The sequence below is a fragment of the Oenanthe melanoleuca genome, chromosome 19, assembly GCF_029582105.1.
Source record: "Oenanthe melanoleuca isolate GR-GAL-2019-014 chromosome 19, OMel1.0, whole genome shotgun sequence".
NCBI classification, from domain to species: Eukaryota; Metazoa; Chordata; class Aves; order Passeriformes; family Muscicapidae; genus Oenanthe; species Oenanthe melanoleuca.
Genome location: NC_079352.1, coordinates 10749784 through 10817601, shown reverse-complemented (window position 1 = coordinate 10817601; position 67818 = coordinate 10749784). Strand labels below are relative to the sequence as shown.

The 67818-nt window shown below is 51.4% G+C and overlaps 2 protein-coding genes and 1 long non-coding RNA gene across 5 annotated transcripts; 2 read left to right on the top strand and 1 right to left on the bottom strand.

Moving 5' to 3' along the window:
* Nucleotides 1-2295: 2295 nt before the first annotated feature.
* Nucleotides 2296-4842, top strand: LOC130260845 (zinc finger protein 239-like). 2 transcript variants are annotated; one of them, XM_056506606.1, is made up of 3 exons: nt 2296-2656; nt 3075-3158; nt 3344-4842. In XM_056506606.1, the coding sequence occupies exons 1-3, from the start codon at nt 2626-2628 to the stop codon at nt 4291-4293; spliced, it is 1065 nt and encodes a 354-aa protein (XP_056362581.1). In that variant the 5' UTR covers nt 2296-2625; the 3' UTR covers nt 4294-4842. The 2 variants fall into 2 exon arrangements, with proteins under 2 accessions (XP_056362581.1, XP_056362582.1); XM_056506607.1 differs by lacking the exon at nt 3075-3158 and having other exon boundaries at nt 2300-2656.
* A 2350-nt stretch (nt 4843-7192) lies between these two features.
* LOC130260855 (uncharacterized) lies at nt 7193-13492 on the bottom strand. Of its 2 annotated transcripts, XR_008841853.1 has the most exons (6): nt 11774-13492; nt 11134-11619; nt 9763-10763; nt 8446-9256; nt 7559-7704; nt 7193-7373 (listed from the first exon to the last, which is right to left on the bottom strand). It is a non-coding gene; the product is annotated as an uncharacterized LOC130260855 (long non-coding RNA). The 2 variants fall into 2 exon arrangements; XR_008841852.1 differs by having other exon boundaries at nt 8446-10763.
* Nucleotides 13493-35862: 22370 nt separating this feature from the next.
* On the top strand, nt 35863-44900 carry LOC130261106 (serine/threonine-protein kinase pim-1-like). Its single transcript, XM_056507020.1, is given in 7 exon segments — nt 35863-36067; nt 42582-42784; nt 42787-42954; nt 43130-43180; nt 43384-43750; nt 44371-44547; nt 44794-44900. Coding segments are annotated over 7 exon segments (1278 nt in total).
* The last annotated feature ends 22918 nt before the right edge of the window (nt 44901-67818 follow it).

Below are 67818 nucleotides of genomic sequence, written 5' to 3'. Positions count from 1 at the left end.
TGGGATTTTTGTGAATTTTGGGGGTTTTTGAGATTTACCTGTGGAATTGGAGGGTGAAGTTGTTGTCGGTGCTGTCCAGCGCTAGGGTGCACCCCCAGGCACTCTGTGGGGTTAGGACTGGGTCAGGGAATGCTGAAAGCCCAAAGCCCTTGGGACTTCCCAAATCCTGACTCTCATATGCTCTGTGACCATTCTGAAAGCTCCAGGACCATCCCAAATCCCGAATCCCAACCCCTGAATGCCCTGGGACCATCCCAAACTTTGCACCTCAAACCCAAACTCAAACCAAAATCCAACTCCCAAACCTTTTGGGACCATCCCAAATTCCCTAGGACCCTCCCAAATCTCCTGAGACCATCCCAAACCCCAAATCTCAAACCCCAAATCCTGCACCCCAAATCCCAACCCCAACCCCAAACCCCAAGTGTCCCCACTGGTGACGATGCTGTGGTCAATGTCGAAGGTGTCACTGCCAGGGCCAATGTCCCGCCTGCAGAAGAAGCGCTGGCACAGCTGCAGCTCCGGTGCCACCCCCAGTGTCAGTGGCCCAAGGTCCCATTGAGGACAGCCAGGTACTGTGGGGACAGGGAAACAATGCTGGGGGTAGCACTGGGGCACCTCAGTGTCCCCAAATCACTCTCGTGCTCCAAATCACCTCCATAGGCCTGAGAACCTCCATGTCCCCAAACCACCACTGGGTCCCCAACTCTTCCAACTCCTTTCGGGGTCCCCATGACACCTTCTTAAGGACGAAGGCCAGGGGTGGGAGGTGCTGGCCTGGCACAGCACCCCAGGGTGCCCGGTCCCCCCTGCTGCTCCCACGTCCCTGTATGTCCCTGTGCCTGGGCTGGCACTGACAGTGGCACCAGGCCAGGCCCCATGGCACTGGCACAGAGACCGACCAAACTGGCTCAGCACCAGCAGGGCCACCCATGGGGTGGTCACAGAGCCACCCTGGCCTGGCCCTACGCCTGGCCTGCCACTGTCACACTGCCACACCTGCCAGCATTGCCACCCCATGGACACATGTCCCCTGGCACGGCCATGCTCGTGGTGGCATCTCCATGGGCATCCTGGCACCTGCAGTGGCACCTCCATGGCCATGTGTCCCTTGGTGTCATCACACCCCTGGTGGCACCTCCATGGCCACCTCATCCTGGCACCTCTGGTGGCATAGCCAGGCCACACACCCCCTCATGGGTGACAGGGATGCTATGGGCACCCACACCCTGTTCTATCCCCTCAGTTGCCCCCTTGGGGATATCCCCGATGCCAGTGGCACTGGTGCCACCCGATGCCACCATGTGGGATGTGTCCCAGTTCTCGCTGGTGAATGGACACCTGGTGCCACTGTGCAGGGATGAGGAGGTGAGCGGGCACATCAAGAGTGTCCCCTGGGATGCCAAGGTGGCACCTCCTGAGCCCACAGTGTCCCCAGGGCTCATGGCAGAGCAGGACCAGCACTGGCAGGGCCATGTCTGAGGCCACCAACCTGTACCCGGCAGGCAGAAGGGACCCCAGTGAGGATGTGGTGGTGCCACATGGGGGGTGGCAGGTGACATGTGGGGCACATGTAGGCACAGGGACCCAATGTCCTGTGCCCTATGCCATGCTCTAAGGTCATGTCCCCTGTCCCTGTATCCTGTTCCATGTCCTATGCCCCATGTCCCATGAAAACCGTCACGCCCTGCCCTAGCCATGCCCAGGGCCACACACCAAGCTCAAGCTTGGCATCGTGGCCCTGGGAACTGGGGCTGGAAGCCACCTGGGACAGTGCTTGGCATCATGGCACAGCAGCTGGACACGGGGTGGGGATTGGGACTGGACAATGGACACTGGGACTGGGCAGTGGACAGTGGCACTGGGATTGGGACTGGACACCAAACCAAGATCAGGATAAAGCCCTTGGCCTGGTCTGGCGGTACTGGGAGGCACTGAGGTTACTGGTACTGGGGGTGGTGACTGCTCCCCCCCAGAACAGGATGAGAGGAACCCCCGGGGGGGGGGGGCGAGGAACCCCGAAAATGAGACACTCCACCCCGAGCTTCCAGTTCAGAAAGGTCACAGCCTTGACCCTGGCTCCTCCTCTGTCCCTGTCCCCTTCTCGACCCCCAGGGGACGACACGGGGCTGTCCCAGTCCCCATTCCCCGGCCCCATTCCCTGCCCCCTCTTGCTGGACTCCGCCGCCATCGCTCCGGCCCTCCCCGGCCCTCACGTGACCGGGGAAACCCCGTGCTGCTCCCACCCACCAATCACAGCCCGCGATAGCTCCTGTATTTGCATAACCACGCCTTTAAGTCTGGTCCCGCCCACCACCAGCTGTGCCGGGTCTGGGCCCTGTTTGCTCCCAGTAAGAGCGATACTGGGAGAGAGAGCTCCCAGTTGCTTCCAGGTGCTCTCAGGATCTCTCCCAATATCGGTCCCAGCGCCGCAAGGGGCGTAGCCGCTTTGGAACCCCTCCCAGGGAAGAGCGCGGCTGCTTTTTGGGTATCGGCACCTGCCCGGACCGGGCTGGAAGCGGAGGAGGAGGGGAGGAAGAGGAGGAGCGGGAGGAAGAGCAGCAGCAGCAGCAGAACCGGACGGCTCCCCCGCCCGCCCGCTTAGGCCGCAGCTCCCCGGCTCCGATGGCATCACCCCTCCCCCCGGAAGCCGCAGGTGAGGAGGGAGGGGGAAGCTCGCCCCGAATCCATCGTGGGGCGGTCTCCGGGAGGGGTTATTTTGCGGGGCAGGGGATGTTTGGATCTTGCAGGATCCCAGAGCTGAGCAGGAAATGTCCCGGGAGGGATCTTAGGGGGGGTCCCACGTTGCGATCGCCCGGTACCGGCGGGGAGGGGGCGATATCGGCTCTGGGGATCCCTGGCAGAGCCGGGGGGGAATACGGGAGCCCCGGAGCGGGGATAGCGCAGAGGGGCGATCCTGGAGCCGGGGACCCCCGGCAGCCTGGAGGGGTGCGGGAGGTTGGTGATGAGCGGGCTCCGGGACCCCCGAGGCTGAAAGGGGCGCTGACTTCTCCAGCTCCACTTGGGCAGCGGGACCATCAAACACAACGCGCTCAGCCCTCGTTTTCCCCCAGAACTGGATTACCCATTCCCAAACCTTGCCCCGATGGAGGACGAGGCCGTGAGGAAGAGGAAGATTGCCTCGGAGCCCCAGGCAGGTGAGGAGGAAGTCAGTGCCCCTTTTCCCCTGTATCCTGCTCCATCTCCCAGCCCAGCACGGCCCTGGCTGCAGGACAGCCCCATTGCCGCCACCGTCCTGCCAGGGACAAATCAGGGGGATCTCCTTCCCATTCACTCTGGCACGGAAGGAAATCCCATCCTCTTCTTGTCCTTTCTCCTCCAGACACGGAGCTGAGGATGGAGACCAGGGAGGACAAATCCCTGTGGCAGAACCTCATGGAAGAAGCTTTTTGGAGCGGCTCCACGGCACAGGAATCCAACGGGGAGGAAAAGCTCCAGAGATCCCTCACGACAATGGGCTGCAAACACAGATCTTGGGTATATGACGAGGAAACACCCACCAAAGGCCAAAGAAGTGGACAGAGCTGCAGTCAGAGCTCAGAGCTGGTGGTCCATGAGCAGCTTCATGATGGGGAGAAGCCCCACAAGTGCTCAGAATGTGGGAAGAGCTTCAGCAAGAGATCCTCCCTGATCTGCCACTGGAGAATCCATGTGGGGGAACAACCCTACGAGTGTGGGGAGTGTGGGAAGAGCTTCAGTACAAGATTCAAACTGATCCGCCACCAGATGATCCACACTGGGGAGAGGCCCTATGAGTGTGACAAATGCAGGAAGAGATTTCAGACCAGCTCCAATCTACTCGTGCATCAGCGGATTCACACAGAGGAGAGGCCCTTCCGCTGCCCCAACTGCGGGAAGGGCTTCAAATACAACTGCCGCCTTGTCTCCCACCTGCGTATCCACACTGGGGAGAGGCCCTATGAGTGTTCCAAGTGTGGGAAGTGCTTCAGGACGAGCTCTGAACTGATTGTTCACCAAAGGATCCACATGGGCAAACAGCCCTATGAGTGTGATAAATGCAGCAAAAGGTTTCCAACCAGCTCCAGTCTCCTCCAGCACCAGCGCATTCACATAGAGGAGAGGCCCTTCTACTGTCCCGAATGTGGAAAGGGCTTCAGGTACAACTCCAACCTTGTCACCCACCGGCGAATCCACACCGGGGAGAGGCCCTACGAGTGTTCTGAGTGTGGGAAGAGCTTCTCACAGAGCTCACACTTGACCAAACACCAACGGAGGTTCCATGTAGGGAAGCCCCGTGAGTGCCTTGAGTGAGGGAAGAGCTTCGTGGGCTGCTTCAGCTCCATTCTCCATGGCAGGATCTACCCTGGATGATCCCCAGTGTCCCCCGGTGGGCAGAGCTCTGGTGATCTATGTTGGGAAGACACCTGGCTGGGGTCTCCACATCCTCCTGGCTTCTGTTGGGCACCTGGACACATCTACAGACCAACGTCAGAAATCCATTGTGGAGAGCACATTTGTCAACTTCTGACCCCAGAAAAATCTCACTTTTTTGCATCTTCTGGTGGCATGAAGCAACACTGGATGGCCTTGGTGGTCTCCAACATAAATCCATCGTTTTAATTCTCTCTGGCCCATGGGCATCTTCCACAACCAAATGGGAATGACTGGGGCAAACACCATGATTTTGGAGATGGTGGGGTGGAAACCCCTCTAAAGAGTTGTTCCCACCCAGCCAAGGATGTGGATGCTCTGCCAGCAGGGACATGTAAATCCTTTTGTTTTAGCCTTGAAACTAAAAGGTTTCTGTTCATCCCTTTGAAAGCCCTGAAACTGGGGTAAAAATAAAGACGTTGAACTAAGGCATGGATGGGGAGATGTGGTGGACAATAACATGGGTGAGGTCATGGATGGGGACATGAGGGGACACAGCCTTTCATGGGGACATAGACATGGAAGGGGACACAGACATGGCTGGGGACATGAGGGGACATGAACATGGGTGGAGACATGAACTGGTGCAGCATCAATGCAGCACCTTCATCTCGGCCATGGCGAAGCACTGCCCAATGCAGTTCCTGCCAACACATACATCCCCGCTGTTGCTACTGCAGTGTCCCAGCCGAATGTCACCACCCACCAGGGCGGGAGGGTTGTTGACAAGTAGTTGTCAGGGCTTGTTCAGTTGGTGACAAGTGGTGTGAGAGCAAGTGACAGCCACCAGTGTCCCAGGGCCACTGCCCTCAGGTGAGCCCAACCACCTCTGAGGACAGGGCAAGGGTCAGTGCCATCAGCAGTGTCACATGGCCCCATGTGGGGGGTCACTAGAGGTGTGGCAACATTGTGTCCTGCTGTGTGTCCTGGTGGCACTGTGTCCCCTCCCTTCTGTCCCCATCCTCCGCAGTACTTCCCTGTTATCCCTCTATGTGTCTCAGTCCCTTTCCATGTGCCCCCATGTCTCCTCCTATGTTCCTGTCCTCCCACCCCTGGCGGGGCCTAAGTCTCTGAGGTCCCAGGCCTGTGTCCTGCAGAGTGTCCTCATGTCCCTCAGGTTGTTCCGTGGCCGCTCCAGGCACATTGTAGGGACATGCCATGACACCCCATGAAACGCTTTCCCATTGATTTTGGGTCTTTTCCCCACTATTTTGAATACCTTCCCCCTATTCTGGATACTTTCTCCTGTATTTTGTGTCCTTCCTCTCTTTTGGGTCTTTCCCCCTTATTTTGGTTCCCTTCTCCTCTTCTGGATCTTTTCCTCGCTTTTCCATCCTTTCCTCCAAATTCAGGCACCTTCTTGCTTCTGGTACTTTTTTGGGTGCCTTCTCCCTCCTCCAATCCTCTCCCCACCGCTTAACCCCCCTCACTCCCCCACTGGTTGCCCCCCAGGAGTGTCCCCAGCTGTCGTCCTGCACCACATGGACTTGGTGCTCACCATCCTGGATGCCCTCGAGTCCCTGGCCCGGGGTGACTCCCCCAGCACTGCTGCAGCCTTGGGGAGGGGTTTGGGGGTCTGCAGCACCCCACAGTGCTGAGCAGAGGTGGGTGAAGGCCCCCCGGCTCTCACTGCAGGCCAGTGGTAGCTCCTGGCTGAGCTCCTCTGCCAGGACCCGGTGACACTTGAACTGGGGGCAGTGCTGGCCCCCGACAGCTCCATGACCCTTGGTCCCCTCTTGGCCGGCATCGAGACAGGGCTGAAATTGGGCAGCTTTGGGCCACCCCTCCTCGCCCTCAACACATGCACCGACCCCCTCTTGGCTTTCACCATCCCTTTGGGGACATCTTTCCTGCTGGCAGAGGGGGGTGACAACACCACCCCACTAGGAGCCAGTGGTTATTGGGATGACGAGGAGAACCCCCAAAATGACACCTTGAGGGGTCCCCCGTCCTGACCGGTCCCTGTGGCCATCAAGGCCATGGATGGGGTGGTCCTGGGGGCGTGGCTGTCCTGGGGACCGAGCTGCTTCAGAGCTACAATGGGACTGGGAATGGCTCAGATGCAGCATACAGTCAGCAGATACCGGTGCCGGGATTTTGGGGAATGGGCAGGACACAGATGTCTGAAGAAGGAGGTTGTGGCGGTTTTGGGGGTGCTGAGGATGCTGTCGCCCAGCCCAGAGCTCCTGAGGGATGTGGGGACACAGGAGATGGCAGCTGTTGCTCGTTGGGCATGGGAGTTCAGCGAATGCTGTGGGTACAGGCAGGGTGGCACCCCTCAAATGGGAGTTGTCACCTCCCAAACTGGAGTTGTCACCCCTTAATGGCAGTTGTCACCCCCTAAGCAGGGTTTGTCACCTCCCAGACAGGGATTGTGACCCCCTATGTCTCCAGAAGGCCTCCACTATGTCCCCATCAAGTCTCGTTTCTTCAAATGGCCTCTGCTATGTCTCCAAGGAGCCCCTTGTCCCCATGTGGCCTCTGCCATGTTCCAAATGGCTCAGGGGACACCTTCAGCCCCTTGTCCCCACGTGGTAACCACTATGTCCCCAAGGAGCCCTTTGTGGATCTTCTGGTTCCAGCACAGATGGGAATTGTCACTGAAGCTCTTTCCACATTCCAAGCACTTACAGTGCCATTCCCCTGTGTGCACCCAAAGGTGGGTAAGGAGGTTGAAACTCTGGCTGAAGCTCTTCCCAGATTCCAAGCATTTGTGGGGCTTCTTCCCATTATGAAGCTGCTCAGAGACAACAAGATAAGAGCTCTTATAAGATTCCCAGCTCAGGCTGGGTCCTTCCTCCTGGAATCCCCGTGAATGGCATTTGCAGCCCCTCCTCATGTAGGATCTCTGGGACTTTTCCTCCTCACTGGATTCCTGCACTGTGGAGCTGCTGCAAATGGTTCCACAAGGTTCTGCTGCAGGGATTTGTGCTCCCTGGTCTCCATGCTCAGCTCCTTGTCTGGGGAGGAAGGACAAGGAGAGGATGGGATTTTCCTCTGTGCCAGAGGGAAGGGGAAGGAGATCTCCCCAATCTGTCCCTGGCAGGACGGCATTGCCAGCAGGGTTGTACTGCAGCCGGGGGCGATGCTGGGCTGGAAGATGGAGCAGAGGAGAGGGGGAAAGGGGCAGTGACTTCCTCCTCACCTGCCTGGGGCTCTGGGGCCATCCTCCTCTTCCTTGCAGCCTCCTCTTCCTCCATCAGGCCAAGGTTTGGGAATAGGAAATCCAGTTTTGGGGGGAAACAAGGTGTGAGAGCATTTGGTTGGGGATCCTCCTGCCTGAGCCCATGTCTAGAAGTCACCAGACATTTTGTTTTCATAAAAATCTTCAGACCACCAAGATTCAGCCCAGAAATACTCCAGACCAAAAGCTTTAGCTGGAAAACCTCTCAGAAGTACCAAGATTAAGCCCTCCAATATTTGAATGGATCATGATTATCCCCAAAAAAATCTCCCTAGGAGATCCCCCTCTCTGATCTCTCCACTTTGGACTTCTGGGGGTCCTGTGTGTATTGAGGGCTCTCCTCTCTGGGGTCCCCATCCTCTTCAGGCTGTCAGGGGTCCCAGGAATCCCTAGGGTCCCCCCTCTCTGCTCTTCCTTGGGCTTCTGGGGCTCCCCCTTCTCTGTGCTGCTGGGGGTTCCCTGGCTCCCCCTCTCTGGGCTCCCCCTTGGCCATGCCTGCGCTCTTGGGGTCCCGGCGCTCCCGTTTCCCCTGACTCTGCTCCAGGCTGCAGGGAGCTCCAGGGGTTCCCCCTCGCCATGGTGTTCCCCTCTGCAGGCTGAATCTTGGGATCTCCTCTCTCTAGGCTGCACACTTCGGTGTCCCAGTGTTCTCCACTTCCCCTCCCCGGAAAAAAAACAACCTCCCGGGACACCCCCCCCCCCCCCCAAATCTCCCCAAAGAGCATTTGCGGCTTAGCTTTGGAGTCCTTTGAGCGCCAAAAATTTCCCCCTACACCCTCCTGCCAAAGAAAACATCCCCTCCGACGGAGCCCCCAGGATATTTGGGCAAGCTCCCCCTCCGCGGTCACCTGCGAGATGGAGGGGGGGGGAGACAATGTCCCAGGGGGCGGGAGGACTGCGGACACAGCGAGGGCTGGACCTCGTGGTCCCTCCGCTTCTAGTTCCTGCTCCTCCTCCTCTATCCCAGCTCTTCCTCCCGCTCTTCCTCCCACTCCTCCTCCTCTTCCTGTTCCTCCGCCACCCCTCCTACTCCTCCTTGTCTTTATCGCTCCAGCCCTTGTCCCGCTGTTTCTCCATCACCGCTCCATCATCCGCATTGCTCCTGCCCCGCTCCCGAAGCCCTCGCAGCCCGCGGCAGGGGCGGGGATAGAGCCGGGACAGGTCGGGACGGGCAGCGCGGGGCTCTCGGCTGCTCCCACCCGCTGGGGCCGCGGGAAAACGGGGAGAAAGGAGAGGGAAACGGAAAACTGGGGGCTGCACATCCAAACTGGGGCTTGGTGGGGACCTGGGTGGGAAATTCCATCCCTCTAGGCTCTTCCCAGAGGCCTGGAGAAGTTGGAGCTGGGACTGCAGAGATGGGTGAGAGATCCAGAGAGTGGGATTTTGGGGACAGGATCCGTGGGGATGGGAATGTCCCGCTCCCTTCCCAGGGCAGGGTTACACCTGAGCCAGGTGTGCAGGGCAGGACCTTGCCCTGAGCCCAAGCACTGTCCCACCTGCAGGATCTGCTTCCCCTCGGCCTCTTCCTCCTGCGGCCCCAAGCCCAGCTTGGTGCTGAACTAGGGGCTGGGGTGGGGTCATCCCCCGGCGGGGCTGCCCACACCCTCTGCCCCCTCCCTGAATTCCCTCCCGGGGGCAGCAGGAGCTGGGACAGGAGCCCTGTGGGAAGAAAAAGCGGGTTACACCGGGATGGGGAAGGGGTCACACACGGCCCCTGAGGGTCCCCCCTCACTCCCTCGGTGCCAGGAAGACCAACTCCAGCATGGAGCCCCTGTCCACCTACAGCAGCTTGGGTGCAGGGTCTGGTGGCAGCTCTGCGGGCCGGGGGGGTCATGACCAGCCTAAAACCCCCTCCCAGCCCCACAGCCACTCGCAGCCCCCTCAAACCACCCCACAGATCCCGGCTGCCCCCCCACCACAAACACCACTCTGTGCCTTAGAAATGGCCCCAGGATCCATCAAAACTCTTTCCCATCTCTCCCAAGACCCACCCAAATTCTCTCTAAGCCACACAGCCCTTCCAGAACTCCCCAAATTCCTCCACAGACCCCTCCAAAGCCCCTAAACCCCTCCCCAGAACCACAAATGCCCCCAAGAGCCACCAAATCCCCTTCCAATCCCCTCAGGATGCCCTAAACCCCTTCCCAGCCCCTCATGGCACTGACCAGGAGAGGCTTGTGGACAGGAACATTCTGCTGGCAGCAGTTCAGGCACTTCAGCAGCATTTTAGGCACTTCCATCCCTTTGGGCTCTTCCCAGAGGCCTAGAGATGTTGGAGAGGAGACTGCAGAGAGGGATGAGGGATCCCAAGGGTGGGATTTTGGGGATTGGGTGAGGGGCTGTGTGAGCCACTTGCTGGGGTTTTGGTCTTGGGCCCCCCCGGTGGTCCAAGTCCCCAGGCTGCAGAGCTGTCACCACCTCCTGCTTCGAGTGGTGGTTCTGGTGGGACCTCTGTTCCTCCAGTGTTGGAGAAGATGAAACTGAGGAATCTTGCAAATATGAATGCTCAGATTCTGGGAATTGTTGGGGAAGGTAGAACAGGAAAGCCCTAGTTACTGAATTACCATAAACACAATAGGATGGCTTGATGAAGCTAATCCACTCTTAATTAATGCTTTTGGCCAGAGGGCAAGGCCAAAAGACACAAAAGACTGACCGGCACCCAAAGATTAGATCTTAGAGTTTAGAATGTCACATGCTATGCTAATATAAGGATTCTTATAGGCTATAGAATTAGTATTTTGTATTGGATTGGTTCTTAGGGATCAGAATAGTCATGATGGAAGTAGATTTATTGTGTTATAAACGGGAAGTCGCTATCTCTTTTCTCTCTTTTCCTCTTTTCTTCCCCTCTTTACCTTCTTTACTCTCTCTCTCTACCCTCCCTCTTCTCTCTGTCTTTCCCTCCCTTTATCTCTTTAATCTGCACGTGGCTGTGCCGGGCAGCTCCTTGCAGACTCTCTTATAATAAACTGCAACTGTAGCTTTTAGCATTTACAGAGCGTCTGAGTCTTGTTCCACGCGTCCACCCTGATACAAAGAATCCAGGAGTCTCCCGCACTCCAGGCTCTTCCTGCAGCCAGAGAACTTGTAGGGACTCTTCTCCGGGTGGGTCCTCCAGGTGTTCCTTGAGTTTTGTGCTCCTACTGGAAGTGACTGGACTCTCCTGGGATCATGCAGAGATCATACTGGGAGTGATTGGGAATTACTCCAAGCATGATGAAGGCAACTGGGATATACTGAGAGTGTGTGTAATCCTATTGGGGTTGACAGGGACCATACAATAGGGGAACAATAGGGGCCATGCTGGGGACAACTGGGAGCAAGTGGAAGGGGCTTGGACTATATTAGAGGTATCACACTGGGAGGAACAGGGAGCAATTGGAACCATGCTGAGGGAAACTGGGATTACACTGGGAGTGACTGGGCTCTGGTAAGCACAGCATGGCGAGGAGCAGGAGGACAACTCCTATCCCAGCCCCACAAATAGCACCTATTCCCGTGGATCCCCCCAGCCCCTGGCTCCCCCTACTCACCCTGCTCTGACTGTACTGGACTTGCAGCATCTCCAGGTTGCTGGTGGATGTGCTGGGGGCACTTGCCAACCTGGGTGTTGGAATCCTGATATTGCAGCTCAAATCGGGCCCTGCTCAAAGGGGGTCACATCCAGGTGCACCAGAAGGTGCGTAGGCTGAGGAGGCTGGAGCACTGGCTGAAGTTCTTCCCACATTCCAAGCACTTGTAGGGCTTCTCCCTGCCATGAAGCTGCTCAGGAACCATCAGCTCTGAGCTGCATCTGAATCTCTGGCTGCATTTGAATCTCTGGCTGCCTTCCCGGCCCAGGCTGGGTCTTTCCTCCTCAGGGCTCCCTGAGCTGTGTTTGCAGCCCCTCCACGTGCAGGAACTCCTGGGCTTTTTGTCCCTACTGAACTTGTGTGCTGTCAAGCCTCTCCAAATGGCCTATTCCAATAGGTTCTTCTGTAGGGATTTGTCCTCCCTGGTCTCCATCCTCAGCTTCTTATCTGGGGGAGGAAGGACAAGGAGAGGATGAGATTTTCCCTCTGGCATTGGAAGGGGAAGGAGCACATCCCCAGCAGGATGGCATTGCCATGGGCCATGCTGGGCTGGGAGATGGAGCAGGAGAGAGGGGGAAAGGGGCAGTGACTTCCTTTTCACCTGCCTGCGTGTTCCAGAACAACTTCTTCTTTGTCATGGCCTTCTCCGCCTCCATCTGGCCAAACTTTGGGAACTGGAATCCCAGTTTTGGGGGAAAATGAAGTGTGATCGCATTGGCTTGGGTGTTCCTCTTGGCCAAGTCTATTCCTAGAGATCCCCAGGTGTCTGGTGTCCATAAAAACCTCCAGACCACCCAGATTCAGCCACACTCAAAAAACCACCCATCCTGGAGTTTCCCCTCTCTTGTCTCTCCACTTTGAGGTTCAGGGGGTCCCTCCCGTCCGGCGTTTTGCAGCTCCAGAGTGTATTGGTATCTCCTCTCTCTGGGCTGCTGGGGCTCCTGGCAATCCCAGAGGTTCCCCTTCTCTGGGCTCCCCCGTGGGGTGTCACAGGGGCTCCAGGGGTACTGCCGGTCCAGGGTGCCCGTTCAGGGCCCCGGGGTACCCATGGGTCTCCCTTGTCCATGGTCCCAACATCTCCAGGCTGCCGGGGCTCCCCCAATCCGGGCTCCATGTTCCAGGGTGCCAGGGGTCCCCCTTATGGGGCTGTTGAGAGTGTCCCAGCTCCGGTGCTGCCCTTCTCCGCTGTGCCAAGCCCCAGCCCTGCCGGTCCCGGGCGATCGCCAGGCGGCTCCAGGCTGACAATGCATTGCCTGAGCCGGGCAGCCCAGCCCCCAGCGCGGGAGGGTTCCACGCATCCCCCGGCCCAGCGCCGGGGCTGTGCCGCCCCAACAGCGGCACCCCCAAAACTCTGCCGGCTCGGAGCCGCCGAGCGGGCGCCCGGCCCTTGGCCCCGAGCAGAGAGCTCTGCCCGGGGGCTCCCGGGGAAAGGCGGCGGCGCTCAGCAGCGGCCCCAGCCCGCCCAGCCCGCGGCAATTGCCCCGCACCGGGACAAAATCCTGCCCCAAAGGAGCCGCTTGCAACGCCCGCCTGCGGCTCCTCCGAGCCCCAAAGATCCCAGCACTGCCCCAGCGAAGGGGCTTTGGAGCAGGGAGGCTCTGCGGGCGCCCCCGGGCTGTGCCCCCTCCCAGGCCGTGCCTGTCCCGGTGCTGATGTTTGGCCCGGGCTCTCTCGCTGTTCCCGGCTCCCGCAGAGTCCCGGCGTGCCCGGGCACGACCGCCCCTGCTCCACACAGGGTCAGTGTTCATTGCCGGCCCCTTGCCGGGGCCTCCGGCCATTCCCCACCCCTGGCACAACCCGCAGCTCCCACCGCAGCTCCCTGAGCCTAGTACTGAGCGTTCCGCAACGAGGCACAATATTCAGTTCATGCAGTCTTTGTTTTCTCTGCTTAGATGTGCAAAATCAGCTGCTGCTAAAACAATCCTGAGATTAAAGGGTTCCCACCCAAAATGCTGCATTCAGTTGTGACACACCATTAAAAATCCAAGAGCAAACCAGACAGCTGATTACAGAATCTTGCAAAATCACATCCAAGAACATTTTGGTATAAAATCAAATATGAACAGAAGCTGAGCAAGTCAACAACGTTAGAAAAAAGCTTTGAATACTACGACTAGAAGAGCTCAGGCAATGCATTTGATTGGAATGAGCCCTCTCTTTCTGACATGTGAGCAATGCCATTTAATTTCCCAAACCAGAGAAATGGGGAGCCCTGGCAGCACCTTCACACACAGCAATGACACAGAACCAGGGCATGGCAAGAGGCTGCCAAAACTCTAACTTCTACTTGCAATTAATAACTTTTGGGTTCTACTAGTCAAAAAGACTACTACTACTACTACTACTACTACTACTACTACTACTACTACTACTAATAATAATAATAATAATAATAGCAATAATAGAGATAATAGCAATAATAACCATTAATAATGGTAAGAAAACCCCTACCATACTTATACTAGGTTTGCATAGCCAGGTTTTGGTAAAGGGGGGGCTCTAGGAGCCCCTTCTGTGAGAGACTGCTGGAAGCAGCTGCTCCTCCATGTCCCACAGTCAGCACCAGCCGGCTCCAGGACAGACCAGATTCTGGCCAAGGCTGGGCCAGTTAGAAATGGTGGTAATGCCGATTGAAGAAAATCGGTTATCATGCAGTTGTAACTGTGGCCAGGGAAGAGCAGGGTGAGAACATGAAAGAACAAGTGTGCACACAGCCAGGGCAGGGCAGGAGGAGGGGCAGGAGCTGCTCCAGGGGCTGGAGCTGATTGCCCTGACATTCCATGGTGCAGTCCGTGCTGAGGCAGCTGGGCCCCTGCAGCCCGTGGAGGGCACGGAGTGCAGAGATGCACCTGCAGCGCCTGGAGGAGCCCGTGCCGGAGCAGGGGGATGCCTGAGCAGAGGCTGGGACCCCATGAGAAACCTGTGCAGGAGCAGGGACCTGGCAGGGACCTGCAAACCCGTGGAGAGAGGAGCCCACGCTGGAGCAGGGTCCTGGCAGGACTTGTGAGCCCATGCAAGTGTGACCCATGCTGCAGCAGTTTGTGAAGAACTGCTGTCTGTGAGATGAACTTGCCTTGGTGAAGTTCGTGGAGAACCATCTCCGGGAGGCACCCATTGGTGCAGCAGGGGAATGACTCCCCTCCCCAAGCAGCAGGAGAAACAACACGTGATGAACTGACCAGAACCCCCATTCCCTGTATCCATGCACCCAATTGGGTAGAGCTGGGAAGGAGGAAGGGACGGGCAGAAGGTGTTTTTACTTTATTTACTTTATTACTTTATTTACTTTACTTCTCACTATACAGCTCTGATTTGGAGAGCAATAAATTCAATTAATATCTCCAATTTCGAACCTGTTTTTCCCATGATGGCATTTGCTGAGTGATCTACCCCAGTCCTTATCTCAAACCATGAAACCTTCATTCTATTTTCTCTCTCCTGTCCATCTCTGGAGGGGGAGTAAGAGAGCAGCTTTGCTGGGTGTCTGGCATCCAGCCAGGGTTAACTGACAACACTTCCTTTCTCTCATTCTTTCTTTTTTTCCAGAGGTCACAGTGAAGAGGTTGAGTGGGGCTTTGATGGGGGGTATGAAGGTGTTGGGGAGAAGTGGGGACAGGAGCCCCAGGGATGTGGGACAGGCATGAGAGGGGCCCAGGCAGCTGGCAGGGGACAAGGCCTGTCCCCCTGGCCCAGCAGCAGCCCCGTGCCCTGCCCAAGGTGCTCCCACCAGAGGCTGGACCCAGAGGCAGGGGGAGACCCCAGTCCCAGAGGTGGCATTTCTGCCCCAACCCCCGTCCAGCCCAGCTTGCCCCGAGTGCGCAGTGACCACTGGCACGGCTGCACTGGAAAGCATGACCTGCTGGGGACATTGAGAGCTGCCCCACTGTGACACTGCCCTTGGGATGTCACAGGCACCAAACAAATCACAGCCAGCCCCGATCCTTGGGATGTCACAGACACCAGAGCACATCACAGCCCCACTCCTATGTGATGTCTCAGGCACCAGAGCACATCACAGCCCCGCTCCTTGTGATGTCCCAGTCACCAGAGCACATCACAGCCCTGACCCTTGTGATGTCACAGGCACCAGAGCACATCACAGCCCTGCTCCTTGTGATTTCTCAGCCCTTATGAGTGTCCAAAGTGTGAGAACAGCTTCTCACAGAGCTCTCATTTGACCAGACACCAATGGAGGCAGCACTGAGGGAAGCCCTGCGAGTGCCCTGAGTGCGGGAAGAGCTTTGTGCCAGTCTTAGGTTGCAATGCAAGATGTAACCAGAAGTATATATGCTATTACCATCTGTTGAAACCAGGTGGAGCAGTGCTCCTTATCTCGTCCATGACCCATCCCTCATAACTCCAGGGGGAATACCCTCTGTTAATAGGCCAGCTGTGCTTGGTGGCACAGTTTTTTATCTCTTTCAGGACCCATCCTTTGCCCAGGAAGATATCTTCTGTTAATAAGCCATCAAGTCTCACTGCAGGACTGATCAAATTACATCATCCCATTTGAGATGCCCCCCCACTCAAGGGAAAGAGCTAAGTATTTCCTACCTAAATAAAATATGAAATTTGAAACATCAGGGAAGCCTTTTTCCATTAAATTCCCAGAGCAAAACCAAGCCCATCTTCATCACCACTAGATGTTAAAAAAGAAACTAAACCCTTATCCAAAATCATTGCTTCAACAAAACCACATCTGTCACCCCTAGAAAACTACAGCCACCATTTAATCACACTACTACCAACACCCTGACCAAGAGGGTGTTAGGTTGTATTCTGACTCTGTCAGTGTTTTGGTTTTTATACTACTATATTTTTATTTTAATTTTACTAGTAAAACACTTTTATTTCTATTCCCATATGTTGAAGGAATACAGTGCCCCAGCTGGTGAGACACCCTGCCTCAAAGAGGGACAGTCTGATGTTGCAGCAGGGGAACTCACAGATGTTACAACCGTCCAGGTTCCAGCTGAACTGCAAGGGCAGTCACAAACAGCAGCAACTGCCCCCATAAAAACGAAAAAGTCTAAGATGAAATCAGAGCACCCAGTTAATAAAGATAAGAAAGGAGGGCTGTTACAACCTGTAGGGGAGTCAGGGATTGAGATTATCACCAAATCCCTGTCGTGTAAAAGACTCTGTAATTTGTGAAGAGACATTGCACAAGGCTTATACAACCTGGCTACAGGGGTCTGGGACCTTATGGACACAGGTGTGCAACTGGATGGTACTGAGACCAGGAATTTTGGACCCAGGACTCAGGTCTGAATCAGGTATTTGTAATGGAGCCAGGGCCCCTTTCCCCCTAGGAGCGGCTTTTAACGAGTGTAAGAGAGAGGTTACTCCACAGAGAGAGAATGCAGGAGCACCAGCAGAGAATGTGCTGGAAGACCTTGAGGAAGGAATCCAGCAGCTGAGAGAAGTGACAGTACTGGAGGTACTCTTTGGGTGGGGTGGACAGCATGATAATGACCCTGACAAGGTCAGTTGCACAGGGCAGATGTAGAATTTGGCAAATCTAGGGCCATCTCAATACATCACCTTCACACCTTCATTGAGACAATTACTGCTGATAACAAGCGAGAGACAGTGGGTTCTGTTGCTAACAAGTTTAGAAATTACAAGAGTATGATGAATGGCCCGATGCAGACTCATTCTCTGCTGTCGTTAAGGAACTGAAATAGGAGTTTAAGAGATAAGGGAGATAAGGGAAGAGGTGAGGAAGATCAATGAGGCATCAGTGCGAGTCACAGGCCCCAAAGTCAGAGCCCAACGTCCCCCAGCTAGGGAGAGAGGGTACACCCCACGAGCTGACCTGTGGTTCTTTCTGCACGACCATGGGGAAGACATGAGAAGGCAGGATGGGAAACCCACTTCTGTCCTGGCAGCGCAGGTGCATCAACTCAGGGAGGGAAGCACTAACCAAGAGAGTTCTACTAAAGTGAAGGTAGCCTCAACCTCCCATAACCAAGGTGAGGGTATTACAGAAATGAGGATGATCTGTCGGATCCTCTTAAAAGAACCTCTAGTATGTATGCTCAGGAAGGAAATTATAACCAGGGCTAGAGGGGCCCTGCCTCTAGCCAGGGAGAGGAACGGGAAAACCAGGTCTTTTGGATGGAATAGATCCAACAGCCTGGCACATCAGAGGCACAGAAATATGAGGCACTAGTTAATACTGGTGCACAGGGTACCCTAATGCCATTGGGACATGTGGGGGCAGAACCTGTTTCCATTGCTGGGGTGATGGCAGGATTGCAGGAACTGACTCTGCTGGAAGCTGAGGTGAGCCTGACAGGGAAGGGGCGGCAAAAACCTCCTATTGTGACTGGCCCAGAGGCCCCATGTATTCTAGGCATAGACTCAGGAACAGCTACTACAAAGACCCAAAGGGAATCAGGTGGGCTTTTGGAATAACTCCTGTACAGGCAGAGGGCAGTCAGCACTTGAACACCTTGCCTGGACTGTCAGAAAACCCATCTAGAGTAGGACTCCAGAAGGTAGGAGAGCAGCAAGTACCAATTTCAATCTCAACAGTGCACTGCCAGCTGTATCAGATGAATCAAGACGCCATGATCCTCATCCATAAAATTTTGACTAGAAAGCCAAAGGGTGATCAGTAAAACACACTCACCCTTCAACAGCTGCAATTAGCCTGTGGGCAAGTCTGACAGAAAATAGAAACTGACTGTAGACTATTGTGCCTTAAATTAAGTGACTCCACTGTAGAAGCAAAGACAGAGAGTACTGTGGATTTAATTAGCATAAGCAGTTGATAACCAAGATGCCTTGGCAAGAACAAACAGAGCTTTGAAGATTGCATAAAGATTGGATCAAGACTGGTAACTGGAAAGAAGATTGAATCAAGCAGAAATGCTGCAAAATGTCTAAGTTTGTCTGTGTGATGGTTAACCCAATCAATGTACTAAAAAAATATTTGCCTTCCTAAAAATGGTATATAAGCATATGTAGCTCACAGTAAGTTTGGATTCTGATCACCGGTCGTCTCTGTCTCTCTCTCAATAGCTGTTGAGCGCTGCCGTGCCGGACATGCTGGAACTCCAGTAAGAGCTGGAGTCCAAGGCAGCAAGGTGATACACCACCATTGACATTGCAATGCATTTTTCTCCATTCCTCTGGCAGCAGAGTGCAAGCCTCAGTTTGCTTTCACCTGGAGGGGCGTGCAGTACACCTGGGACTGACTGCCCCAAGGGTAGAAACACAGCCCCACCATCTGCCATCTGCCATGGACTGATCCAGGCTGCACTGGAAAAGGGTAAAGCTCCAAAACATCTACAGTATACCAATAACATCATTGTGTGGAGGAACACAGCAAAGTATTTGAGAAAGGAGAGAAGATCATCCAGATTCTGCTGGAAGCCGGCTTCACCGTCAAGAAGAGCAAAGTCAAGGGACCTGCCCAAGAGATCCAGTTCCTGGGAGTAAGCGGCAAGATAGATGGCATCAGATTCCCACAGAAGTTATCAGTAAGATCACCACAATGTCTCCACCAATCAGCAAGAAGGAAACAGAAGCTTTCCTAGGAACCATAAGTTTTTAGAGAAAGCACATTTCTGAATACAACCAGATTGTGAGCCCTCTCTACCTGGTCACCTGCAAGAAGAATGAATCCAGCCGCGGCCCTGAACAACAGCAAGCCTTTGCCCACATCAAGCAGAAAATTACTCATGCAGTAGCCCTTAGCCCAGTCAGGACGGGACCAGAGGAATGTGCTTTACTTTGCAGCCAAGAACTATGACTTGTCCTGGAGCCTTTTGCAGAAGGTGCCTGGTGAGACTCGAGGCTGAGCACTAGAATTTTAGAGTCAAAGTTACAGAAAGATGGAAGCCAATTACACTCCCACAAAACAAAAAATCTTAGCCACCTATAAGAAAGTTCAAGCCACCTCAAAAGTAATAAGCACAAAAGCACAACTGCTCCTGGCACCCCCACTACCGGTGCTGGGGTGGATATTTAAAGAAAAGGTTCCCTCTATGCACCACCCCACCAACACCACATGGAGCAAATGGATTGCCCTCATCACGCAGTGCATCCGTATTGGAAACCCAAATCGCCTTGAAATTTTAAAAATAATTACAAACTGGCCATGAGATAAAACCTTTTTTCTCACTAACAAAAAGGAGCAGAAACAAGCAACCCAGGCTAAAAAAGCTCCACCATACAACTAACTACCAGCAGAAGAAACACACTGTGCTCTTTTCACTGACAGTTTCTGTCTCATCGTGGGGATGAACCAGAAATGGAAAGCAGCTGCATGGAGCCCCACATGACAGGTTGCACAAGCTACTGAAGGAGAAGGTGAATCAAGTTAAGTTGCTAAACTCAAAGCCATTCAGCTGGCTCTGGACATGACTGAGAGAAGTGGCCAAAGCTCTACCTTCATACTGAATCATAAATAGTAACCAATGCTCTGCGGAGTTAGCTAGAAAGGTAAAAAAAAAAAGCCAGCTAGCAGCATAAAGGAAAACCAATTTAGGCTGCTGATGAGTGGAAAAACATTGCCACTCAGATAGAGAAACTATCTGTAAAAGTCTGTCATGTAGATGGCCACATCCCCAAAAGTCAGGCTAATAAAGAACACCAAAACAGCGAGCAAGTAGATCAAGCTGCAAAAATAGAGATGTCACAAATAAATTTAAATTAGCAACATAAGGGAGAGTTGTTCCTAACTCAATAGGCCCATAATGCCTCAAGGCACCAAGGCAAAAATGCCACCTATAAGTAGGCACAAAACTGAAAAGTAGATTTAACCATAAAAATAGCCTTTCTCAAGTTATCTGTAACTGTAAGACGTGCTAAAATCAAGCAGGCCAAGCCAATAAAGCCTCTCTAATATGGGGGCAGTATTCCAAATACAAGTATAAAGAAGCCTAGCAAATTAAATACATCACACTGGATCAAATCCCCCAAGACAAGCACTACATGCTCACAATTGTAGAAGCCACCACTAGATCATTAAAAACCTACCCTGTACCTCACACTGCTACTCAAAAAACCGTCTTAAGCCTAAAAAAGCAAGTCCTATAAAGACATAGCACCCCTGAGAGAATCGAGTCAGACAATAGGACCCATTTCAAGAATAGCCTTATAAACATCTGAGCCAAAAACCATGATATTGAATAAATATATCATATCCCTTATCATACTCCAGCTGCCAGAAAAGCTGAACAGTACCACAGACTATTTAAAACTACCCTAAAGGCACTTGGTGGGGGGACCTTAAAAACTGAGAAATTAATTTAACAAAAGCCACCTAAATAGTCAACACCTGAGAGTCCATCAATCAAGTGAGTCCTGCCTAGTCTGAACCTTTGCACACAGTGGAAGGGAATAAAGTCCCTGCAGTACACATAAAAGGTAATTTAGACTGTTTAGATTAGTCCCACCTCAAGCAAAGGCAAACTCATCCGTAAAATTGTTTTTGCTCAAGAACCTAGTTACACTTGGTAGGTAATGCAGAAAGATAAAGAAACCTGTTGTGAACCACAAAAAAACCTAATCTTAAGCAAGAAATGTGTGTAAACTTTCGTTGTATGTATGTACGTACGTACATATGTATATATGTATCTATCTGTCTATCTATCTATCTATCTATCTATCTCAGAGTCTAAAGAAGAAATTAATTTAGGTATGATGCAGATGGTAATAGAATAAGGAGTAGATAATGTTTTAAGTTGCAATGCAAGATACAAGCAGAAGTATATATTCTATCACCATCTATTGAAACCAGGTGGAGCAGTGCTCCTTATCTCGTCCATGACCCATCCCTCATAACTCCAGGGGGAATACCCTCTGTTAATAGGCCAGCTGTGCTTGGTGGCACAGTTTTTTTATCTCTTTCAGGACCCATCCTTTGCCCAGGAAGATATCTTCTGTTAATAAGCCATCAAGTCTCACTGCAGGACTGATCAAATGACGTCATCCCATTTGAGATGCCCTCCCACTTAAGGGGAAGAGCTAAGTATTTCCTACCTAAATAAAATATGAAATTTGAAACATCAGGGAAGCCTTTTTCCATTAAATTCCCAGAGCAAAACCAAGCCCATCTTCATCACCACTAGATGTTAAAAAAGAAACTAAACCCTTATCCAAAATCATTGCTTCAACAAAACCACATCTGTCACTCCTAGAAAACTACAGCCACCATTTAATAACATTGCTACCAACACCCTGACCAAGAGGGTGTCAGGTTGTATTATGATTCTGTTTTGTTTCTTATACTACTCTATTTTTATTTTAATTTTCCTAATAAAGAACTGCTATTCTAATTCCCATATCTTTGCCTGAGAGCTCCTTAATTTCAAAGTTATATTAATTTAGAGGGAGGGAGTTTACATTTTCCATTTCAAGAGAGGCTCCTGTCTTCCAAACCAAGACAGTGCACTGCTCCAGCTCCATCCCCCCTGGCAGGATCCACGCTGGATGATCCCCAGTGACCCCTGGTGGGCAGAGCCCCAGTGATCCATGGTGCCATGATTCGTGTTGGGAAGACACCTGGCTGGGGGCTCCACATCCTCCTGGCTCCCCATGGCCTGGATTTTCTTTGCATTTCTCTTTGTCCTTCCCAAACACCCAAAACCAGGGTAAAAATAAGATGTTGAACTAAGATGTGGATGGGTACATGGGGAGATCTACCAGGAGATGTGGGGGACGCTGGGTTCGAGGGAGTTGAGGGTTCCTGGGAGGGACTTGGGCACTGCTCAGGGCTTTGGGCACCTCAGGCCGAATAGCTCTGGCTGCACTGGGAGACCCTGGTGGAGGTTCTGGGGTAGCTGAAAATGTACTCCCTGCCCTGGAACTGTCCCCACGTCCCCCTGCCCATTCTCCTGTCACCCCACTCCCGGTCCCATCCTGCTCGCATTCCAGTCTGGATCCCATTCCCGTTCTCATTCCTTGTCCCTGTCCTGTATTCTGTCTGGTTGCCTTTCCCATATTTCCAGGCCCACATTCCCTGTCCTGTTCCCATATTCCCATCCCCGGATTCAGTCTCGGTCTCTCTCCCGTACTCTCGGTTCCTGTCCCTATTCAAGGTTCCGTTCCCGGTCCCCCTCCCGTATTCCCGGTCCCATTCTCGATCTCGGTAGTATCCCTGGTCCCTGTCCCCGTCCCCATTCCCATTCCCTGTCCCCATTCCCGGTCCCTTTCCCCATTCCCATTCCCTGTCCCCATTCCCATTCCCTGTCCCTACTCCCGGTCCCTGACGCCCCTCACTGGACTCCGCCGCCGTCACTCCGGCCCTCCCCGGCCCTCACGTGACCGGGGAAATCCCGCTCTTCTCCCGACCACCAATCAGAGCCCGCGATCGCTCCTATATTTGCATAACCACGCCCTTAAGTGTGCCCCCTCCCCCCGCCACCACCAGCTGTAGCCGGGTCTGGGCGCTGTTTGCTCTCAGGTCCCTCCCAATGCTCCCAGTAAGAGCGATACTGGGAGGCAAAGCGCTCCCAATTTCTTCCTGGGGCTCTCAGGATTGCTCGCGGTGCTCCCAGTACCGTTCCCAGTGCTCCCAGTATCGGTCCCAGCACCGGGCGGGGCGGGGCCGCTTTAGAGCTCCCCAGGGCAGAGTGCGGCTGCTTTTGGGTGTCGGCACCTGCCCGGAACGGCTGGGAGCGGCGGAGGAGCGGGAGGAAGAGGAGGAGCGGGAGGAACATGAGGAGCGGAAGAACCAGGCTCTTCCCCCGCCCGACCGCTCAGCCCTTGTTTTTCCCCAAACCAGGATTTCCCGTTCCTAGACGTTGGCCCCATGGTGGAGAGGCAGGAGGCCGTGAGGAAGAGGAAGATGGCCCGGGAGGTGAGGAGGAAGTCACTGCCCCTTTTCCCCTCTGTCCTGCTCCATCTCCCAGCCCAGCACGGCCCCCGGCTGCAGGACAACCCGTCTGCTGACACCGTTCTGCTGGGGCCGCGCTGGGGGGATCTCCTTCCCCTTCCCTCTGGCACGAGGCAAATCCCATCCTCTCCTTGTCTTCCTCCCCCAGGCAAGGAGCTGCCTCTCCCTTGGTGTCACCACACCCACGGTGGCACCTCCATGGCCACCTGTCGCTCATCCTGGCACCCCTGGATGTCCCCTGTCACTGCCACACCCCTCATGGGTGACAGGCACACGGGGACACCAGACCTTGTTCTGTCCCGCTCCCATGGCCAGGGCACACCACGGGCCTTCTGAGCTGCCCTGTAAACGGCCTCCCTTACAAGCAGCCAGTAAGGAAGGGCATGGAATTGTTACTGTGACAAATGCAGTTTATCTTTTTAGTTCATCCAAAGAATTGAGGAATATTGTAGGTGCTGTACTTATGAGGAGTGGAATGTCTGAGTCTATGTCCTGGGTTGATGTAGACACCAGGCAGGAACAGCTTTATTCTGGAGTGAAAGTTGAGTGCTGGATGCTGAAATTTCAGGGAAGCTCAGAATGAGCTGAGTTGGGATGGCCCCATGAGGATCATTAAGTCCTACTCCTGTCTCTGTGGAGGACACCACATTTCCACCATGGGCCTGAGAGCACTGTCCAGATGCTTCTTGTCCCACAGCACACCTGGGGCTGGGACCACTTCCCTGGGGACCCTGTTCCAGTGCTCAAGGCCCCTCTTCTAGGTGAAAAACTTTTTCCTGATATCCAACCTAAGGCTTCTCTGACTCAGCTCCAGCCATTTCCTGTCCTTGCTCATGGGAGTGAAGAGATTGGTACTGGCCCCTGCACTGCCCCTCAGGAAGATGTTGAAGAGCTCAAGTGAGGTGTGACCTGAGTCTCCTCCAGCTGAACAAACCAAGTGTCCTCAGCTGTTCCTCACAGACCCCCTGCAGACCCTTCTCCATCCTTGTGACCTCCTCTGGACACTGTGCAATGGCTTTATGTCTTTGGTATGTTGTGCTGTCACTCAAGGTGAGGCCACCCCAGTGCAGAGCAGAGTGTGACAATCCCCTCCGTGGCCCTGGCTGCTGATGCTGGGCTTGCTGCCCCAGGACATGGTGGCACTTTGGACTGCCAGGGCACTGCTGACTCATGTTCAACTTGCCCTTGGCCAGGACCCCCAGGTGCCTCCCTGCAGCTGCTCTCCAGCCTCTCCTTCCCAGTCCATACACCAAGGCAGGGGTGCCCCATCCCAGGGGCAGAATCTGACACTGCCCTTGTTAAACTCCACACAGTTGGTGATTGCCCATCTCTAGTTGTGAGGTCTCTCTGCAGAGCCTCTCTGCCCTCCAGGCAGGTGACAGCTCCTCCCAGTTTAGTGTCATCAGTAAATTTACTGATTATCTCTTCAAGTCCTGGGTTCAGGTCGTTAATGAGGATGTTGAAGAGCCAGGGCTGACAGTGGAGCCCTGCAGAGCCCACTGGTGACCACTGCCAGCATGGTGCCACCCCAGCCACTGCCAACCTTGGTGCCTGACCCCTGAGCCAGCTGCTCACCCATCCCACAATGTGTTTATCCAGATGTTTGCTGGACACTTTGTCCAAAAGCATTCTGGGAGACTCAGTACCAAAAGCTTTGCTGAAATCCAGAAAGATTCCATCTGCTGGCTTTCCTGCATCAACCGAGTGGTTTTTACCCTGTCATAGAAGGAAAATCAGACTTCACAAGCAGGAGCCTTCCCTTCATGAAGCCGTGCTGACTCTGACTGATGCCTGTATTGTCCTCCAGGTGTTTTTCAATACTTCCCAGAATAAATTTTTCCGTGATTTTATTGGGTATCAAAGTTAGACTGACTGGCCTGGAGTGTCTGGGATTCTTGTCCTCCTTGACAATCAGGACATTTGCCTGTGTCCATCCAGCTGGGACCCCTCAAATCCCAGATGTCAGCTCTGTGTTTGCTCTGACTTCTCCAGGGGAAGCAGCCTGCTCACACCTGCATGTCTGAGCTTCTATTCGCCTCAGGCAAACCCACTCTGAGGGCAGTAATGGTTAAAAGAATAATTAAAATATTTCCTGACTATGCGCACAAAGTCATTGCAGATAAAACAATCTGTTCAAAAGCTCTTTAAGGTGGGACTCACAGGGCACAAGTGAACTGCCACAATAGTCAGGTTGGAAAAAAAAGTCTTAATCATATCTGTATTTAGTACAAAATCCCAGCTTCAGGGGAAGTTGAGGAATGTGTTATTCCAGAGGGAATTGTCTTAAGTGGACATACTGTACTTGTTGTTCTTTGCAAAGCAAAGATAAGGAGTCTGCCACATTCTGCTGTTTAAATTAAATTGTCTGGTTACATTTCAGGGATTTTGGTGGCTCGGAAACAGTTTGGTGCCGTTTTGTGAGTATTTTCTTCCTTGTGCATTTCAGTTCTCTGTTTGAGGAACTGTCTCCCGTTTTTCCTGTAGAAAGCAGGCGTTCTTTATTTGGCTGGATGTGTGGGGCATAACTCCACCAAGCTCACTCACTTGTAATAGAAAATGCATCTGTTTCTATACTCTATTTTATATACATATTCACCAGTGTTACTGGAATAAACTTACATATGATAATCCTTTCCCCTAAAATCAATATCATGTTTTCTCTTCCCTTTCTGCATGCTTTCTTTTGTCCTGGTCCTCTTTGGTAGTCCCTGGTGGTTGGCAACCTCAAAGTCGCACCTGAGCTAGTAAAAGTTTGCACAACTGAGCTGGTTGCTTTCCAGTTCTTCCTACAGAAAAAGCATCGTGCAGTTCCATAGGCCAGTGGGTTTTTAAAAAATATGCATTGTATTAACCTGATGCCTTTTCTGGGGCTACCTAAAAACCGAGGCCAGACAAAATTAAGGGAATAAAAAGCAGTTGCATTTATTGAAGGGCCTTCAGGTACATCTCAGGCAGACAAAGCCCCACCAGGGGCTACACCCAAAAATGGACAGAAACCTTTCCTGGAAACAAAGGAAAACCAGGAAAACCTCAGTCAATAACCGGTGGTCAGGAAAATTCAGGGGGAGCCATGTGGGGGTTTGAACTCAGGGGGATCCTGTTGGGGTTGGGGGAGGGGCCCTGCAGCATCTCCTCAAACACCCCCAGGCTTGGGGGCCTTGATGTCTTCACCTCCCACCTCCATCCTGCGGCTCTGAGGAACTCGGGGTGTCCTTGTCCCCCATGCCTGTGTTCCGGGTGGTCTTGGGGTGTTCTCCAGGTTGGGAGTGGCCAAAGCAGCCACAGGGTTTGGGGCTTGGGCTCTGCAGGAAGTTTTGTGTCTCCGCTTCAGTGCCATGTCCGGGACTTCAGCTCCTTGGCACGGGTGATTTCCTAGAGTCGGTGATGGGAAAAGCCAGGTTTAGGTGGGAAAAACTTGGTTTAGGTAGGAAAAGCTGGGTTTAGGTGGGAAAAGCCGGGTTTAGATGGAAAAAGCTGTGTTTAAATGTTGCATTTGGACAGTGGGTGAAACACTGGAAATTCTGGTGCTGACAGGGGTTCTGCAGCTTCCCTGGAAATTTCCCTTTGCTCTGCCTTTGATGAATCTGAAAGAGCCACAGTCAGTTTGGGGTGAGCCCAAGACTCAAGAGAGATGGAAAAGATGTGGAAGGACCTAGAGGCTGACTGGGAATACTGGGAGTGAACTGAAAGCACTGGGAGTGAACGTCACACTTCCAGAGTGATGTGGGGATAGCACTGGGAGCACTGGGGGAGACAAGGTGTGAGACTGGGATGATGCTGCAGGGAGCAACACTGAGTGAACTGAGAGTCAGCTGGGAGCGCTGGTTGGAACTGGGAGTACTGAGCTGAGGTGCTGGGAGCACTGGGAGGGGACACTGGGAGCAGTGGACATCCCATCGTGTCCCATTTACTTGAGTCCAGCTCCCCCCTGGCTGGGCAGGCAGGGAGGGATTGTGGTGTCCCCGCGGTTTTCAGATCCCCCCAAGCAGTGAGGGTTTGATTGACAGCTGAGGGGGAACGGGTGGGGGGGATGCAAGGGGTTGTCCAAATGGGGGATTTGGGGTGTTCTGGGAACAGGAGTGGCCCCTAGGAATGAGGGAACCCAGGAATGAGTCACCCAGAGCCCCCTGAACTCCCCATACCCAGATATGGAGACCCTCTTTAACCTCTGTTCCTGGGCACAGAGACCCCCTGCACTCCCTTCCCTGCCACCAGGACTCCTCTGAACGCCCTTGTCCTCAACCAAGACCCCCCTGAACCCTCTTATCCTGAACCGGGACCCCCCTGAAAGCCCTTATCCTGAACTGAGACCCACCTCAATACCCTTATCCTGAACTGAGACCCCCCTCAATGCCCTTATCTTCAACAGGGACGCCCCTGAACCCTCTTATCCTGATCCAGGACCCCCCTGAACCCTCTTATCCTGAATCGGGACCCCCCCGAACGGCCTGATCCTCAACCGGATCCAGGACCCCCTGAACCGCCCATTCCCGGGCGCAGGGAGCCTTCGCAGCCGCTTTGTTCTGGCACTGGAAGCCTCCTGCACACCCTGAACGCCCCTGATCCTCTCACCAGGGAACCCCTGGAACCTCCAGCCTTCTATCGCAGGACCCCTTGAACCTCCCAGTCGCCTCTCATGAGACCCCCTGCAGCCCCCAATGCGCTTCTCTCCCCCAGACCCCAAACCCCGGGTCTGCTTTGGCTGTTCCCAGCCTGGAGGGCACCCTGAGCGTCTGATAGGGGATGTCATACTTTGAGGAAAGGCATTTGCAGATTTTATTCTTGTTAGCACAGTGCATGAGTCAGGGTTTCCCCCAAAGGCCAGGGTTTCCCAAAGGCCAGGGGTTACCCCAAAGGTCACTCCCTGCTCCCCCAACAGCAAAGTTTTGCATGATAAGGCCATTTTAACAAGTGAAGGTGTCAGTGCTCATTGGTTACAGACACCAGAACTTTTGATTAATTAATATCTCAATTTGCTGGTTCCGTCTCCCCCCTCCCATGCGAGTTATCCCAGGGTGCGACTCTTCCTCCCTGGGGTCTGAGCAGGTGAGCGATGGCTCCGGGCTGGACGAGCTCTGGCCGCCATCTCCCACTGCCAGAATTTCCTTTTCCTGCAGGAATTTCTTGGCCCAAGCTCTCAGTTGCCAGTCATTATTTGTCACCTGACAGTGACAGTGAGAGGGTAAGGGACACTGACAGGGACAGTTGCAGTGACACTGACAGGGACTGTGGCCCGGACAGACCCAACCCAGACCCCTCCCACACACCCCAGCCCAACAGGGTCCCCAAAACCCCCAGATCCCTGTCCCTCCCAGTGCTTCCAGTGAACCCTCCAGTGCTCCCAGTAACACCCCCAGTGCTCTCAGTGACTCACCCAGTGCTCCCAGTATCCCTTTCCAGTGTCCCCTGTACTTCCAGTATCCCATGTGCCACTCCCAATATCCCCAGGATGACCAGTTCCCCCCAGTATTCCCAGTATCCGTTTCCTGTTACCCCAAATACCCCCATGTCCCTCCCAGTTCTCCCCAGATCTCCCCCAATGCTGTCACTATTCCCCGAGTCCCTCCCAGTGCTCCTCCAGTGCTCCCAGTTACCTTCCGCACCTCCCAGTGCTCTCCCCCTGGTGCTCCCAGTATTCTCCCAGCACTTCCATTTAGAGTGGTACTGGGAGAGAAAGCGCTTCCAATTCCTTCACAGGGCTCTCAGGATCCCTCCAGGTGCTCCCAGTACCGTTCCCAGTGCTCCCAGCATCACTCCCAGTGTCACGTGGGGTACAACCACTTTTGGGTGTTGGCACCTGCCTGGGCCGGGCTGGGAGCAGAGGAGTGGGAGGAAGAGGAGGTACAGAGGAGAAGGAGGAAAAGGAAAAGTCAGGAGGAAGAGGAAGAGAAAAAGAGAAAGAGAAGCAGAGCCAGCAGTTCCCCTGCCTGCCGCAAAGGTCAGAGTTCCCCCACCGGGGGGGGGATGCTCCATCATCGGCCCCCCCCAAAACGTGCAGGTGAGTGTAAAGCACGGAAGAACTCCACAGCTTGTAAAATGGTATGTATTTATTCAGTGCTGAGGTGCATAGGGATAGCTCCTCCAAAAACATGCATGCCTTTGGTGACCTGCACCTCTCTTTTTGTTCTCTATGTAAGGAAAATTAATTCACCAACACCAGAGGTTTATGTCCAAAAAGAAGACAGAGGAGTCCTTTTTGCTTTATTCGAATAAAGGGAGAGGCCATGGGGCATTCCCCTGGGATCTCTCAAATTTTTGGAGGACGCAGCCTCCTTTTATCCCAATTTCCCGGCCGCTTTTCCCTCTCTCTTTCCCCGTTGGCTGAGGTACTTGAGAGGCGCAGACTTCCCGGAACGCCTGACACCTGAGATTCCCCTCTAATGTATAACCCTTCCTTTTAATTTTTAATTCTTATAGAATTCATAGTTTCCCCCCCTGTTGCTTCTTTCATCTTCTGTTACCCAATTTGATTTACCAGCAAACCTACAGTTTGTTTGCAAAGGCAAATCTCTTTTTCCATTCATCAATCAGTGTAATCCCTCCCACTGTTTCTTTTATCTCTAGGTGCTAACTTTATCTACCAACAGATCTACAATTTATTTGTAAAGACAAATGTAACATTCCTCTCATCTACAAGCTAGGACTACACAATACATATTCGTTTCCTACCTCCGCCTGTCCCTGCTTCGTATTAAAATTAGCTCCACACCTCTTTGTGACTCTGCACTGCTCCTTGTTGGTCGCTCTGGTGGCCTGGGGGTCTTTGGAATGAAGTAAATAATCTTCATCTCAGTTGACCTTTTCACATCGCCTTTTCTGTGCATGCATATTAGTCTTTGGTCACTTTCCAGACCTTTATACCACTTTTCATTGACTCTGGGGTCTAAGGAATCTCCCTTATCTGGAAGAGGCTTCACTTTTCCGTCTTGTGCATTCTGTAAGTCGTACAGAGCTGTCTGACACACAGCGCCATCCCGGTGGGCTTGCAAGCAGCTGGACGGAGGGGCCAGAGACAAAGGGAGAGGGATCGAACCCTGCTGATAACACAGCTGACAGAGGCGTGTCACTGAGCTGATAGAGCAGCCTGCTAGCGACTCTGGGGGTGGGTCGAGTGAAGCCTTGTTTTTGCTGCTATTTTGTGTCACATTGAGTCGTTAAGTGTGTCGGTGAGTGAATAAGCGAGTGAGATGTACCTCTGGTACGGAGCGAGTGCGGGGCTCTATCCGCGTTTCTGACTTTGGGCGACTGAGGCGGCCAGAGAGCAGCAAAGCGACCAGGGTCAGTGTGGGGTGAGTGCAAGTGTGAATGGAGGAGTGTTGTGCTCGAATACAGAGTGGTTAGCGTTTGTTTTAATCGTGGATAGACAAATTGAAGGAGTTTCTCCTCAGTAGTGGTTTGGGCTTGATCCCTGGGAATTTATTGATCCAATAAATCATTGGATAGAAAGAGGGAATGAACAAGTCTATCTAGGAGGGATATACGAAACCTCTGCAGAGAGGTTAGTAGCCTTGGACTGGGAACAACCTGCAGTAGAGACTCTGGGTATTCCAGAAGGGGTGAACAGGATAGCTTGTTTTTTTGGGGAGATTTAGAGCTGTCAGAGGATCAAGGAGTTGGCATCTGGCGTGGGTTTTATTACAGTGTAGAGATTGTGAAATACACTGGTGGTGTTGCTCTAATAACCAGCTGGGCATATGCCCCAAGTGCTAATTGAAAAACTATCCTAATCAAGTCAATGTTGAACCTAAAATTCTGAAGTTAGTGTGTGGAAAGTCACATTGGGTGCCCACGAATTGGGGCTGTGTGTGGGAAGAAAACTGGGAAAGAACAGTGAAGTTGTGTTGAGGAAAAATTTAGCTGGAAATGAGACAGGACAAGATGGAGAAGATAATGGGAACTGGACAAAGAGATCCCTGACATGGATGTATTATTGCACATTGGAAAGACGTTGCTGGATATGGGGGCACAGAAAACAAAAGCAACCTTATTAGATTCTGCAAGGACCGGTGGCCTTTATATAAATTGGATGAGGGAGCGAAGTTGCCACCCAGTGGAACTTTGGATTATAACACGCTATTACAGCTCATGCTATTTCTTGGGAGGGAAGTGGACAGAGGTAGCATATGCAGATATGTTTTTCTCCCTTCGAAATCACCCTGAATGGCAGAAGGAATGTGGGCTCAGGGCTCCATCTGGCCCTTTGGTATTGGCACTAGAGAAGTAGAGTAAGACTAAGAGAGGAAAGCTCAAGCGTTGTTGTTCAGCGTGTAGTATAGGGCAAAGATGCACAAAATTTGATAAAGTTTACCAGTCCAGGAACAAGATCTGGCAGACTATTTGCTCAGGTCTCCCCATATAAGACAGGAAAAGGATGAGGATGGGGATGCAGTACCATCAGCCCCAGTCCATTCATCCCCTCTGATCACACACCAGACTAGACAACAGACACAGGTATTATAGGCACCTCTGCGAGAGGCAGTGGGACCAAAAAAGGAAGGGTATTGGTTAAAACTCCTTTCTCCTCAATTGACTTGGAGGCATGGGAAAAGGTTGCTAAAAATTACTGCCGCAATCCAGTTAACATGGCTAAATGTCTACGATATATAATAACATAATCCAGATTGGAATGATATGCAATTATTATTGGATGCACTGACCGAGACAGAAAAACAATTAATTATAAAAATGACAGGGGACCAGCAGAAGATTATTGTAAAATCCAGCAACTGGATGTGAAAGATTATTTCCCACTCCAAAAATCCACAGTGGGACCCAAACAGATCAGCAGAATTGAGAAAGCTGGAAAGCTATCAGGAATGGATTGCAAAGGGGATGGAAAGAGCCATTCTCAAGACAATAAATTGGTCAGTGTTGTATGAAATTAAGCAAGGGCCCTCTGAGTCTCCATCCGAATTCCTCGATTGATTAAGGGACGCAATGCATCGCCATACACCACTGTTAACCTTGGGTCTGAAGCAGGGATACAGCAGCCAGTCAATTTATTCTTGGGGCAATCTATGGGTGACATAAGATGTAAACTTCAAAAGATACGGGGGACTGAAGGGAGGAACTTAGAGACTCTGATGGATGAGACGTGGAGAGTGTTTAGCAACTGGGAAGAAGGAAAGAGGAGGTTTGTAGCTGTCATAAGTGAGAGGGAGAGAGGAAGACATGGACAGGGACCACCTAGACAAGGCCCGTCCTGGCTGTGTTGCCTTTAGGAGCTGGAACAGAGATCACACAGAGTTAGGGGAAATAAATGGGTATTTATTGAAAGGCCTTCAAAGGCCACACCCTGGCAGCAACAGTGCCACAGCGTGGCCCCTGCCCTGCCCGAGTGGCTCCAAGGTGGATGCAAAAGAGGGCTTGGTCACATGATTTCACATTTTTATAGACTTCAGTCCATTTACATACAGGAGTCAACCATCCAATTAATAGTTTCAAAGTAAGGTGTCCTCCTCCTCTTCTCCTGGCTGGCCCGCCCTCCTCTTCTCACGTTGTTTATACTTTGGTCCTGGAGTCTGAAGAAACTGTCCTTGAGCCCATAGCTGGTATCGGACTGTTTTACCTTTATCACCCTAAAGCACAACGGAAAGCATACCCAAGCAGAACAGAAAGCTGGGTTCTAAAGGCATCAGCTGGGCAGAGACCAGTGTGAGATCTGTAAGAAATATGGTCACTGGAAAAATCAATGCCCAGAATGAATGTGGTGGGTCTCAGGAAAAGGGAAAAATAATTGCACATGTAACAGAAGTCTGAGGAGGACTGGTAGATCTCACCCCAGGAGATCCATTGGTTAAGAAATTGAAGCTGGGAGGAAAAGGGTAAAAGATGAAATTTCTGGTTGACACAGGGGCAATGTATTCGGCTCCAAAAAAGATTCTGGCACCTGTAGGGAAGGATGATGTTACAGTAATAGGAGCAAGTGGCCAACCTGAAAAAGCATATTTTTGCAAAACATTAAAGTATGGGTGTAAGAGTCGGTCCAAAGTTTGTCTGATCTGCCTCACAACCATCATCAGAAACTGAGACCTGGGACCGCTCCACTCACCTGAGTTCTGGCCTGGCCGAGGTGGATGCTTGCCAAGGACTGTTTGTAGGTGTGCTTGGAGCTTGCCATGGTATGCTGCTCTCAAGCAGGGTACTGGCTGTAGTGTCCTGTTCCACCTGTTTGTTGGAGCAATGATATCCTCATACAATAGTCTGTAAATCTTCCCACCTTTTGGCCAGAGGCCACTTGCTTTGGAAAAGGACTATAAAAAGTGACTTTCCTAAAAAGACTTTGAGATCTCTTTCTCCCCAACGGATTGAAGATACATCTCATCAGATAACCACGAGGATGTGTCCCATCTGTTGGTAGCTCTATCCCATCCTCTCTCTCTCTCCCCTTTTCTTCGTTTCCTTTACCTCTCTCTCTCTCTCGAAAAACTGAATTGTTGGCACTCAATAAACTCCATTATTACTTTCTGCTTAACAAAACCTGACTCTCTTGCCTTTTGTCTTTTGCACCCTGGGGTTGAATGAACCATCACGACTCCCGCTTGGGTTGAGCTGATCGTGACAATAGGCCTGGAAAGCAGTGGGGTATTCATAAATTTCTATACCTGCCCCAGTTCCCCGAGACATCTAGGGAGAGATCTGTTAGGACAATTACAAGTAACCATTAAATTTAAAAATGGGGAGGTTATTCTGGAAGTAAATTATTAACAGTACATAGAGGCATTTTAAGTTTAGTGTTAACAGCTGTTCAAATGGAGGGTGAAATTAGTGAAGAAATAATAAATCAAGTGTTTCCTGGAGTGTGGGCTTCTAATGTACTAGGGAGGACAAAAACTGCACCTCCCATAGTAATTAAACTTGAGGAAGGAAAACAACCAGTTCAAATTAAACAGTACCGCTTGAAAAGAGAGGACAGGGAAGGAATTAGCCCAATAGTTGAAAACTTTTTGCAATTAGGGTTGTTAAAAGAATGTCAATCTGAGTTCAGTACTCCCATCTTACCGATCCAAAAAGCTGGTGGGTCATATCGGATAGTACAGGATCTAAGGGCTGTTAAGAAAATAAGTGAAGATCTCTATCCCGTAGTGTCTTGGTTTGGAGGACAGGTGTCTGCTAAGAAAAGCAGGAGCTTCCTTTTAAAATGAAGAATGTGAGCCCCCTCCCTCCAAATTATTGTAATTTTGAAATTAAGGGGCTCTCAGGCAAAGATACAGGAAATAGGAATAACAGTTCTTTATTAGAAAAATTAAAATAGAATTAAAATTAAAATAGAAATACAGTATTACAAAGAACAAACCTATAAACACTGACAAAGTCAGAATACAACCTGACGTCCTGTCAATCAGAGTGTTGGTAGCAGTCTAATTAAATGGTGGCTACAGTCCTCCTGCAGTGGCAGATGTGGTTCAGCTGAAGCAGTGCTCCTGTAGAAGGGTGCAGTTTTCCTCTGAAGGTCCAGAGATGACGTGGAAAGGTCCAGTTTTCCTCTGGAATCCAGTGGAAAAAGGGCTACCTTGGTGTCCAAAATCTCGGTTTTTATCTTGCTGGGAAAAGCTTGGCTCCTCCCCCTGGCTGGAGCATCTCTCAATGGGATGATGTAATTTTCTCAGTCATGCACTGGGACTCAATGGGCCATTAACAAAAGATGCCTCCCTGGAAGGAGGATGGGTTGTGAAAAGATAAAGATAACCGCCCCACCTGGTTTTAACAGATGGCCCACTAGCAGATACTATCTGTCATGGAAATAAGGATCACTGCCCCACATGGTCTCAATAGATGGTGATAGATTACATACTTTTGGTCTCATCCTGTATTGCAGCCCAAGACATGTGGTAACAAATCCATACACTTTGCTAATGTGCCTAAGACCAGAGCTAACTTGGTTTACTGTTTTAGACTTGAAAGATGCCTTCTTTTGCTTCCCTCTCCATGAGGACAGACAGAAAATTTTTACATTTGAATGGGAAAACCCTAAAAGCGGGTGCAAATCCCAGCTCATGTGGACGGTGTTGCCTCAGGGATTTAAAAAATCTCCTACCCTGTTTGGAGAGCAACTTGCCAAAGATCTGGAATCCTGGGAGGCTCCCCCAGAAGAAGGAAAGCTACTGCAGTATGCAGACGATCTCCTCATAGCCACCCGGATGAAAGAGGCATGTATAGCCTGGATAGTAAGCCTCCTAAACTTTCTAGGACTTCAGGGATACAGGGTATCAAAGAAAAAGGCCCAGGTAATGAAGCAAAAGGTAATTTATCTGGGTTATGTAATTAGCGCGGGACAACAGACTCTAGGGCAATATCGCAAGGAAGTGATCTGCCAAACCCCAAAACCTCAGACAGTAAAGGAACTGCGAACATTCTTAGGAATGACGGGGTGGTGTAGGCTGTGGATACACAGCTATGGGCTGCTTGTAAAACCTCTCTATGCGCTCATTGCAAATGGAAACAGAGACCTCCAGTGGACAAAAGAGGCCACGTGGGCCTTTTACCAGCTAAAGAATGCTGTAACGTCAGCTTCAGCTGTCAGACTCTCAGACGTGAGTAAACCATTCTTTCTGTTTTTCTGTGAGAAGCAGGGAATTGCCCTGGAGATATTGGCCCAGGACCTGGGTCTGTACTGGAGAGCAGTGGCTTACTTCTCCAAGCAACTAGACACAATAGCCAAGGGATGGTTGGGATGCCTCAGAGCCATTGCTGCAGTGGTGCTGAATATTCAAGAGGCATGCAAACTCACTTTGGGCTAGAAAATGACTGTATTGGTGTCTCACACAGCATCTGCAGTGCTGGAAGTACAGGGCAGGCACTGTCTCTCCCCACAAAGGTTCCTGAAATACCAAGCCATCATGGTGGAACAAGACGATGCAGAGATAGTTGTAACTAACATTATCAACTCAGCTTCTTTCCTTAGTGGAAATCAAGGGGAGCCTCTACACCACAACTGCCTGAAGACTATCAAAGCCACCTACTCCAGCTACCCTGATCTGGATGACCCTTTGGATGACACAGAATCTGGTTCACTGATGTCGTCAGTGGAAAGCGACATGCTGGGTATGCAGTTACCACCTGCGAAGAGGTAATAGAGTCTGCACTCTTGCCAATAGATACCTCTGCACAAAAAGCTGAGATAATTGCTCTAACCCATGCCCTAGAGATTGCAAAGGGAAAGAAAATAAACATTTATACAGACTCAAGATATGCATTTGGAGTTGTACACGCACATGGAGCCATCTGGATAGAAAGTGGACTGTTAAACTTGCAAGGGAAAAACATTAAACATGTGCAGTAAATATTGCAGCTACTGGAAGCAGTTCAGCTACCTGGACAGGTAGTATTTATGCACATTAAGGCACACCAGAAGGTGAGCTCAGAAGAAGGAAATGAGCTGGTGGAGAGAGAGGCAAAAGAAGCAGCAAAAGGTGAGATGATGATTGAGGGAGCTTTAATTCCAGATGGATAGGTACGCCAATATATACCAGAAGAGATAGAAAACTAATAAAGGATCAAGGAAGAACGTATAACCAAGAGGGATGGAGGTTACTGTAGAAGGGATGATGATCATCCCTTCTCATCTCTTATAGTTGTTAGTAACAGAAGAGCACCAGAAAACATACTGGGGAGTAGATGCTCTGTATAACTAATTGGAAAGATTAACTGCCAGAAATTTATACTCTACTGTCATTCAGAAAAGTAACACCAGGTGACAATGAACTGAAATGAAAACTTACTCAAGCAAAATGAGCACATTGTGGTACAGCCTGTAGAAATCTAGTCAATAGAATTGTTTTGTTTGTTTTGCTTGTAGTCATAAGTGTAATCCAGGAATTGGAATGTACCTCTAGACAGAATTGTGCTGAATGGCCTTGGTCCTAAGCTTTCATTCAGTACAAAAGATCCATGGAAAAGCATTCTGATATAAAAGGTATGAACCTATCAACTGTGGTCATGGTTGAAAACCAGGCATATAAATGGCAAGAATAGCAAAAACAAAGGTTGTGGTCCCCCAGAACCCCAAAGTGGGGACCCCCCAAGAGAGGGGAACCCCTGGGATTCCCGGACCGCTGGCAGGGGCTGCTGGGGCTGAAGGGGCACGATGGCCAGAAAGGGGTTCAGGGGATCCCAGTGCCAGAAATGACTGCTCCCAGTATGAGCCCAGTCACTCCCAGTATGATCCTGGTCACTTCCCCTCACTGTGCATGATCCCTGTTGCTCCCAGTATGAACCCAGTCATTCCCAGTCATTTCTTATTATGATACCCTTTGCCCTTAGTTGCTGCCAGTTCCTCCAGCTTTTGTCCAGTGTGTTCCCAGTCCTCCCAGTTGCCCCTAGTATAGTCCCAGTCGCCCCTAGTATAGTCCCAGTCACTCCCAGTATGATGCCAGTCTCTCCCAGCATGGCCCCAGTCACTCACACTTGTCCCCAGTTCTCCCCAGCACATTCCCAGTGGCTCCTAGTGTGGTCCCAGTCACCACCCGCATGGTCTCAGGCACTCCCAGTATATCCCAGCTGCTGTGAACATTCTCATAGTCATTGCCAGGCACTCCTAGTTACCTCAGTATGGTTCAGTTGCCCCCAGGATTACCCCAGTCACTCCCAGTACATCCCAGCTGTCACCAGCATACATCCTGTCGTTCCCAGTTCATCCCAGTGTGTGCACAGTTGGCTTCCAGCATGGGGCTGGTAGCTCCCAGTAGCCCCCAGTCAGGGTCTGTTGACACCCACTATAATCCCAGTATGATCCCAGTCACTTGCAGTCTAATTCCAGTCACTCCCAGACACTCCCAGTATGATACCAGTGGCCCCCAGTGTGATCTTAGTTGCTCCCTGTCAATGTCAACATGACCCCAGTAGCCTCCAGTATGATCCCTGTGACTCCCTGTCTCTCCCAGTGTATCCCAGTCACTTGCACTTCTTACCAGTTCCTTTCTGCATGATTCCAGCTGCTCACTGTCCATCCCAGTATGATTTCAGTAACTCTCAGTGTGATCCCAGTTGCTGCCAGAATAGTTCCAGTTGTTCCCAATTCCTTCCAGTATGATTCCAGTTGTCCCTAGAATAGTCCCAGTCCCTCTCAGCACGGTCCCACTCACTCCCAGTTGTCCCCAGCATGATCCCAGCTGTTCTCAATGTGATTACAGTCCCCCTATATGGTTACAGACACTCCCATTATATCCCATTTGCTCAGTAAGGTTCTAGTTACCTCAGAATGATCCAAGTCTTTCCCAGTTGCCTCCAGCACGACCTGTTTCTGTCAGTTGCCCGAACTATAGTCCCACTTACTCCCAGTGTGATCCCAGTTCCCTCAATATGGTTCCAGTACCTTCCAGCTGATCCCAGTTGCTCCCAATGTCTCCACATTTGCCTCCCAGCATGGGCCCAGTAGCTCCCAGTAACCCCCAGTCAGGTTCCATTCACACCCATTGTAATCTCAGTGGGTCCCAAGATGATCCTAGTAGGACCCATAGTCACTCCCAGTATGGTCCCAGTCACTCCCAGTATGGTCCCAGTCACTTCCAGGATGATCCCAGTCACTTCTGCTACAATACCAGTCGCTCCTGGTATGATCCCAGTCAGTCCCAGATATTCCCAGTATTATTCCAGTCATGCCCAGAGTGATTCCCTGTCCCTCCCAGTGTGGGCCCAGTTGCTCCCAGTCACCTCCAGCATAGTTCCAGTCACAGCCAGCAATTTTCCAGTCACTCCCAGTCTGATTCCAGTAGGATCCCAGTTACTCTCAGATACTCCCAGTGCTATTCCAGTCACTCCCAGTCTGATGCCAGCCAGTTCCAGTAAGATCCCAGTATGACCCAGGCATGGGCACAGCTGCTCCCATTATTATCCAATGTGGTTCCAGTTGCTCCAATTTACCCCCACTATGGTTTCAGTCTTTCCCAGTGTATCCCAGTTGCTGCTAGCATGTTCCTAGTCACCCTCAGTGCAGTCCCAGTTGCTGCCAGTATGATCCAGTATGGTCCCAATGTCCCTCAGCATGCTTGTAGTAATTCCCAGTCACTCTCAGTGATGCCAATCCTGGGATGCCCCACCCCTCTCTGTGTTCCCCCCTCCCATACTCCCGAGAGGAGCCCCAAGGGCTGGCAGTCCCTGCCCAGGGTCCCCACCAAGCAGCAGTTTGGATCTGCAGCCCCCAGATTTTCCAGTTTCCCTCTCCTGTTCCCCGGGCCGGGTTCCCTCCAGTCCCAGAGGGTGGGAGCAGCCGAGAGCCCCACACTGCCCATCCCGACCTGTCCCGACTCCATCCCTGCTCCTGCCGCGGGCTGCGAGGGCTTCGGGAATGGCGCACCGAGGGTGTCACTGCTGCTAGGGAGGAGGAGGGATGGAATAGGAGAGATGGAGAGGTGTGTTGGTTTCACGTGCTTGGGGGGAGGGGTGGATTCACCTCAGGGCAGGCTCCATGAGGCTGGGGAGTGGGAGGGACTCTCCTGTTTCCGGGAGCTTCCCCTGTGAGCTGCTGGCACCAATCAGAGAGCTGATTTGGTGATGGACAGCTTGGAAAACCACTGAAAAATTATTTCGCTTTCACAAATCACAGTGGATCAGGTTTGCTGGCTCTCTTTCGGCTTCTGGTCTCCAGGGGTGGTGGTCCCTGGCCGGGGGGCTGCGGCCCGGCTCTGCGCTTGGCCTGGAGTCCAGCCCAGTGCCCCAGCTCTGCTGGGGGCCCGGCTTGGGACCCCGGCCTCGGCTTGGTGGGGGGCCCGGCCCGGCCGCATGGTCCCGACCCCCCCTCCCTGACCGCATGGCCCCGCGCAGCCCGGAGCTCCCCTCTCCACGTGGCATGGCCGAGCAGGGGGGATTGGGGAGCCACCAAAGGCTCTCCCTTCCCCCCTCCCCTCCTCGCTCTGAGAGAAGAAGCCTCCAGCTGCCCCTGTTGTTTCTTCACGATCTGGATACAATTGTAACTTCTTTATGCCTGGATAAGATCCTCGATTTTTCTAAGCATTCCCTGAATGAGAAGAAATGAAAGCTTGGAGACTACAAAAGTCAGCGGAAGGAAGATAAAGTTCCTGGTGGGAAGAGATTAAAAAGATGCAAACTGATAAGTAGCTGAAAACCCTTTTTGTGGGCTAAGGGGATTGCGACTTCACTAAAATTCCTTTAGACTGTGAAATATACTTGGGGAGGTTTGGCGTGCTTGAGAAGAAGACTTTTTTGCCTTGGGGAAATTGAGCTCTCTGTTTTGGGACTGGAATATGAACAGAGACATTTGATAGAGAAAGAGATGAAGAGAATTTTGCTTTTTGCACCAGCCTGCCTTTAAAAGTGGTACCCCGTGTGTGAATCGTAACCTATAACACGGCTCTGGAAGGACTGTGTAAATGGGAGGAAAATTCATGGTTCTGTAGGTCCCGGGCGGATGCAGATTGTGAAGGTGAAGACACCCCCTAAGCCATAACTAAAAAAGGGACTTTTCTCTCTTAAGTGAACTGAACTGATTATTTGAATGTATCACTGACTGAAGTGCTCTCTGTATGTTTGTTGGTAAAAAATGTTGAATGAAGGGGAGGAGGGAACAATCTAGGGATCTTATTCTGATTTTTCTTTTTTTTTGTGTTATTAATAAATTTCTTCTTGTACTTTTTTAAGTTTTAAGCCTGCCTTGTCTCTACTCCTGTGTCCTATCTCTAAAAGAAATTAAATATATTAAGGTTGGCAAACCCAAGTCACACCGTGACAAGAGGGAGAAAGGATGGAAGTAGGAGAAGGAGGTGGGGTTAGGGAGACTTACTTTGCTGACACCTAACATAAAAATGACAGAAGAACACAAACGTAGAGAGAAGAGGTTTATCATTCAATATAAACCTGACTGTGATGATAACTTTATGGCCTGGGATTTTGGAAGGAGGTTTACAGCAACTCTCCTTCTGCCTCAGAAGCTTCAGGGGCAGCCTTGAAACAATTGAATCAACTAGGTTGTTGGCTAAGTATGCAATCTCTTGCCATTTCTCCCGCAGTGAGCAATTTGTTAATTGATGTTCATGGTGTGAGACATGCAACTCTGCAAAACAGAGCAGCGGTTCATTTTCTTTTGTTAATGCATGGACATGGATGCAAAGACTTTAATGGAATGTGTTGCATGAATCTTTCTGACCATTCAGTATCTATACATAAGAGTATACAACAATTCCAGGATATGACCAAACTCAGAGTTGAAGAAGGATCATGGTTAAATGATCTGTTTGGTTGGCTGAGCCTTAGACCATTGTGGAGAGAATTTTTGAAAATAGGCATGTACGTGTTGATTGTCAGCATAGTTATCAAGGTATTTGTGCCTTGTCTACTTCATGTATCCAACAGCGGCTTGACAAAGCTGTCCTTTCTCCTTGTGTCCAGTCTGGACCTCCCCAACTGCCCTTGGTGCCAGTATTTCTTTTTCAGGCTGTTTTATACAATGAAGAAAAGCTCCACTATCTGTGGAACCTCCCTTCAATCCCCCTCCGGCTTCTCCTGTTCTTTCCTCAGTCTCCACTGAGCCCAGGGCCCTCAGACCCTGCCTGATGGTTATGTGATGAGGCCTCCAAACCCAGTCTTGGGAGATTTTTGGGTCCTCTCCAAGGTCTTTGAAAATGGAAACATAGTGGTCAAAGTCCAAGAAAAATGGACTTTGATTTCTCCCAAATTTTTCAGTGACAAAACAAGGGTCCATATCTTGAAATTGAATCAGGGTGGATTTACATTTGTTAGAAGGAGGAAATTTACAATGACAGTGGCACAAAACTGCAACTGCTTTTCCAGAGAAGTGTTGCTGTATAGGCGGGTGTGACACACATAGAACTCCACACTTCAAGTGGCCAAATACATTTATTACAAGAGCATGCTGTCTTTTATACCCTCTGCACAGTTTACAGTTTCTTCATTGGCTACAATAAATCAACATAACAATCATTGGCAGAAAAATCTTCACTTCTATTCTTCCCATGGCCTTTCTAAAAATACTTTCCCCAGCTGCAGGGTTTTCTTCCCTGGTTATCTTCTTTTTCCTTCAAGTGCAGAGCTTGGCTCGGGCAGGAATCCTCCCACCAGGGAATGAGCCCCGACAGTGTCTGAGCCTCAGCAGGACCAATGCACAGCAGCGACTGAGGGGATTCCTGTGTCCCCGTGCGGGAGTCAGGACTCTGGGCCTTGGCTCAACAGGGCAAAGTTCTCATGCTGGGACAGACTCAGGGCTGCCCCCGGGGCGTGCGGGGCTTGGCCATGGGGCGCAGAACGGACACGTGGATAAGCGAACACACGGACAACGGCCCCGGCGCTTCAGTTGCAGCGGCAGCAGCGGCAGCAGCAGCAAGTCTACAGACCCTCTCGATCTCTTGTTCCTCCTCTCCCTCTCCCGCAGTCTCGCACCCTCTTCCCCGGTGTCCCTTTCCCGGACCCTCTCTCCTTCTCCCCTTCTCCCCCTCTTCCCCTGCCGGGCCATGCTCTGAGCCCGTCCCCGACCCCGGGCGGTGCTGCCCCTGCCCCTGTCCCGTCTCTGTCCCCCACCGTCCCGCCGCGGTCTCGCCTCCGCCCGGCTCTCGCTGTCCTGGCTGTAGCGCTGTTGTCTGGGCATCAGTGCCTGGGGCTGGGGCGGCATCGCCTCTCTTTGGCTTCGCTTGTCCCGGCCCCGGCCCTGGCCCCGGCCCCGGCCCCGGCTCCTCCCGGGGCCTGTGGAGGGCACACGCGGCGCAGCCGCTCCTGCCACTCCCGCTGCGGCTCTCGCGGCCCGAGCTCCACCGGGGCCCGGGGCGGGTGGGGATGCCCGGCCCAGGACCGTCGGGGGGCGGTCGGGAGCCATGTCTAGCCCCTGGCCGAGCGCTGACAGCCGCGTGTCACCCGCAGGGGGCGCGCAGGAGGCCTTGCAGGAGCGGTACCGGCTGGGTTCTCTGCTGGGCAGCGGCGGCTTCGGCAGCGTCTTCTCGGGCACCCGGCTCGCGGACGGCGCCCCGGTGAGTGGCGGAGGAGGAGGAGGAGGAGGAGGAGGAAAAGGAGGAAGATGAAGAAGAGGAAGAGGAAGAGGAGGGAGAAGAAGAGGAGGAAGAAGAAGAAGAAGACGAGGAAGGGGAGGTTGGAGCGCGGCGTGCCGGGCGGCGAGCTCAGCCCGCTGCTGCCCCTTGCTCGCAGGTGGCCGTCAAGTGCGTGCCGCGGGATCGCATCCAGCACTGGGACGAGCTGGTGAGTGAGCGGGGCCAGCGGCAGAAGCCGGGGCGTGCCGGGCGGCGAGGAGCCGGGACCCGGCAGGGTAGGAGCGGCCGAGAGCCCTGCAGGGAGAGCGGGCGTGGGGTGAGCGGGGGTGCAGAGCATCCCGGGCTGGCTGAGGAGTCCCAGAGCCCTGGCACGGCCTCAGCCCCGCTGACGGCATCGTGCTCCTCGCGCAGCCCAACGGCGCCCGTGCGCCCCTGGAGATCGTGCTGCTGGACAAGGTGTCCACTGGCTTCCCTGGAGTCACTCAGCTGCTGCGGTGGTTTGAGCTGCCCAGCTGCTTCTTGTTGGTGCTGGAGCGTCCGGAGCGATGTCAGGACCTCTCTGATTTCATCGTGGCCCGGGGGTTCCTGCCGGAGGAGGAGGCGCGGGGGCTGTTCCGCCAGGTGCTGGAGGCCGTGTGGCACTGCAGCAGCTGCAGGGTCCTGCACAGGGACATCAAACTGGGCAACATCCTCATCGACCTGGCCAGCGGGCAGCTCAAACTGATTGACTTTGGCTGTGGCACCTTCCTCCAGGACACAGTCTACACCCAGTTTGCAGGTGAGCCAAGCCTGGGGAATGCTCCTGGGCATCTCATGGCCCAGCCTGGCTGTGGCACCAGGGATTCCCCCCTTTGCTGCAGGTCATGGGATTGCTTCTGCAGCCAAGTTGCTTTTGGGTGGGGGTCAGAGGGGGGCCAGCTGCCAGCCCTGCCAACCGCATTCACCACCCACTCAGCTGTGGCTGGAGCTGGAACAGCCAGCCCGACACAAACCCCATGGGGGTGGCAGAGAGGGGGATCAGACCTGGGCACCGCTCAGTTTGGTGTGCAGGTGAGGAAGGGCTTGAACTGCTTTGCTGCCCTTTTTTGCCTTAGCTTATTAATGTTTTTTTGAGGGCTGGGGGCAGCGCAGGCAGGGAGGAGAGTGGGTTTTTCCCACCACTGGGTGGGCTTTTCTTCTGTGTGTCCTAGTTGGGCATTCCCAGGGCTTCTGCTGCCCTCTCCCAATACCAGTGGCTTCTTTTCCAGCCCCAGTTTTGTGCACAAGAGGCAAGTGCTGGTGAGGAGGCTGCAGGTCACCCCCTGTGCCACTGGTGCAGCCCCCTCATGCCCAGGGGTGCTGGGGCGAGGCTCTGGGAGTAGCAGCATCCCCCTGATGAACTCCAAGTGTATTCCATAGGAACACCATCCTACAGCCCCCCAGAATGGACCTACCTCAAATGCTACCACAGCGAGGCAGCAACGATCTGGTCCCTGGGTATCCTGTTGTACCAGATGGTCTGCGGGAAGCACCCGTTCAAGAAGGGCCAGGACATCATCCGGGGCAAGCTCAAGTTCCCACAAGGGCTCTCTCAAGGTGGATCCTCATCTCTGGGCACAGGGAATACCAGTGCTTGGAGACAGCAGCCAGCTTGTGAGCATCCTGCTCTGGCAGCTGCTGAGGAGGTGGCACATGTCCTGCTCTCCTCCAAAACAGGGAATTGACTGGAAAGTTTAGGCACAACTCTGAGAACATCCAGCAGAGCCCAGGCACGGGAATGGTGGGGCAAAGTGAACAGGATCCTTCTCCAACTGCCTGGTGATTTATGATTTCTCTCCCCAGAGTGCCAAGATATTATCAGTTGGTGTTTATCCATGCGCTCCTTGGACAGGTCATCTGTGGAAGATCTGTTCTATGACCCTTGGCTGCAGGGTGTTTGTCTGCCCTAGAAAATGGGAGAGATTCACAGGCACCATTTGATCCAGGAGCCTGGATCAAACAGCTCCACACATCTCTTGGTGATAAGAAGCAAAGAAACCCAGACTTCTTTGTCCTGCCTATACCATGGAGCAGGGGTCATCAGATGGGAACATCTGTTCTGGAGCTGAGCTGGTCTTGCAAGCACTGGCGGCCACCATCCAACATGGTTTTACTTGTCCTGCTTCAGTGATGGCTGAGTCCCTGGGCAGAGCACAGACAGCCTGGTCTGGCCCCCAGGGAAGGAGAAGCAGCCCCTGGAGAAGCTGTAGCAGGTGGGGCTGCTGCAAGGACAACCTCAAGGATGACAATCTCTTCCTGGACCTGACCACTGGCAGCTGGAGATGATTGACTTTGATTCTGGCACTTGCTTTAAAGACATGCTCCACACCCAATTTGCAGGTGAGTCCCCAGGCAGGGGGATGCTCCCAGATCTGGGCATGGCTTGGCCTGGCTGGGCACCAAAAGTTGCCCCCTTTGCTGGGGCGGATGCAAGGAACTCTTCAGTGGGCTGCCAAGCTACTTTTTGGCTCTGGGCAGCTGCTGAGGGGCTGGATGTGCCATGGCTGGCTGCAGGCTGGGCACATGTACTGCCCTCCAGGGGCAGCAGTAGTTGGGAGGTTTGTGCCCAGCTCTGGGCACAGCCAGCAAGGCCTGGGCACTGCGGGGGTTGGGACAAGGGGGACAGGAGCCTTCAGCTGACAGGCGGTTCCTGGTTTCTCTCCTTGCAGCCGGGCTCTGCGGATGCTGAGGCAGCTCTGGGCTGTGCCAGGGCTCTGACAGCTTTGCATCAGATGAGCCCGTTCCGAGCACACCGCCTGAGCTTTCTGCTTTTGCAGGTGAGGGAGACGCTCCTGCAGGCCAAGAGGTTGCAGTTAGGGACACATACCCAATTGGCAAGAACCCAAACTCTCCACAGTCCCAGCTGAACCCCTGGATCTCCACGGGATGTTTTGTCTGTCCCACTCTTTGTTCCTTCTTGGCTGGAATTGTGCAGTTGCACTTACTTTCTCCTCTAGAAGTGTCACGAGTGGGCAAAACCTGGCGAGGGGGTGTGTTCCTAAGGCAGTGCAGCCTGGAGCTGATGGATGGAGAATTGCCCTTCTGCACTTCCAAACCAGAGCAAAAGCTGTAAGTGGGACTTTCCATCTTTAAAAAATCACTGACAATTTAAAGGAAATGTGCACTTCATTGGAAGTGTGAGAAGGAAGGGCATCTTCTAAAGGATTTGGAGGTTGACAGAGTTTAGATTCCCAGTCCTGCTTGAAGCTGGCAGGGCACAAAGCAATTTCCTCTTGCTTCAACCACAATTTAAAATAACAATATTGGAAATAAACTCCAAAATTGTTTTAAAAAGTCTGCTGAAGTCAGTAAGATGGACCCATGCCATCAGCACATTTACAAAGTAAATAACTTAGTTCTTGTTTTAAAAAAAATCAGTTACCCCTTTATCCAAAGGTATGAACTATTTTTCACTTACACCTTCATTTTGTTTTTATCTTTCACATTTTTTCTGTGGTTTTTCCTTTAATTTTTCCTTTTTTTTTCCTTAAACCAGAAAACATGCCATAAAAAAGTGTCCTTGGCTCCTGGTTCCCATGTGGAGCAGCTCCTTCCCGCTGGCTGAGCTGCTTAGGCAGAGCCCGGCAGCTCCTGGCCCTGCAGGGCTGAGGCTTTTCCCCATTGCAAGGCAGACTGATGGAGCAGCACTGCTGAACATGGGGACACACAGAGGGAGCAGGAGCAGCTGCCTTTGCCCTCCTGGAGCTCCAAGGGCCAAACTCTGAGCAGACAGGGCTGGAAGAGACCCGCAGGCTCCCTGTGTGCTGTGCTGCCCCGCCCAGCTCTGCATGGGGCAGAGAACAAGGGGCAGCTCCCTCCCAGCCCCCAGCCCAGGGACCCCTCTGGGCCCAGGGCTTGGGGCACTGTCAGCACCCACTGCTCCAGCCACCGCTCCTGCTGGCACTGACAGCAACACCCAAACTGTGGCTGATCCCAAGGGAGCAGCAGCAGTGTCTGGATCTGATCTCTGACTCTGGGGCAGGGCTGGGCAAATGACCCCCACAGCAGCAGCAGCAGCAGCACATGGAGCTGACTTTCAGCACAGCCCCTGCCACTCTTCCCTCCCATGTGCAGTGGTGTCACAGCAGCCTGGGGCACCTGGGAGCCCCCAGTGCCAGCAGGGACTCGAGATGGCAGCCCTGGGCTCCTGGAGGTTGTGCAGGGAACAGAGGTGGGGACCTCCTGTCCATGTGGAGCTTCCAGATGGAAAAGGCTGCTGTGCTCAGGCAGCTCCAAGGGCAGAGAAAGGAGGGGCTGGAGCCCTTGATCTGTGCCAGTTCCACAGCCCTGGGCAGCAGCCACTGAGAACAGGGGGAACAGAGGGCACAGCAAGAGGGACAAAACCAGTCAAGGTCAGAGACTGGGAAGAGCCAGAGCTGGGAACAGCAGGAACAGCTGCTTCACTGCACTCTTGGAGAAAGCTCTTGGCTGGTTCAGAGTGCTGAAAGGTGTGAAGGGGAGGGAGGAGGCCACACCAAACAATGCTCCTGGTTCCACATGCTCCCCTCTCAGTGTTCCAGAAGAAACTGGATGAACTGTATTCTTCTCTCTGAGTCGTCTCATTCAGCATGAGCAGCTTAGCACCAGGAGCTAAAAGAGCTGAAGCCTTAGACCACAAGAGCTGAGCAAGAGGGGACTTTTTGACCAAAGTAGTGCTGCCAACATGGACCTAACTGAGCCCAGCAGATGGAATTCTGAAATTACAGAATCTTTTCTTTTGGAAAGTCCTGCTGTTCACCCAGCACTGTCAAGCCCACCACTAGATCACATCCCTAAAGTACCAAAGCCTGGACAAGAGGACCTGACTGAAGGCTGAACAACAGGCCCTGAGGCAAAGGTGATCTCTGGATGAACCTTCCAACCAAAGGTTATCTTTGTATCCACTCATTAACGAAATATGCATGGTCATTAGCACTCTGATAGATGTGTGCACTCATTAGTGAAACATGGATTGACCTTTCTGTATTTAGAAGTTGAATAAGGCCATGGAATCCAACATGCCTTGTTTGGGGGTGTATGGTCAAAGTCAACTCCCTTGGTACCTCCTTGAGCCCTGGCCAGGCTTTGTGAGGAGCCCAGAGGAGGATGAAACCAGCTGTTCCTGCACTAGCAGTGCTGTCAGTTTGTTTATTCAGCACTATTGGAGCTGGGCCCTCTCACAGTGGATTTGGAAGCCTCAGCTGTGGCTGGAGGCACCTGCAGGAATTCCCAGTGTCCAGGAATGGCTCTGCAGTCCTTGGCTGTGACAGCTTCTCCCAGCTGATGTGTGCACCTGGGTGATAGCAAAGTCTGGGCGTAACTGGGGGTGGATCTTTCTAAATAACTGTGGGCAATCTTTGGTAGTGATGATTTGGTGCATTGCTGAGCTTCTCCCATTGTAATTCTTTGCTGCTTTGAACTTTAAAAAATTACACTGATTCCTTCAGTTGGTGTCTGTGTCTTTTGGTGCTGACCTTGCCCATTGGTAAAACCAAATTGGCGTCATCTGGCTGGATCACAACAAGATGTCACTTTTTAAATGTAAATGTAAGGAATCAGGCCCATCCAAAATTCCTGGATGCAAATCCCTTCCCTACAGTTCGCTGTCTCTGCAGTGGGCTGAGGTCAGAGCACTGTGTGAGCAGTGGAGCAGTCAGTTAAAAGAGGCTGAACCACTGGATGTCTTAAAATACATCCAAAAATTGCATATGGAAAAAGGAAGAGAACTTATGGGTTTGGGATGATGAGGATGGATTTTGTTAACAGCATATTGGACACAGCACCAACTGAAGGAACAATTTTTGTTGGAACACTCCCACAAGGAGCCACAGAAGAGTTTTTACTCTTGAGTTTGAATTTCTTTGTACTGATAAAATAATAATGATATTATATATATATATATATATATTTATATTTATATAAAATATAATCAAATAATACCTTATTTGTAGATAAAGTAAATAATAATAGTGTGAAATAATGCTGACAATACTAATGTGTTAGCTTTGGTTGCTCAGGGATGTAATACTAAATACCCTACAGAAAAGCATTAACAAGTATATACAGGTCATGGTAAACTTTGTGAGATTATTTATAATGAATAAAGTAGGAAGGAATGAAATGGGCTGTTTTAATGGGGTTTGCTGATATTGTGATGTGCAATGTGTTATCTGTTGCTGTGGAAAACACAGTGATGAAGACCGCTGGGTTTTTCATATAGCAGACTATCCACAAACTGCAGGATTGGTTGAACAAATGAATGTTTGTTAAAAGAACAGTTGAAATGAAGAGATGAGAGCCTGTCCTGATGGAAAACCCATCTCCCAGATGTGCTCCATACCCTTAACAATGGGCCCATAGGGAAATGGAAAGCCCCTGGATGTGCATAGCTGCACCCAGTTTGCAAATACAACCATGGCCAGTGAGACTTGGACTTGCTGGGAAATTGTTCTGGGTGTGATGGCCCCTGACAGGGCCTCCCCAGAGGCTGCAGAGGTGGACTTTGATGCAGTGAAATTCATTAGGATGAATCAGAAGCAAATGAGAGTTTTCAATACAGAAAGAGGAATTCCGATTACTCCAAGACACTTTGGTTGGGGAACTGCTCACAGGAGTTTGGCCTTGCAAAGTGTTCATGTCATGGGAACAGTAATTGCTGCAGATTGTCAAGGAGAAATCAAAGTAATCCTTATAAACAATAGTGAACAAGATTGGATTATTTAGCCCTATGACACTATGACACAGTAGCACAATTATTGATATTTAAGTTTTAAAAACAGTAGTGAGAAAAGGAGACCCACCTCAAATCAGCTCTGTTTGTGGAGATAAAGGGTTTGGATCCAGCAGCCCTAATAATGGAGGCAAAATGTGGGTGCAGAGGCCAAATAGCCTGGGCCAGCTGAAGGAACAGCTCTGGGGAGAGACAGCACTGTTTGAATCCTGAAACCTGGGCAGGAGCGATGGGAATATGTCCCTGCAGCCAAGTGGTCTGTGTGAGAACAACTGGATGTTATGGGGTATTGTTTTACAGATCCTGCCAGACCAAATCTCCCTGTTTGCCCCAAGGGCCCCTTTGGAAAATGCTCTGATCCACGGGGCTCTATGTGAAGGCTGATGTGACACTGAGGGACTTCCACACAAATTCCAACCAGGAGCCTGGGGCCCCTCAGGGACTGGGACCCAGCACCTCCCCAGCCAGAGGGGAAAGGACCCCACCAAGCCTTGTCACCCACAGACAGCATGGTAAAGCTGAACAGCAAAGGACCTTGGGGACATTATTCTGAAATGAAAAAGGCACCAACTCCATGGACAATGGAATTATTGCTCCTAACCCAGATAAGACTGAGGAAAAAGAATGAGTAACCTTGTCCCTAAAGTACTGCTTGTAAGTTGTATCTTGAGAGTCAGCCAGAATCTTGTTCACCAGAAATGCCTCTAGAGTTTCACCAAGGATTAGTCATGAAATTATTATGAAAATTTAAAGAGTGAAGTAGCCTAAATACTCAATGTAACATTGCTGGGTGTGTTCTCAACTGATGTTGGGAGGAGTGGGGTTCCCTGTGGGGTGGCCAGAGCTCTGTCAATGGGCTCTGACTCAGAGTCAGTGCAGGGACAGTTACAGAAAACTGTGCTGTGGAACAAAGGAATACAGTTACCAGTTTTACAGGATTCACCAAGATTTCTCTTCAGTAGAAACTGAACCCTGTTAGAGTTAGAGGCCACAATGTGAAAGGATTTCTGTGCTTTACCCTCACTGCCAATGTCAGTAGAACTCAGGGTGCTGGAGCTGGTCAGGGTCAGTGTTACAGCACTCCCAGCTGCAGGGCCACCGTGAAACTCCTCTGGCCCAAAGGCACTGGGGACACAACAGGAGCACAGGGAGGAGCCCTGGATCCATCAGCAGCCCACAGTGGGAAATGGGAAATCAGACCTTTGGTACTGGGAATGGGAGCTGCTGGGTGTGCAGAGACAATGCCTGTAAATGGCTTCCTAAAGGATGGTTTGGGTCCTGTTTCCAGGCAATGCTGATGCCTCCCTTGAGGGTACTTCAGCTGCAACCACCAGGAAGAATTAGGGCCCAGAGAACATGTTCCCCCCAAAGAGTGCCTTTGGTCTCAGAAAGCCAAAGACTCTGGTTCACCCTGTGCCCCATGTGCACTGCCTTGTCCTGTGGAGTTTACATTAATGAGCTGCATTGATTATTAGAAGAAGTAGAAAATTATACTGTGAAAATATCCAGTAGCACATCCTACGAGCTCCAGCAAATACAAAGGGGGCTCTACAGAACTTCATGGCTTTGGATTATCTGCTTGCTGGCCAAGGAGGAGCCTGGGCTATCATGGGACAGGAATGTTGCACTTCTATCAGTGATGAGCTTGAAGTCCAACAGTCAGGAATCGCCTTGATAGAAAGAGCAGTAGAAGAGTAGCAGAAAGAAGAAAATTCTTCTTTGTGAGATTGGCTTCATGGCTGCCAAACTGGAGGCTGCTGTGAAATGCATTTGTGGCAGTCACTGCAATCATTGCAGTGTGAGCACTTGGTGTGTTATGAGTCTGTGTTAGAGTTGTTGTGACACTTTGTGCTGGAAAATTGAGTATTGAGACTTGTCTAAAAAGACGCACAGTCTCAAGAAAAAGTGGGGAATTTGATAAACAACAGAGAATACAACTAATTAGGCATGTTTTAGAAGGAATGTGACTTACAGCTCTGAGTAATGAATTTGAACAGCACTTAATTGAAGAACAAGAGGTGATGCCTTTATGCCTCCTACCTAAATCTAAGACTCAAGTACTGAAAGAATTGTTATGAAGGCTGTAGTTCATGCCTTGGTCAAAGCACTGATTGAAGTACCAAGGCCTGAGAACCAGGCCCTGAGCCAAAGGTGACCTCTAGATGAACCTTCCAACCAAATGTTATATTGTTACCTGCTCATTAATGAGGCATTTTTAGCAACATGCTCTGTGTATCTCTGCGTTGGTGAAACATTAATTTACTTTTCTGTGTTTAGAAACCAAACAAGATCCCATCTGTCTTTGGGGGTATTTGGTCAAAGTCAACTCCCTTGAGTTGACTCCTTGAGCCCTGGCCAGGCTTTGGGAGAAACCAAACAGGAGAGTTAAACCAATGTTCCTGCACTAGAAGTGATGTCAGATTCTTTATTCAACACTGTCAAAGCTGGGCCCTCTCACAGAGGGGTTGGAAGCCTCAGCTGTGGCTGGAGGCACCTGCAGGAATTCCCAGTGTCCAGGAGTGGCTCTGCAGTCCTTGGCTGTGACAGCTTCTCCCAGCTGATGTGTGCACCTGGGTGATGGCAAAGTCTGGGGATAACTGGGGGTGGATCTTTCTAAATCATTGTGGGCAGTTTTTGGTAGTGATGATTGGGTGCATTGCTGAGCTTCTCCTTTTGTAATTCTTTGCTAACGATTATGTGCTTTGCTGAGCTTCTTCTTGTGTGATTCTTTGCAGTTTTGTGTTATATAAATTACACTGATTCCTTCAGTTGGTGTCTGTGTCTTTGGTGCTGACCCTGCCCACTGGTGAAACTGAGTCTCATCCTGCTTGTTACCTTGGAAGACAAACACCATCACTCCAAATGTCCCCTCAGTTCCTGCCTCCTTTTCCCACTTCATACACTGAACATGATGTGCCATGGTCTGGAATATCCCAGGGTCAGCTGGGGTCACCTATCCTGGCTGTGTCCCCTCCCAACCTCCCCTGCAGCCCCAGCTCCTCCCCAGCGTGGCTGGACGAGGGGCAGGAAAGGCCTTCGCTCTGCAAGCTCAGCAAAAGCAAAACCATCTCTGTGTGCTCAGCCCTGTGCTCAGCACCTGAGCCCAGCAGTGTCTCAGTGCCAGCGGCCATGGCATCAGCCCCTGCAAGGGGTTTCCATGGCAAGTGCCACCACAGGTGACCCAGGTGTGCTGTCCCAGGGATGGTTGCCATGGAAACAGTGCCCAGCTGACCTTTCTGTCTGGCTGACCTGGCCTTTGGCCCTGGCCCTGGGCTTTGCTGCTGGTCCTACTGCACCTGAGCAGCCCGCGCAGCACAGGGCAGGTGGCCACGGCACAAGCCCCCAGCAAGGGATCCCCTCTGGCTCTGGGCAGTGACACCAGCCCTGAGCAAGGGCCCAGGGCAGGTTTCCATGCCAAGCAGCCATCACAATGGCTCCAGGCCTTGGTTGCTGTGGCACAAACGAAGGAAGGGTCTCTGTGGCTGTGCCATGGTCCCTGACTGCATCAAGGAGCATCAGTGCAATTGTACCTGGAACAGCCCTGGCACCGCTTTGTCCTGAGGGTGCCGGGGCAGCCGAGGACACAACAGCTCTGCATGCAAGTGGCCATGGAACTTGACTGCAGAAATGGGTCCTTGGGGTGGTTTCCAAGGAAGCTTGGACTGATGAGCATTGCCGTGGCACCCAAACCCAGCAGTGGGGTCAGTGCAGTGTCCGTGGCTACAGTCCCTTGCAATGGCCCAGGGCAGGTTGGGATGATGATCCACCCTCCTAGCTGGCCCAGGGCAGCTCTGGAGTGGTCGTGGTGGTGCCTTGGGCTTGGCACACACTTGAGGAGGGTGTCTGTTTTCAATGGGGAGCCTTTTTTTTTGTAGCAACCTAAACTGTTTTAGACTCTTCGGCTGTGTGCAGGCAATTCTCCAAGCAAAGCAGGTCTCAGGTGAGTGAGGAGAGACAGGATGGGGCTGGGGAATGTGAAGCAAGGTTGTCCACACTGGGTCAGACCTCAAGGCACAGCTTCTCTGACCAGGCCAGGCCTCCTTAGGAGACACACTGGTTCAACATCAATCATGGAATGCTGCAATTACCTCTAAAGAGAAATTTAATAAAATACACCCTTGTCCTGGTTAAGGACAAATTTGGGAGGAAACCTCTGAATGAGGGCCCCCAACTGGTTTCGGGAAAAAATATTCCCTCAGAGAGAAGTGGGAAAAAACTCTTTATTTAACTGACAAAGCACTTCTCAGCACAAAAATAAAAAATACCAAAGAGCAAAACCTCTCCCTGCCCCGAAAGAGTTGACAGACTCAGAGGAGTCCCTTCTGTGCGTTGCAGCTCGGCTCACTCAGTCTATTCTCAGTCTCTGTGGGTCACAGCTCAGCTCACTCAGTCTGTTCTCAGTCCCTCCGGTGCTGGGAAATGCCGTGGCCCAGGCCAGGCCTGGTCAGCCACAAGTGTGAGCTCCCGGTGCCCTTCTGGGTTTTCGGTCCAGAGCAGGTTCGAAGAATTCCGGGAAAAAAGGAAAAGAGCAGTTCGGGGGAACTCCTTTGCCTCAGCTAGCCAGAAAAACTAACTAAAAGCAAAAAGAAAGCTCACTCCTGCCGTCCACTGCAGACAACACGGTCTGTGTGTAGCATGTGGGGGCAAGTGCAGTCTCTGATAACAACTCTGCACCTCTTTCTCTCCCCCTTCACTCCTGAAACCAGTCTCAAAGCTGCAGAATTCAATATTCAACACCAACAGACAATTTGGGGATACAAGCATCACAAAGTCACCCCAAGACATTCCACCCATTATCCCCATATGGTCAGCTTACTACTATATCTAATATATATTCTAATTCTATAAACACATACATCATACACACACACACACACACATATATATATATATACACACACACACACATACAAGATACAACTATATACAGACAATGACAGTGACATCCAGTAGTAATATTATGTACGTAATGATACGTATGATTCTTACCCAACAATCAGATCTCCCTGAGGTATACATCGTGTTGTCCCATCTTTCTGCATTATCCACCATGTGTAACCTGGTCCCTGAGCAAAGACAATCCCAGGAATGGGTTTGTCTGTATTCGAGGCAGAATTGATCCAAACAGTTTTCCCTAGCAAACCTCTGACATGCACTACTGGGAGTTCATCTACTGTATGCAAGGACTCAGACCGGGCAGGGTTGGTGAAACCGTGGGTGTTAACTAATCAGGTGGTCTTTGCTAGATGCTGTTCCCAATTCTTGAAAGACCCAATGCTTTCAAGGTAGTTTTTAACAGTCCATTGTACCTCTCCACTTTGCCTGCAGCTGGTGCACGGTAGGTGATATGGTACACTCACTCAGTGTCGTGTTCCCTAGCCCAGGTGTTTATAAGGCTACTCTTGAAATGAGTCCCACTGTCTGACTCAATTGTGTCAGGGGTACCATGCCTGCAAAGGTCTTGTTTCTCAAGGCCCAAAATGCTGCTTTGTGCAGTGGTGTGAGGCACAGGGTAGGTCTCCAACCATCTAGTGGTGGCTTCCACGTAGCGCTTGCCTTGGCGGGTCTGAGGCAGTGTGATATAGTCAAACTGCCAGGCCACTCTGTACTTGTACTTGGACCACCGCCCCCCATACCAGAGGGGCTTCACCCGCTTGGCCTGCTTGATGGCAGCGCACGTGTCACAGTCATAACCTGAGAAATACTGTCCATGGTTAGATCCACCCCTCGGGCTCGTGCCCACTTATAGGTGGCGTCTCTGCCCTGATGACCTGAGGCATCATGGGCCCATCGAGCCAGGAACAACTCTCTCTTGTGTTGCTAATCTAAATCTGTCTTTGACACCTTTATTTGTGCAGCCTGATCTACCTGCTTGTTTTTGAGCTCCTCATTAACCTGACTCTTGGAGACATGAGCATCTACATGACGGACTTTCACAGGTAGCTTTTCTACCCGGTGGCAATGTCTTTTCACTCATCAGCAGGCCAGACTGGTTTTCCTCTACGTTGCCAGTTATCCTTTTTCCACCTTTCCAGCCAACCCCATAGAGCATTGGATACCATCCACGAATCGGTATAAAGGTAGAGCTTTGCCCACTTCTCTCTTTCAGCAATATCTAGGGCCAGCTGAACAGCTTTAAGTTTAGCAAGTTGACTTGATCCTCCATCTCCTTCGGTAGCTTGTGCAACCTGTTGTGTGGGGCTCCATATGGCTGATTTCCACTTCTGGTTCATTCCCACGATGTGACAGGAACCATCAGTGAAAAGAGTATAGCAGGTTTCATCTGCTGGCAGTTGGTTGTATGGTGGGGCTTCTTCAGCCCAGGTGACTTGCTTCTGCTCCTCTTCGTCAGCGAGACCAAAATCTTCACCTTCTGGCCAGTTTGTAATTATCTCCAAAATCCCAGGGTGATTCGGTTTCCCAATACGAGCACACTGCGTGATGAGGGCAATCCACTTGCTCCATGTGGCGTCGGTGGCGTGGTGGGTAGAGGGAACCTTTCCTTTGAACATCCACCCCAGCACTGGGAGTTGGGGTACCAGGAGAAGCTGTGCTTCCATGCCAATCACCTCTGAGGCAGATGAAACTCCTTCATAGGCAGCCAGGATTTCCTTCTCTGTGGGAGTGTAATTGGCTTCAGCCCTCTGTAACTTCCCAGGGGTCGGCCTCGAGTCTCACCAGGCACCTTCTGCCAAAGGCTCCAGGACAGACCATGGTTCCCGGCTGCAGAGTAGAGCACATTCTTTACCTCTGGTCCCGTCCTGACTGGGCCAAGGGCCACTGCATGAGCGATCTCCTGTTTGATCTGGGTGAAGGCTTGCTGCTGTTCAGGGCCCCAGTGGAAATCGTTCTTCTTGCGGGTGACTAGGTAGAGAGGGCTCACAATCTGGCTGTACTCAGGGATGTGCATTCTCTAAAAGCCTATGGCACCTAGGAAAGCTTGTGTTTCCTTCTTGCTTGTTGGTGGAGACATTGCAGTGATCTTATTGATGACCTCATTGTGTATCTGACACTGTCCATCTTGCCACTTCACTCCCAGGAATTGGATGCCTCAGGCAGGACCTTTGATTTTGCTCTTTTTAATGGTGAAGCCAGCTCCCAACAGAATCTGGATGATCTTCTTTACTTTCTCAAATACTTCCATTGCCGTGTTCCCCCACACAATGATGTCATCGATGTACTGCAAATGTTCTGGAGCCTCACCCTTTTCCAGTGCAGCCTGGATTAGTCCATGGCAGATGGTGGGGCTGTGTTTCCACCCCTGGGGCAGTCGGTTCCAGGTGTACTGCAAGCCCCTCCAGGTGAAAGCAAACTGAGGCCTGCACTCTGCTGCCAGAGGAATGGAGAAAAATGCATTGGCAATGTCAGTGGTGGCATACCACCTTGCTGCCTTGGACTCCAGTTCGTAGTGCAGCTCCAGCATGTCCAGCACGGCAGCGCTCAGAGATGGAGTCACTTCATTCAAGGCACGATAGTCCACAGTCAATCTCCATTCTCCAACAGACTTGTGCACAGGCCAGATGGGGCTGTTGAAGAGTGAGTGGGTTTTGCTGGCCACCCCTTGGCTCTCCAGCTCACAGATCACCTTGTGGATGGGGATCACAGCATCTTGATTTGTCCGGTACTGCTGGGTGGTGCACTGTCAAGGTGGCAATTGGTACCTGTGGCTCTTCCACCTTCAGGAGTTCTATCACAGATGTGTTTTCTGACAGTCTAGGCAAGGTGTTCAATCACTTAATACCCCCTGACTCTACAGCAGCTATTCCAAAAGCCCACCTGAGTCCTTATCGATCTTAAATACCCACTTCAGAGGAAATCTATGCCCAAAATGCATGGGGCCTCTGGACAAGTCATAATAGGATGTTTTTTCCACTAGTTTCCAGTCAAGCTCACCTCAGCTTCCACCAATGTAAAATCTTGAGATCCTCTTGTCGCACCAGCAATAGAAACAGATTCTGTCCTCACATGTCTTGATGGGATAGTGTACACTGTGAACCAGTGTCGACCAAGGCCTTAGATTTTTGTGGTTCAGATGTGCCAGGCCAATGAATCCACACATTCCAATAAACACGGTTTTCCCCAGCCTCTACCTAGCCAGAGGCAGGGCACCTCTAGGCCTGGTTATTCTTTTGTCCCTGGGCATATGTCTTGGAGGTTCCTTCAAGGGTTGTCATCCTCATCATCATACCTGGTAGTTTGGCTATGGGCAACTGGAGTTGCTTCTTTTTTGTTGGAACTTCCTCTTTGCATCTCGCTGTCTTGCAATTCAAGCACCTGTTTTACCTGAGCAATAGTTGACTTTTGTTTGGGGTTGAGTTTTTTTTCTATTACTGTGCCAATTTAAAAAATTATTCCCATTATCATGCCAACGGAGCTTGCCGGGTTACACCCAGGATCTTTGACAACTCTAGACAAAAGGGGTAGGTGGGAGCTGGGCTTCTGGCGGGATTACTCGTGTTTCTGGCGAGCAGAGCCGAGAGAAGGACCCCCCATCTTCAGCCACAAGGCCAAACGCAGGAGAGCCAGACCCTCTGCGATCACCTGCCCTGCATCTGCCCCGTTCCAGCCTCCTACCTCTAAAGACACAGCTGACCACCAGAACCCAAACGGTGAGTGAGGAGCTGCCCGCTCCAGCCCGCTCCCACCCGAGACAGGTGTGGCCGCTGCCACCCCCTCCTGCCTCCACTCCCACCTGCTCTCTGCAGTTGTTGGGCTTTGCTCCGTCTGGAGCACTGGGACCGAGTGCAGAGAGAGTGTGCCTGCAGCTAAAGAAAGGGCTGGAACCGAATTATCTGTTTTGTTGGTAATTTTAACAACTTCTGTTGTTCCTGCTTGTATGGTTAGATATATTAGTAAAAGAGCTGTTATTCCTACCCCCTTATCTCTGCCTCAGAGTCCTTGATTCAAACAATTATAATACTTGGGGGGGGAGTGGAATTAAGGTCTCTATTTCAAAGGAAAACTTCTGCCTTTATAGGCAGACACCTGTCCTTCAAACCAGGACAACTTTCCATCCCATTTTTTCATGTTTTCCCCAGAATCAGACAGGAAAGACCTCAGCTCAGTTCGTGAGAAGAGTCTTCTGTCCCCATCTGGGGAATGCCTACATTTGGGGCCAGAACTTTTGATCTGTACAGCTGAGATTTGGAGAAGGTCCTCTTTAATCTCCTCCCTGAGTTTCTTGTGGCTTTCCTCTATCTTACCTTCCAATCTCTGCAAACGTGTTTCCACAGCTGCTATTCTGGCATGTATTGGGCCATGTACAGCATCTGCATATGTTCGGAGCTTCTTTGCCATATCAAGCAGGGTCTCCTGCCTTTCATCCCGCTTCATTATTGCTAAAGCAGAAGTGATTCTTGCCGCCCAAGTTGCACAACTTTTCGCTACATCACGGATGTACATGGTACCAAGTCTGGATTCTTAGTCGTTACGTCATCTGAAAAAAAACCTCTGCCACTGCCATTTCTCTCAAGCATTGAATTCCTTGTTCTGTGGTCTTCCATTGGGTTTGCTGCATATAGAAATTGTCTGCACACAGATATCTTTGTGCCACACTTCCCAGGACCCGTGCCCAGAGACTCTGAGGATTAGCCCCCCTCATCATTCCTTGGTCAATAACCAGATCATGTGACAGGGATTCCAAATGCCTCGCTTCAGTACCATCCAGAATTGAAGCCTCGCCTGCAATGTCCTAAAGATGGAGTAGCCAACTAATTATAGATTCATCAGATTGTTGGGTGTAATCCTTTCTTAGACCACAAAGGTCTTTCAGGGATAAGGACTCAATAGCCGTTTCAGGGGAAAAGACTTTGGATCTTGTATCAGTTGCTTTGATTTCTGATTTTGTATCAGGAGCTCGCTTTGAGGGTCCTTCCCCTGGATCATCATGTCCACTGGCCGATCAGTTTTGCTGATGTGCTTCCTTCCTGCAGCAACTGCCAGCGGCTTAGGCTCACTGTCTAGTTTAGGTATAACCTGAGTAACTGGGGTTTTGGCTGCAGCCTGAGTGATGGGGGTGCTGGCTCCCTGCCCCCCTGCCTCTCTCTGCTGCCCTACAGTATCTAGCAGCATTCAATAAGCTTATGCCAGGGCCCACCTTACTGCAATGATCTTTTTCTCCTTAGAGTTATACTGGCACTTCTCTTTCGGGTGTTTCCCCACCTTGACTGGGTTCTGAATTTGGTCACAAGGAAAGTCCCAGACTACAGGGTCAGAAAATTTCCTTCAGGATTTGGCCCATATCCTCCCATTTTCCACACCATTCAAGATTTTTCATGCCTGGGTCTACTCCTCAGTCAGGCATCTCATCAGCCCCTCTAGAAATCTCAGCCCTCATTCTAGAGAAGCTGAAGACTGTATAGAGGAAGATTACCAGATTAAATATCAGGAAGCCGGTTGTGTTGTTTCATGTGCTAGGGCAGAGGGGTGGATTTGCCTCAGGGCAAGCTCCATAAGGCTGGGGAGTGGGAGGGACTCTCCCGTATCTGAGAGCTTCCCTTGTGAGCTGCTGGCACCAATCGGAGAGCTGATTTGGTGATGGACAGCTCAGGAAACCAATGGAAGGTTACTTCTCTTTCACAAATCACACTGGATTAAGTGAACTGCTCTCTCTTTTGGCTTCCAGCCTCCAGAGGTGCGATGGTCCCTGGCTGGGGCTCCGGCCCGGCTTGGGACCCCGGCTCTGCGGAGGGCCCGGCTCGGGGCCACATGGTCCTGGCCAGCACCCCTCCCCCCTGCCCTGACCGCATGGCTCGGGGCTGCCCCGCGCGGTCCAGGCTCAACTCTCCACGTGGCATGGCCGAGCAGGGGGAATTGGGGAGCCACCAAAGGCTCTCCCTTCTCCCCTCCCCGTTCTGAGAGAAGAGGCCTCCAGCTGCCCATGTGGTTTTCTTCATGATCTGGATACACTTTTAACTTCTTTATGCCTGGATATGACACTCGATCTCCTGAGCTCTCCTGAATGAGAAGGAATAAAGCATGGAGTCCACAGAAGTCAGCAGAATGAAGATAAAGTTCCTGATGGGAAGAGATTGAAAAGATGCAAACTGATAAGTAGCTGAAAACCTTTTTTGTGGGACTATGAGGGGATTGTGACTTCACTAAAATTCCTTTAGACTGTGAAATATGGGGAGATTTGGGGTGCTTGAGAAGAAGACTTTTTGCCTTGGAGAAATTGAGCTCTCTGTTTTGGGACTGGATTATGAACAGAGACATTTGATAGAGTAGGAGATGAAGAGAATTTTGCTTTTTGCACCAGCCTGCCTGTAAAAGTAGTACCCCATGTGTGAATCGTAACCCATAACACAGCACTGGAAGGACTGTGTAAATGGGAGGAAAATTCATGGTTCTGTAGGTCCCAGGCAGATGCAGACTGTGATGGTAAAGACACCCCCTAAGCCATAACTAAAAAAGGGACTTTTCTCTCTTAAGTGAACTGAAATTATTATTTGGGTGGATAACTGACTGAAGTGTTCTCTGTATGTTGTTGTTAAGGAATGTGGCATGAAGTAAAAGGTAGGAGGGAATAATCTAGGAATCTTATTCTGAATTCTTTTTGTGTTATTAATAAATTTCTTATTGTACCTTTTTAAGTTTTAAGCCTGCCTTGTCTTTACTCCTAAATCCTATCTCTAAAAAAAAATTGAACATATTAAAATTGGCAAAACCCAAGTCACACCCTGACAGTGGTCTCTTTAACTTTTCCCTTCAGGGGAAACTGAACATTCTCCAGAAGTGATATAACGGATTCAAAGTAGAAGGAAAGACTGAAAAGCCTCATCCCCTGCTCCTCCTCTGGATGCGCATAACCCCAACCATGAACCATATATACCTTGAACAGACTCCAATACCTTTATAAACTCTATAAATCATTATCACCAAACCCAGCACAATAGCTATTCTAATCTGTGTCCCCCTACTGTAAAAACTTTGTGTTAGGGACACTACTGGAGCTAGTTCTGGATAAGAAAATAAACCTCAGGACCGTAAAGGTATTACAACCTCAAAAAAACCTAGGGACCAGAGACACATGAAGGCCTCCACCCCAAGAGATATTATGAATTCAAACAAAATGACTACTGACTTCTTTGTCCCAATATAGAGTAATTAATCCAAAATACAATTAGTACAGGTTTTTTCCACTTTCTTGAGCCGCACATTGGGAGCCAAAATGCATATCTGTCCTGGTTTAGGGTAAATTTGGGAGAAAACCTCCAAAGGCCCGCCCACCACCCAAGGAGCAAACTCAAGTGGCCCCTCCCCCAACCATTTTGGAAGAAATTGCCTCAGAGAGAAGTGGAAAAAACCTGTTTATTCAACAGGTAAAGCACTGCCCAGCACAAAAAACCACCAATACCAAACAATGAAACCTCTTGCTGCTCTGAAGAGATGGCAAATTCAGAAAGTCTCTCTCCTGTGGCTGGTAGCTTGGCTCAGTTTGTAATCAGTCCCTCCGGTGTCGGAAAATGCCACTGCCCAGGCCAGGCCCCGGTGGCCCAAAGGTGCAAGCTCCTGGTGCTTCCCCCGGGTCCCCAGTCTAGAGCAGGTTCAAATAATTCCAGGAAAAAAAAGGTAGAAAAACTTTCTGGGGAACCCCTCTGCTTCAGTCAGTCAAAAACTAACTAAAAGCAAAGGAGAGCTGTCCACCATGGCAACCGTCCAGGAGACGAAGGGATGGAACTCCTATCCCTATGTTTTGAAAAACAACCTCCTCAGACATTCTACTGTTTCTCCTTCCCCCACTTTTCACTCTCAAAGCCAGCCTTAATGGTACAAGACTTATTTCTGGGCTACACAGACAAATGGGGATACAATTCAACATGACAAAGTCACCCCAGAACAACAACATAATTATCACGTCCTTTTTAATCCCTCCAGTAAAATCATCCTGTTCACAGATTGTTTGAACTTTTAAGTGCCTTTTTGTATTAACAGTACTACAGTAAGTTACGTCTATAACTTGTAAAAGATGTTGGTTTCTATTCCTGTTGAGGTCCAATATTGTAATGTCCACTTACATTCTGTTAAGATTGACTAAGGCTAAGTTCTATTAGGTTGATTCTGTTTGATTTCATTTCTGTTAAATTTCAGTATCACAAAGTTTAGACAACTTTCTGTTCCAGTTTCATTTTGATCACATTATGTTCAGTATTAATACCGATTAACTGAGTTCTCCTAAATGTGCTTTTTGTTTGACTGAAGTGATAATTAAGATAAAAAAGAATGACTTTTTCATGTTGTTATACAAGAGTCTGTGTCTCGATTAATTTTGATGTCAAAAGCAAGGTCTGCTGCAACACTATGGATTGCATGGTGTGAATTTACCGATTTTGTAATAGGCATAATTCATAAGATATTAATATTGGATTTATAGTCGAGTTTTTCATATATGTTTTAGCATCTCTTGGTGTAATTCTCTATGAGGCACGTGTCATTTTCAGGATTTTTTTTTCTTCTCCAGTTGCATATGCATCTCCTTTATCCAGGCTACCTCTCTGTTGTCTCATGATTGTCAGTATTTTCAGAGTTCCAAGAAATGATATCTGAGCTTTGTTGAAAACCTCCTCCAAACTGATGATCTTGTGGTCCTTGTGAGAGAGAGGACAGAACACAGATGCAATCCCAGTCATTACTTACAGAAGCACTCCAGTAGTTTGCTGCTTTCCAGACAACTGTATCCTAAGGAAATCTTTGGAGTTTTGGATGGGTTTGATTAATCTTTCCCCCCAAGACCTTTACTCATAACTTCTATTCTTAAGAGTCTTGTTTTTTAAAATGCATCAGAGAATTCTCCTCCAATTAGGGCCTGGGCTCTGACCACACCCTGACTCTACCTGGATGGGAAATTGCCAACAGACCCAAGTGTTCCCTGCATCAAAACAATACTTGAGTCACTTTGACTTGGCAATTTGACCCCCATCAATATGAGAGCTGGACCTATTTTTCAAGGGAGATTGGGAATCATTTTCCAGAGATGATTATTCAATTCTTCACTAATTTGAAGTTTATCAGCTGTTGCAGACACTGGGATGATGGTACAATTTTTTAGTGCTTGGTAATCTTCTAATTTCACATGTGTTATTAATTATGTCTGTTATTCAAAATGTTTTGGATTGTTATATCTGAATTATTCCTGACTGCTGAAAGTTTCTGGTCTCACTAGACATACTCTTTTATTATTCCCTTCATGCTCTTAGTAAGAGTCATGCATGCTGTTTTGAAAACAAAAAGAAAGAAGAATTAGCTTCTAAAGGAGTCTGAGTAATGCAAGACTATAAAAAAAAAATTAAAATATTTTTAGGTAAGACTCCTCAATTGAATGTACAATGACAAAGCCTAATTGATTCACTTACCTAAAGAGAAGATATGCATTTGTTTTTATGATGAGCAGGTTTAAAGTAGTCATCTATTCAATTGACTAGACATCAATTCTCCCCAAGAAAATGAGGGCCAGTCAGTGTTGGGGGTTGAGTGTTTTTTTCCTATTGCTGTGCCAATTTAAAGAATTTTTCCCATTGTCATGCCAATGGAACTGCCGGGTACACCGCGAATCTTTGCGGGCTCTGGACAAAAAGGGGTAGGTGGGATCGGCTTGGAGAAGGGCTCTCATGCTTCCGGAGGGGTCTGGTGTTTCCGGGGGCGGGGAGGAGGATCCTCTCTCGGTCTTGGAGCCACGCGGCCGAACGCACGAGAGCCAGAGCCTCTGCGATCACCTGCCCTGCATCTGCCCTGCTCCAGCCTCCAGTCTCTGCGAACACAGCTGAGCACCAGAACCCAAACGGTGAGCGAGGAGCTGCCCGCTCCAGCCGCTTTCCCCCCCCCCGAGACCGGCGCGGCCGCGGCCGCCCCTTCCCGCCTCCGCTCCAGCCGAGAGAGAGCGTGCTCACAGCTAAAAAAAAGACTGGAACCGAGTTATCCGTTCTGTTTTGTTAGTAATTTTAACAATTGCTGTTGTTTCTGCTGGTACAGTTGGATATATTAGTAAAAGAGCTGTTATTCCTACCCCCTTATCTCTGCCTCAAAGTCCTTAATTCAAACGTTTATAATATTTAGGGGGAGTGCAATTCGAGTCTCTGTTTAAAAGGAAAATTTCTGCCTTTCTGGGCAGACCCCTGTCCTTCAAACCAGGACAGTCAGAAGAGAAATTACAGAACCACCATGCAGCTTTCATGACCTGAACAGGAGAAGGACTGCCAAAACATAGCCCTATCTGGAAACTTACAAAAGCAACTTATCAAGAAGCCTGCACCCACCCACCACCTCTGCCATGTTTCCTGTGTTGCTCACAGCCAGGAGCTGCACAAGCCCCGCAGCCCCAACCTACAGCACCAGCCCACAGCAGCCAGCCCTTAGCCACCAGTGCTGCAGCACCAGCCCACAGCCATTGTTCATTGGCACCAGAGACACGCAGGTGCCACTGCTTGGAAATCACACCCAGGCACTCACAAAAGCCATGTGGGCTCACTCTGGATTGCCATGCACACACTGCTGCAAATCCCACAAGGATCTGCTCAACAATCTGACCCTCCTCCTGAAAAAAAACTGCAGCCCTTTAGAACCTTATGGAAAGAATGTTTGGGCTCCGGATGTGGAAACCAGAAAAGAGAGAAAAGTGTGGAAATATTGAGCAGGAGCTCCACATGTGGCTCTGGGACACAGGGATGTCACAGCAGGAGCAGGGAGTGCCCAGGCCTCACACCCCTTGTGTGGCATGAGCCTGTCCCCTGCACACAGGGACATCCCAGTGCATCCCAGTGAGCTGGGACCCCCGTGGTGACAGCTGTGCCATGGGGCTGCTCCTGGCGTCCCTGGGACTCTCCCATGCAGTGGACACTCCACTCAGATGTTCCCAGTGCCAAGGGCACCCACTCTGGAGCTGTCTCGGGCTCCTCAATGTGACGGGACCCTCCTGTCCCACAGAGCCACCGGTGCTGCAGGTGCCAGCACGGGCGCTCCTGGAGGGGGACACGGTGACACTGGGTGACTGGGGACACTGTCGGGCTGGCAGGACAACCCTGTCACCAGGGTGCGATTTTACAAGGACAAGAAAGAACTGGGGCAGTCCCTCAGGGACACTAAACTGTCCCTGTCCCACCTGCGGCAGCGCAACAACGGCTGCTACCACTCTTCGGGCTCAGTGTGCTCAGGAATGTCACAGTCAGCACTGATGACAGTGAGAGTGCACGATGAGCACCTCCACGGCTGGAACCCCAATATCCTGACACCCCCAAAGCCACTTCTCAGTGGACTCAGAGTCACTGTCCCCACCTCCATCTGCTTCCCAGAGCTCTTCACGGTGCTGGAGGGTCCCCGCAAGCTCACCGAGGGGTCCCCCCTCAATCTCAGCTGCCTCAGCACCCCCAGCCCCCTGCGGCCCCGAGCCCCCTTCCTGTACAGCTTCTACCGGGACGGGCAGTTGGTGGGGGGCCCGCAGGGGTCCCCGCAGCTCCTGGTGCCCGCCGTGGGGGTCTCGCACTCGGGGAATTACAGTTGTAAGGTGCGCTCCGAGGAGGGGGCCGTGCCCCCACAGCCCTCCCAGGTTTCCCATCCCTGCTCAACCCTCTGCATGCCGCCTTGCCTTCCCAGCTCTCACCCTGGGTCCCCCCATTGCCTTTCCTTGTGCCTGCATCCCTCACTAGATTGCCTCACTACTCCATGGGTGCACCTCTCCCTCTCTGAGGTCCCTCTGTTGTTCACAGGTGAGGCCATCCCTGTCTATATCTCCAAAATCTTCCCTTTCATTCCCTTCAAACCTCTCCATGTGTCCCCAGTGATGGGTGGTCGAGAGCCTCACTTTGAACGTCACTGTCCTGGGTAAGCAGGACCCTTGGACTGAGGGTGACCCCAAACATAGCATCCCCAATTCCACACATTCCCATTCAACCTCACCCTCCCACATCATCCCCAGCCCAGGCCAGCTCACAGCCCCCACCACTGGGTGTCACAGACCAGGGCATCTGGGACCGTCTGACTCCAGGTATCCCCACCCCGTACATCCAAGCCATGCATCCCTAACCCAGCTTTCACATCCCCCACTCCACATCAGGTCACAGTCACCCTACTCAGCGTGACCCTCCCAGGACACTGAGACCCTTGGCATTGGCTAATGCTCCCGTTGATGTGCCTAATGGCACCCATCACATCCCACCTACGCCATTCCATGCCCCCCACCAGGTGATGGCCACCCCCACCCTTGGACAAAGAATTCCTCATTCCACCCTCACCTCACCCTCATCCCATCCTCATCCCCCACCCTCTCATCCATCACATGCTCCCATCCCACACCACACGATGACCCCCAGCACCATGGGGTCACTGTCCTGGGTGAAGGAGCCCCTCTGTCTCCAGGTGCCACCATGCAGACTCCCTCATTCCCCCACACTGGGTGCCAGCCCCTCCCCCCTGCCTCAGCCCTGTCTGTGTCCCCGCAGTGCCCGTGGCCAATGCCACCATCACCCCCGCTCCCCCGGCACTCCAGGTACACCCAGGTGACCCCATGATCCTGTGCTGTTTGGTGCCGGTGGGGTCAGCCCCTGTCACCTTCACGTGGCTGTATGATGGGCACGACATGGCCCGGAGTCCCTTCCTGGAGCCTGGGGACATTGATGTGGGACATTTGGGCACCTACCAGTGCGTGGCCACCAACCAGCTGGGACAGGACGGACACCGTGTGTTCTGGGCACTCAGCCCAGAGCTGGCCCTGGAGGTGCCTCCTCACTCACCCTGGCTCACAGGTGGGGTGACACAGGGTCATTGGGATTGCAGGACTCCTGGAGTGACAGGTGACACCGATGTGTTCCTTCTGTCCCCAGCAGTGGCCACAGGCCTTGGCGGGACCCTCCTCTTCCTGATCAAGCTCATGGGTGGAGCTGTGGGTTTGTACCAGTGGAACAGCCTGGTGGGTGGCAACTGGGACAATGGGGGCCCTAGGGATCTGGGGTGTCACCTAAATGTGGGGGTGATTGGGCAGCACCCACAGCCTTTGACTTGGGCTGTGCTGAGCTCTCAGGACCTTGCTCAGGGTCTTGAAGGATTTGTGGTGGTGTTGGAAGGCCTTGCAGGGATTTTGGGGGTTCTTTCAGTGATGTGGGGGGAATTTGGAGGTTCAGCCACCTTGCCAG

Bases quoted from the DNA above. Each gene is read 5' to 3' on its own strand.
- LOC130260845 (XM_056506606.1), top strand. From the start codon at position 2,626: ATGGCATCACCCCTCCCCCCGGAAGCCGCAG. The intron at 2,657-3,074 runs GTGAGGAGGGAG...GTTTTCCCCCAG, and splicing joins CCTCCCCCCGGAAGCCGCAG to AACTGGATTACCCATTCCCA. The intron at 3,159-3,343 runs GTGAGGAGGAAG...TTTCTCCTCCAG, and splicing joins TGCCTCGGAGCCCCAGGCAG to ACACGGAGCTGAGGATGGAG.